The sequence below is a fragment of the Podarcis filfolensis genome (genome assembly GCF_964270895.1).
Source record: "Podarcis filfolensis genome assembly, chromosome: 11".
Classification (NCBI taxonomy): domain Eukaryota; kingdom Metazoa; phylum Chordata; class Lepidosauria; order Squamata; family Lacertidae; genus Podarcis; species Podarcis filfolensis.
In genome coordinates, this window is record NC_139613.1 from 22,061,354 (window position 1) to 22,132,867 (window position 71,514).

Consider the following 71,514-nt stretch of genomic DNA (forward strand, 5'->3'; position numbering starts at 1 on the left):
AGCAAATGAATTGTTGGCACCCCTAATTTGACAGTACAGTGGTACCTCGGGTTAAGTACTTAATTCGTTCCGGAGGTCCGTTCTTAACCTGAAACTGTTCTTAACCTGAAGCACCACTTTAGCTAATGGGGCCTCCTGCTGCTGCTATGCCACCGCTACACGATTTCTGTTCTCATCCTGAAGCAAAGTTCTTAACCTGAAGCACTATTTCTGGGTTAGCGGAGTCTGTAACCTGAAGCGTATGTAAACTGAGGTACCACTGTATGTGCTACAAATTACAAAAAGACAAAGGAACTTGACATTAGATTTTATTTGCAGCAGAATAAAACCATACTGCATTTCTACATTACAGTTTCAATTTTTCATAAATTATTTTGCAACAGACATTTTCCTTGTATAAAATATACTTTCTGTATAAAAGCCAATTTATCACAATTGAGGTTTGTGATTTTGGCAGGTATTTGGAAATCAAACGCTATTCTCAAATCCCAGTGTTACAAAAAACAGCAGGGGGCAAGGAACAATTTATCTTGCAATTCATGGGAAGATGTCTACCTGGACCATAGGATAGGGTGGGTATCCTCCTCTGAGGGCAAAGAGAGAAGCTTGCCTTCACATAGCGAGGCCCAACCCCATATATCCTGTTACCCATTACCAAAGAAACTTTCACAACCCTTGCCTTCCCTGAAATCACAACGCCAATGCTGATAGAAACTAACAGGGAGTATGTGTTGGGGACAGATCTGGGGAAAGCATGAATCCCAAGGATCCCAAGTCTTCCCCAAAAAACAATTCAGGAAGGAAACTACGCCAGCAGCAAAGCTCGTATGGCAGAATTCAGTAAATCCAATCAAAATGTAAGAGGACAGGGGAGCTCAAGAGTGCTACTCTACTTCCACTTCCCCACTGCCAGTGCAAAACCAGCAAAGTACTGGATGTGGGAGGGGATTGATTAGTCTTAATTTCTCCCTCCTCCACTTTTATGGCTGCAGTATTACAAGGTTAAAAAAATGAAATCCAGCCAGAATGCAACATTTTCCCATTTCATTCATTTCATTTGTTTTCCTTTTTCCGCTTGCAATCAGTGGAGCCTAAAAGTGTTCGACTTTTGTGGCATTGTACCAACAGCACATAGCAGACTGGTAAGATTTCTCAATGCAACAGCAGTTCCGGTGTATGGCAAGCTGTGTCTTGCAACAATGCAGCTGCTTTTCTTTTAAAACAAGAAAACGATAGCAGTTCAGTGCCATGTACATCTAGACACGTACATCATGGGATGAGAATAGTTACTTTTTTAAATGAGAAATGTCATTAACTAACCAGCTGACTGTCCCAAAGCTATTTTGTCTTTTTACATATTCTGATGTATTATTAAGTACTCTCTCTCTCTCTCTCTCTCACACTCACACACACACTCACACATACGTATAGTCACCTCTCATTTCTGCACCTTTTGAAACCAGCACGCATTTTGTCAATATCTAAAGCAGAGGGAAATGTTGGACCCTTTGGTAGCTAAATCGCACTGTTGCAAGCTTTAAGTCATGATTTCTAGAAGAAATACTCTCCTTAACATTTCAAATGAAGCTTACCCGAATTTTTTAAAAAAGCGTATTTTCCTTAGAAATGATAACTGAAAGCTTGCAGCAATGCAATTTCAACCAAACAAGAATAAAATAATGCACTGACTGTGCAGCAGTCTTCTGCGGTATTTAAGCATGAATGGCATCAGGCCCCCACAACTAGGGGTGGCGGAGAAATTTGATCCAGTTTGCCTTTATAGGCAAACCTAATTCTCGCTTTCCAAAACAATATGTGAACTAAAACTCAGCCATCCTTTGAAATTCACATTTCTCTAATTTTTTTCAGTGCAGTTCACCTGTCAAGTAATGATTAAGGGGGTGCATGCACTAGGTCGCATAGAAAAGCATGTATTTGTGAAAATAACAAACGAAAATGCATTATACTGAGGGAAATTGCTTTATAAAACTAAGCATATTGGGAGAAATTCGCACTAAAGGGCTGGCGAATTTTCATGAAGACTAAAAATAAAATTCACAAGAAAATTCACAAACTGATTAGGAAATGTGGGAAACTGAAGATCGGAAAAATGAGAAACTGAAATTTTCAGAGTGGCCCACAGCGCATAACCCAACAGCAGAACACAGACCAACAGGTATATCTTGTTGGCAACCTAGGACAAGAGAAACTGGACGTCAAGTCCCTGGCAGACCGTAGTATGTGACGGGTGGCTCACGCTTGACTCTACAGACTTGTGGTAAGTGTTGCTGTGTTTTACAGTGTATTTCTGTTTCAACTTCATATAGTAGTCTGAAGAACACATTCTGTGATACAACAAAACAGCTTCATTTCTGCTGTTCTAATACAGAGTTCTTACTGAACCTGTTTCAAGCTAAATCAGTTCTTATTTTGTGCAACTCGAGACAGAATTTTGGCCCAGGCTTGGCAATATACAAGAGGATATATTGCTCTAGACTAAGGCATAAACATAAAGATAATGCTGCAGACTGGCCGACGGCCATGCAGATTTGCTATACGGATGAGAGGTGAAGCATGTATTTTTTAACTACGTTCAGCATTTGTAACGAAAAACACACAAAGCAGTGAAGGCTCACGACAGCACATGCCCTATGCCATCCATTTCATCTGCTCAAGAGAATTGTGGCTTCCTTGCTCACAGACCTAAACAAATACCTTTCAAAATCACCATGACACTGTTTTGTCTTCCAATTGTGCCTTCTGATTGTGCCAAGGTCAGAAGGATGTGGTAGAGATTAGCACCAGGCCCATTATTTTGGCGGGGGAGGAGAATATCCACATCTTTTTGAAAGCAAGTAGGCTCAGTATACGAGAGAGGGTGCAAAACTGCTGATATCAAGTTTGATTTTTTAAAATTGTTGTTGCATAGAAGCATTTGCACACATTCCCCAGCTGATTGCAAAAGTAACAAAATGGACACTTTTCTGAAAATAGAGACTCTCGAGTCAAAAATTGCATATTTTACCCATGAAACCCTAAGTCTACAAATGTGCATAGAAGGATACAAAGTATTATGTGATTGATAAGATATTTATGGTTTGGCTGTCACACCAAACCATAGCTTGGCAATACTTGAAAAAGCCCTGTGTTTGCACACACCCTTCTCCCCCGTGTGCTCCACTTGATCCGTAACTTCCTGGTCTGGGGCAAACCATAACTTGCCATTACATCCAAACCAGCAAACTATGGCAGGTACAAACCCTGCAAGTCACATTAGATATCAAGGCTCCATCTTTGTTCCAACATCTGTTGACAAGGCAAAAGCCTGGCCAATCTGGAAGCTTCACAGTGCTTATCAGAATGTTGCACCAATTCCCTGCTGTGATTTAGGGTAGCTCTAAGACCCCAAAATACACCCTCCTTGCAGTTCACCAGTTAAGCTAGCCTTTCTCAACCTGTGGGTCCCCAGATGTTGTTGAACTACAACTCCCATCACCCCTAGCTAGCAAGGCCAGAGCTCAGGGGTGATGGGAGTTGTAGTCCAACAAAATCTGGGGGCCCACAGGTTGAGAACTGCTGAGTTAAGCCCTAACCTCAGCCTCTAAACTACCTTTGCCTTTAGGAGACTTCTGTCCCCAGCTATTTCTACAGGGATGTGGCCCTCTGCTTAAGTCTTGGCGGGTAGCAAGAGGGAAAGGGATTGAGAGAAGGGGGGCAGAAACCAAAAGAAAAGGTGGCAGAGAGAGAGAAAGGGAGAGGTTCACTCATTTCAGGTCTGACTCTGCCCACTTCTGGCTCAAGCCCAAACTACCCCTAGCATGTGGTGGTTAACCCCTGAGAGAATGCAGTACTCAACAGAATAAAGGCTCCTCACCCTGATGCAAGAGCTTTTGCATGCACTAACTCTGGAAATACCAGCTGCTCCAAGCAGAATAGCACTGAGGCATGTTGGGAAGTAGGCACATCATCTTAGATATTCCAATACTGCCAAGCCACCCAAAGTGGGATGAAGTGGCCCCTGTGCCTCTTTCTGGGGTTTTTTTGCTTCTGCACTGACCAACAAGATTGGACCTTAAGTATCTAGTTCAGGGGCGGGTTACCTTTTTTCAAAAAGCCACCTTCCCTTCTGGGCTGCATGCCAGTGGTGGCTGGGAGCCAGGAATGGACGTGGGTGGAACAAGGCATGCTAATTTTACTTCTCTAGGGCTGGATCTAGACACATCAAAGAAGCAATTCGGTTAAACGCGTTGTAAACTTCATACAGGGAAATCCCGTTGGCGAAAGACGGGACTCCACAGTGCCATCTGGCGTCACAGTGTTGTTAACACATATAAAGCGCTTTATATCTACGAACGTAGCTGAGTCCTATGTTTGTTTCTACACATCCCTCTCTGCCCTCCATCCAGACAACTTTTCAGAGTTCAAGGACCCATTCTAGCCAGGCAAACAGACTCAGGGAGGAGGGTGATTGGGGAGAGTCCCAGAAGCCAGGTAAAGTTGCCTGGATAGCCACATTCAGCTCCAGGGTCTGAGGTTCTCCAACCCCAATCTAGCTGAAAGCCCACTAAGATATTCACTTGACCTGCCAGGGCTTCTAATGAGGCAACAACCAGGGAATGCATATTTTAACCTAAAATAAATACACACCATCAAAAGCAACCCAGTGTCAAAATGGCAGAAGCCCACATGTTCCTCAGTTGATGCAATGGCACACTAGACCCAATACTGGTTGTGCTTCAAAGTTGGGTTGGTTTTCCGACAGTGCTGGATCATTTCTGGGTCAAGTCTAGACCAGCTGCTTTGCAGAAGACTTTCTTTGGCTGGAGCTGGGGCAACTGGCACAGGATGAAGATGTTCCTGTCTGACCGCCATGAACGGGAAGGTGGTTGTTTTGCCTGCACCTTCTAGCAGGGGTGTCATTGTGACCACGGGGACAGTCAAACGCCTTTCCTGGCAAAAGCCTGGGCTGCTGAGAGCTGCTGGCGGCTGGCCTGCAACGAGAGGCTTGGTCTTTTTGGGATTGTGACACATTAGGAAGACGCAAACGGCCACCGCACTCGCAATGAACAGAACTGCCACAGCGGCGAGTGGTACAATGATGAGCAGTCGGTTGCTGCTATGAGGGGGCTGAATCCAGGTGCTTCTGGAGCTTGTTTTGATGGTGGTCTCGGTCCAGGCAGATCTGCCTCCTGCAACCTCCTCATTAAACCATGCCTCTTTATTGTTTTGATGCCCCTGGTGATTTTGGTTATGCCACGGAGTGTGGCTTGGTGCTTCAGTGTGCCCGTCACCCTCTGGAAAAATCACAGGTTCGTTTTTTGTAACGGTGTAAGTCTTTAAAATGTTTGCGCTAGTGGTTAAGAGAGGCACTTCCGGTGTAAACATCTGAATCAGCGAGGGATCATGTGGCACTATGGCATAGTGAAACTGGCCCACGGCAGGCTGAACTTTGTCTGCTCTGAGTACAAATGTGAAGGAATCATTTAATACATCAACTCCTGTCATATTGGCATCTGCCTCAAGGAATATAGCACCCTTGTCGATGTCGCTCTGTGTGAATGCAGCTTCACTTTTAGAATTGCTTAATGACCTCCTTAGCACTTTCCCATAAGCTGGAGGCACCATCACTTCAAACTTGGGGTTGCTGTTTGTCAAGTTTGCCAGCTGCGAAGCATCCAGGTCTCTGGCTTTTAGCTGGTAAGCCGCCCTATTTGGAATGTTCAAGCCAAGTGCCGTTCGCACAAGAGGCTGGATCGTGATGTTCATAGCTTGTCCTGTTAGATTACTGTCCAATGTGAGCACCGTGAATTCCAGCCTATCTCCAGTTGCGGTGAGGTCCGTCATACAATACACTAGTCTACTTGCATATAAATCGGCTTGGTAAAACTTGGTGACGCGCTCGTTGCCGATCAATAGATGCCCGTATCTGGGGGGTTCTGTTACTTCAAAACTGATCTCAGCGTTTCTCCCATTTGTGGTCGCCGAAAGGTGTACATTCGTAATAGCAGCACTGCTCTGCCCTTGTGAAAGCACCACCTCTGTTAGGTTGACCAAGGTGACGGACATGGGTGTCACCTCAAGGTTAAAAAGTTTGTACAGTGGACGGTGTTTTCCATCTGTCACGCTAAAGTAGAAGACCCCAGAGGAGGAAGTTCCATCTTGCACAAACCAAACTCTGCCACCATCGACATCAGCTTGTGTAAAATCCTTGATGGATTCGTTGAGATGCGTCTGCAATGCTAGGTAGCCATTTGGGGGATTGCTTATGATAGTGTATTTGATCTCTTCCGGGGTGTTATCCAAGTCTTCCACTTTCAGGTTTTCTGGTCCTAGAACTGCTGTATCTCCTTGTAAAACATTCAAATGTAGCTGCTTTGTCTTTAGCTCTGGAGTGTGGTCGTTCACAGGCACAACAGTGATATTAAATGTCTCTTCTAAAACACCAGAATCGGGTTTCACTGCAGACTTGCCTTTCTGGTTTAGCCACACAGCAAAAATAAATTGGTCCATGAGTGATTCAGAGTCATCGTGTATATAGGTGATTCCAAATTTGTTAAGGATGTATTGGGAGAAATTGGGTTTCTCTCTAGTAATGTTTCTTTCTCCCACCACAATTCTGCCATGCGGGGGCAATGATATAACTTGATACCATACTTCATATGCAGAACGTTGTGTCTCGGGTAATTTAAAGAGCAAATTTGAACCATCTAGGTTAGTTTTGTCAATTAAAACCTTGCCTCCTTCATGGACAACAGCACCTATTGTTTTTTCAAAGAAAGAAAAAGTAGTTTTAATTCACAGTAGCAAGAAATCATGATTTAGAGGGCTATGATAGATTACAATATTTTAATGAGTAGGGAAACACAAACTTCTCTCTGAAGTTCTTTCTATCTGAGGCAGGATCTATAATTTCCAAAACAGAAACTAGACAAAAGACTAAAAAAGGAGATGTAGGTGGAGAACGAGTTTAGGAAATGTTGGGAAAGAAGTAGCCGTTTACTTAGTTTGCCATTGGAATGGAAGGAAACAAATTATACTTTTAACAATTTGCGCAGAGGAGTTGCTCTAACTAGCCAAAATAAATAGGAGACCCAGTGCGGAGTAAGATAAGGGTTTGAATTTGTCAGCAAAACTTGAGCTCTAGTCCCTGCACATACATGAAATGACCTTGAGCCACTCATTCCTCTTACTGAGTAGTTGTGAAGATAAAAAGAACCTAAGACCATAGAAAGACTCCCACTAAATCAGGCCAAAGGCCCATCTTGTCTAGCCTCCAGTTCTCACAGTGCCCAACCACATACCTGTGGGAAGCCCGCATTGAGGACCTGGGTACATGAACACTCTCCCCACTAAAGATTCCCAGCAACCAGATATATAGACATTGGCAGTAGAGCAAGTCATTGTTTCTCATCTTCCATGAGTTTGTCTAATCCTCATTTAAAGCCATTTAGGTAGGTGGTTAAATCTTATGCAAGCAAATTCCATAGTTTAACTAAAAAAAAGGATCCTGGGTGGTTAAGTCTAGTCAAAGGCGACTATGGGGTTATGGTGCTCATCTCGCTTTCAGGCTGAGGGAACCGGCGTTTGTCCACAGACAGCTTTCTGGGTCATGTGGCCAGCATGAATAAAGTGCTACTGGCGCACGGAGGAGGACCGTGATGGAAGCCAGAGCACACGGAAACGCTATTAATCTTCCCGCCACAGTGGACAGAACAACAGAAACTCACCCCGTTGCAGGGATTCAAACCACCAACCTTCTGATCGGCAAGCCCAAGAGGATCAGTGGTTTAGACCACAGTGCCACCCGCGGCCTATAGTTTAATTATGCACTGTGTGAAGAAGTACTTTACTCACTGTCAAACTTTCAGCTTCCTTAAATGGCCCGAGATTCTAGTTTTATGAGAGAGAAAGGGGTAACTTCATGTGAGCTGTCGTGAGTTCCTCAATCATACAAATGTGATTGAAAACAATATACTGGTTTTACCTGTATTTGCAAGTAGCTGAGTGGTCCGATCATGTCCTTTAATTTCGTAAGAAATATTAATGAGAAACACCTGAGGATCCAGAGCTGCTGGTGGGGAGGAGACTGTAAAGGTAAAATAATCCTGTGCATTCCAATAAACTGCCTCCTTATTTGCATGCTCATAGATGAGCATCCCTTCATCTACCTGTCCAGAGGAGAGAGGAAAAACAAATTACTGGAACATGCAGGTAAGACAGCAGAACTGGTCCAAAACAAGTTTCCAGCTAATTCTTTGGCCTACAGAAAAGAATTACTTCACATGTGGAATTGGGCCAAACCTCAGAGTTAAAACCTATAATCCTGTGAAAGTGCTGTGGGAACTCCATGACCGCAAAACCTTAATTCTATGTGTAATACAAAAGGTTTACCCTCAAGCTGGCTAACAAATCCACTGGTTCATGGCAACGAGTGCTCAGTGGAAGACCCTGGTGCTTTCACAAGTGAAAGGAAGAATGCCTTCGAATCCAGAATCCCTTACCTAAGAATACTGTTAGGGAAGGTGAAAACGCATAAGGGAGTGCATTTTTAATTTTTACATTGTGGTTTTATTGGGTGTCTTCATGTTTGAATACTTCATATGGTACAATATACAATGGTACCTCAGGTTACATACACTTCAGGTTAAATACGCTTCAGGTTACAGACTCTGCTAACCCAGAAATAGTGCTTCAGGTTAAGAACTTTGCTTCTGGATGAGAACAAAAATCATGCTCCGGCGGCGCAGCGGCAGCAGGAGGCCCCATTAGCTAAAGTGGTGCTTCAGGTTAAGAACAGTTTCAGGTTAAGAAGGGACCTTCGGAACGAATTAAGTACTTAACCCGAGGTACCACTGTAAACTGCAACAGCAAGAAGAACAGGCAGACACATTAGCACACAAGCGAGCTTCCCTCCTCTCAGTGGCACCACTAGGGTCAGACTAGTGACAGTCCCTGAGCAGCCTTCCCCCCCCCCCCTAAACATTTCACAGAGCAGGCAATAAAGACGTCTGAGTGATGCTGCAGACAGTCATGCCTGACATCTTTAATTCTGCAAAGCTGGTGCACTAACCATCTCTACCTAAAGCACTGAAAACAATATTAGAAAAAGTGATCTGTTTGTTGAAACACGCCGGGGGGGGCACACGCAGCCCCCGGAATGAGACAAACCTCTCCGGGCATCTTCCTTATGAAGCGCAGCTCGGGACGTCCATAAATCTTCAGTCCCAGCACGCTTCCAGCGACACATATCAGAAAACTATGTGCACGCTCACTCAGGAGAGTTTAGCAGAAACAAAGTGGAGTGTTGGTGTGTGCATTCTAAGTATTTATTAAGCGATATATACAGCACAAACCTAGACAGACAAACCTAGACAGCATCCTAAAAAGCAGAGACATCACCTTGCCAACAAAAGTCCGTATAATTAAAGCTATGGTTTTCCCAGTAGTGATGTATGGAAGTGGGAGCTGGACCATAAAGAAGGCTGATTGCCGAAGAATTGATGCTTTTGAATTATGGTGCTGGAGGAGACTCTTGAGAGTCCCATGGACTGCAAGAAGATCAAACTGACCCATTCTTAAAGAAATCAGCCCTGAGTGTTCATTGGAAGGACAGATCCTGAAGCTGAGGCTCCAATACTTTGGCCACCTCATGAGAAGAGAAGACTCCCTGGAAAAGACCCTGATGTTGGGAAAGATGGAGGGCACAAGGAAAAGGGGACGACAGAGGACGAGATGGTTGGACCGTGTTCTTGAAGCTACCAACATGAGTTTGACCAAGCTGTGGGAGGCAGTGGAAGACAGGAGTGCCTGGCGTGCTCTGGTCCAGGGGGTCACAAAGAGGCGGACACAATTAAACGACTAAACAACAACAACAACATATACAGCAAAAAGCAATCATGGCGTCTCTCCTCTTTCTTCTCCAAGAGAGAGAGAGAGAAAGAAAGAAAGTACGACAGTACAATAGAGTAGAAGAGATAAGACTAGCTTCCGTTCTCACATTTTCCAAGCCTAGAAAGGAAACACAGACATGTGATGTAACAATCACACATCCAGCAACGGAGGAGTGAAATGCTAACACTGTTCACTCCCCACATGGCAGGTAAGGAGTGGTGGAAGAATATGCCCCTTTTTCTTTGTTCTGTTTTGGGGGAAAGAAGGAAAAGCCGACCCATTCTCCCCCCTTCCTCTTACCATCCTGGTAGCAGGAAGGTAACAAGCAGATTATTTTTCCTTTATCCCCTCCCCACTGCAAAACGAAAGGAACAAACATCTAGCCAGTGTGTTACCTTCCCGCTACTTGGAAAGCAGGGTGGAAGGAGCAACTTGGGCAGCATGGGGGGCTGGGGGGTAAAGAAAGTGATGCTGGCGCCCCAAACCACCTCACAACCTGGCAGCACCATTGCTTCTGCTGCCTGCAACATGACTATGGAAATGTGATGCTTTCAGAAAAGTAAAGGAAGGATCGACAAGAAGACAAAACTGTCTTAATTAAAACTGAAGTCAATAATCAGAATTTAGAGTCAGTAATATTGTGCTTTAGAATATTTTAAACACATCACATTTGTTGACATGGTTTGGCTGTATATATCTCAGCTTAATAAACTGAGACAGGCTCAAGCCTTGTCCCTGTGTGCTGTCCTTGCATTGCCTCTTCCCTGCTTTATTCTAAATGGGATTTGACCTAACTAACCATAGTTTCTCATTATGTCCGAACCAGGAAACTATGGTCAATCAGATGAGAAAGGTATGTCCCAGCCAGGCCATTACTGCGATTGTAGAGTTGGAAGGGACCTCAAGGTTCATCTACTAGTCCAACCTCCTCCGATGTAAGAATCTTTTGCCCAATGTGGGGTTTGGATCCACACCCCTTTACAGCAATCTTGTAACCGTATTCTTAGGGCGACAACATTTAGCTGATTAATTCATTTAAATATTTTGATTAACTCTGATCTAAGGAACCTTCAGACAATCAGCAGAATTTTACTTGTTTTAAAACTAACACAAGCACTTATGAAAACTACAGGTGGCAAGTGCTGACTTAAAATACGCATTCCCTCCTGTGTAAGACAATAGTGTGGGGAAACCCTCTTTCTTCTAAGATAGTGCCTGTTGCATCCTATTACCAAGAAACAAAGTCTGTTTTATTTCTTTAGAGCAACTTTTCTCATATACACATTTTAGCTCAGGAGAGAGTAACTTGCCCAAAGTCACTTGCGATGCAATCATACTTTTAAATTAGCAGGTAGTAAAGCCCTCTTAAAAAAAAAGGTTATTACTTCTGAATAAATTTGTTTGAAACTGTTCTGCTAATCAGTTTACAGCAGAGGCAATATTTGAACTAGAAACTTCCTGTAGTTCAGCCTCTTAGCAACTATACACTGCACTCCCTCAAATTTATAAGGTTTCCCCAGAACAAATGCAAACTTGGTTTCTATAACGTTGAGGATATATATATTGCCATAATCTTCCACTCCCTTTTCTTACATAGGTTTAGTAAATGTTGACCCTTCACATTAAACTTAGCACACCATATAACAGTGGTTCCCAAATGCCCCCAACCCCCAAACCATTCATAAATTGTTGTGGGTCTTGGTGAAACACTTAGTAATTCTTCTGGCTGCTGTAGCAACTGTGTGATATTTAATTGTATTTGTAGAGGCAAGCCACACAGACCATCTGAATTCTATGGCTCACGCTTTGGGAATCCCTGCTGTATAATATTGTCCCTAACAAGCTTCTGCCCATATTGATCAAATGAAAAGGGTAGGAATTTTTCTGTGAAAATATTGTCTAATTCCCCTCGAATAAGTGTGTAAACATAACGGACAGCAGAGAAGTATCTGTAACAAAGCCATATTGCCGACACCCCTAGTAAAACGGACTCTTACCATGGATTGCGTAAAACTTGTAATATCCTGTGTGCTATTACCAGAGACACTGACGAGTCTTCCAAGTTTCGGGGATTTTGCAACAGTAAATAGTATAGTTCTGTTTTCCGACTCAGCTACTTCATTGGTGACAGCTTTTAGATGGTGAGATGTAATGGGTTTCTTAGAACCTGAATAATTGTAAGCAGTATATTAATATTGCACTGAGCACTTTTTAGCATATAAATTGCTTAACGTGCAATTGTAATTGGCTGGCTCAATACATTTTGCTGCCCAAGGACAAGGCAGAGGTCCCTCCCAATTTAATGTACAAAAGCCAACTGAACTCCCAATCTGAAGTAGTATGGTCTAGGAAGAACTGTTCAACTTCTAGGGTGGTAGTCAACTAAGTTTTACTCAGAGTAAACCCACTGCAATGAATGAACATGAATAAGTTCATTAATTTCAGTGGGTGTCTTCTCGGTAAAACTTAACTGAATACCACCCATAATTTAACTGAATACCACCCATAATTTCTGCATGTTTGAATCAGCTCTTTGTTACTGTTCAGAACAGGTTCTCTCTTCATTTGTAGAAGCTCAATGCAGCAAAGTTTAAGGGGAAATTGATCAGCAGGAGAACTACTAAGTAACTTGTTTTATTTCTACCGAGAATTATAAAGCATTAAACCGAAATCTAGAAATGCAATATTGGGATGGAGAAATCAAGGTAATTAAAACAAAACTGATACATTGCTCCAGCAAAATATTGTCTGCAATCCACAATGATGTATTTCACCAATAATAACGTCCATGCTTATGTGGTTAACGTTTTTTGTTGCTACATCATGCACTCAACAGATGGCTATTATATAATGGGTCAAAGAGGCCAAGCAGGAACTCAACCAAACTTACAGAAAGGACAGTAAGAATAAAGAAACCTTTTTTTAAAAATAACACAAAACTTTTAAACTAGTTCAGTCTTTCACAAGTATAAGAAATGAACTGCAAATCATTTAATTGTCTTGAAATTGGCAGTATCACAGAATCATGTATTTTAGAATCATAGATGTAAGTACAGTGGTACCTCGGGTTAAGTACTTAATTCGTTCAGGAGGTCCATACTTAACCTGAAACTGTTCTTAACCTGAAGCACCACTTTAGCTAATGGGGCCTCCTGCTGCCGCCGCACCACCAGAGCACAAGTTCTGTTCTCATCCTGAAGCAAAGTTCTTAACCTGAAGCACTATTTCTGGGTTAGCGGAGTCTGTAACCTGAAGTGTATGTAACCTGAAGCGTATGTAACCCAAGGTACCACTGTATATGATTTTAGTGTCTTGAAACAGGCAGTGCTTTAGGATGTTGTTCAGTTAACTTTGTTTTACTCAGCCATAATAGCCACTGGAAGACCTTGGACTGGTAACCTTCTCTCAACTTAACCAAGAGCACCTCCTAGGGTTATCATGAAGATAAAAGGAAGGGATACTACATATGCCAGCCTCAACTACTTAGAAAAAGGACAGGATTTTTTAAAAAAGGACCAGCCTAACCAACACGGTCCTTGGGTTATGTTGTACTGCAGGGTACAATCTTGTTCCCTACATCTGAAGCCACTGGGTGTGGTCATTAGGAGTTCTGGAGCAAAGTTTCGTCAGCATACTCATGACACACAACTTCTCCATAATATCTGAGTTAGGAGAGGCTGCGTGATCTAGAGACTGTTGCTTGAGTGGAATCATGGACTGGATGAGGGCTGATAATCTGAGCTTGAACTCTGGATGGAGACACTTTGGGTGGGGTGGCTCTTGTGTCCGAGAGATTGGCCCATTGCTTGTTCTGGATGGGACTGCACTCACTCCGAAAGAACAGGTTTGGAGTCTAGGGGTGCTCCTAGATCCATCTTTATCACTGGAGGCTCAGGTAGCCCCAGTGGCATAGACTCAATTATTGCAATGTACTTTACTATGTGGGACTACCACTGGGTCTGCTCTAGAGCCTCCAGCTGCTGCAAAATGATTTATGCTACCAGTCAGGTTCAAGGTTCTTGCATTAACCTACAAGGCCCTTTACAACTTGGGTCCAGGACATCTCAAGGACTGCCTGATCCCTGATATTCTTGCCCAATCACTGAGATTTTCAGGAGGTCACTGTTACTGGTTTCCTGTGGCTAAGATCCACAGCTCATGTTCACGAGGAAGTGTGTGCCCAGTAATGTGGGCCCAATTTTATGGAACTGTTCTCATTTGGGATAGCGTTCAAAAATGTGGAGTTACCACCAAAAAGGCCCTATCTTTGACTGTTCTGGAGGTGGAAGCAAAATGGATTGAAGACTGAATACCAATCTAATGCCAACAAGCAGACACAGCTCCATATATAATTTGCAGGATTGATATCCAGATGAATATATAAAGTAGACTTTAAAAGTGAACCTGAATTAAGATAGAAGCACAGTACATTTTTTTGTTTCAATATTTGAGAGATTTTCATTTGTTTAATAACAATTGAGCAAAAACAGGGGGGAACAAAGACTGCAAGAAAGCCTAAGGCAGCTTTTGTCAACTTTTGGACTACAACAACCAAGAGCGGGCAGGCAGGAGGTGATGGGAGTTGTAGTCCAAAACATATAGAAGGCGCCATCTTGGCAGAGCTGGTCTAAGAAATGCAGGACAACTGAGAGGTGAATCCAAGTAGCCAAAGCTGTGTTTAATTTATATGAGCACTTTTCTAACTCAAAAAGTGCTCAAGAGAAAATCTTGGCAGTTACTGCAGCCCTAGCAGAGCAGAGCTGAATGTATGGAGAGAGCCATTACTTTTCTCACATGGGGAAAGTGGAATAGGGGAACGGCTCCTTCAAAACTGCACCACGAATAGTTTGCTTATAATTATCTTTGGCTTACCATAAAAACCCCTATAAAAGCTAATGCCTGGAGCTATCTCGGAAGACCAAAAGCAACTGCGGGGACAGGGGTTTAGATTTTAAAAGCCTTACCCATGCAGCTTAATATGATCACATTTATTCAGACTGAAACCCAAGTCTCATGCTTTGCTTCTTTTGTTAAATCAGCTCATTATGAGCAGCTCTGCATTTTATTTTCATGGTTGGTAGTTTTTACTGTTCAGCACCCAGAGAACATTAAGTTATTGTGAATTGTGCAAATGTTGTAAATAAAATAAATATATAAATAAAAATATGCTGAACCAAAGTAAAACCCAAATGTTGTAAGCATACTGAATTACGCAAATTAAGTAAATTTGTGTGTGTGAGAGAGAGAATTTCATATATTCCTCTGCTTCCAAGATTTAGGATTCATAATGGGAAACATACAGAATGTCTCATGTTAGCAGCATCCACCTATAGGGTCTGACAATATATAGTCTTTGAGAGAGTTCATACGTGACTTGAGTGAATGTGCATATGACTATTACCAGATATTAATTATTGTTGACCTAAAGTCAACTACAACTTGAACTACAACTCCCATTGAACTACAACTCCCATTGAACTACAACTCCCATCGAACTACAACTCCCATTATATCTGACCATTGCCTAAGCTGGCTGGGGTTGATGAGAGTTGGGAGTCCAATTTCTGGAGGACACTAGGTTGGGAAAGGCAGGAATGGGAAACATGTGATACTCCAAAGGTTCTTGGCTTCCAGCTCCCAGCAGCTCTAGTCGACATGGTCAATGGTGAGGGATTATGGGAGTTGTAGTCCATCAACATCTGGAGGACCACAGGCCCTCAACCCCCAGCTTAGGGGCGGGCTACAGCTCAGTGAAGCACATGCTTTGCATATAAAGGGCCTCAGGTCCAATCCCTGACATTTCCAGGTGCAGCTGGTAAACACTCCTTTCTGAAACTCTTGTGAGCTACCGCCAATCAGAGCAAGCAATACTGAACAGGTTGGACCAATGGGCTGGTTTGATGCAAAGCAGCTTCCTGTTTTATAACATGGTGTGGGAGCTCCATGTTTGCAATACCCCAAACCCTTTTTCCTTTCTCATAAAGTAAGAGCTAAACACTGAATATTGGGTTAGACATTCCATAGCCCCAGAGTTTATTCTTATTTCCTGGATATTTAAAAATGAAAATATAAAGTCTCACCTGGAAAGACAGCCAGTCCATTGTTATTTTCTAAGCGAATAACCAGAGTTCGAGCTGTGATGCTAAAAATTTGTCGAGGTGCAAAGTTCAGACCGTCTGTCACTTGAAAATTGAAGCCTCCAGACATGGCCCCTGAGGGAAGATGGATAGACTCTTATAACAACAACAATTATCCAGAAACTTCTGAAAGTAAAACTAAGTAACTAAGAAAAAATATATAAATCTGGAATGACTATGATGGGTTTCTATGTACAGACAATCTTTGTACCTACAAGTGGACCTTGGACAATGGAATCCTTTTTATTCTTTTTAAAAAATCTGAACTTCAGTATTTTCAGTCAGCAGATTCGTTCACATATCATGGTAAGCCATAATTGAAGGTTTACCACAATTGCTCCTTTCTGGTATGTTTGTTCCTCCCTGCTAGCATACCGATGAAACAAACCACGATCCCCAGCTAATCGTTATCTGAACCATGAATTGTGGTTTGTTTTACCATCAACAAACCATGATAAGTAGCTAAGGTTTGTTCTTGACTTGCTGATTGTCATTTGTTGCAAGCAAACCAAACCAAAATGCCTTGTTTGGTCATAATGATAAGCCAGGGAACGCAGTTTGTTTTCTCCACATATTAGCAGAGGGAGACATACAGTCCAGAAAAGTATTTTTTGTGTTTTATTAACTATGGTTTACCATGACATGTGGACTGGGTCCCTATGTTCTGGTGTCCATATCGAAGTGAAAGATCTGAGTGGGTGATGGACTCTACTTACTACTCAGTGGAGTAAACAAGACAAATTATTGTGGCATTATCTACAGAAGGTGGGATTAGTTCGTAATGCATCAGAAGTTTTCAGAATTCAAAAGAGATCCAATGGAAAAGGGACAGACAATGGCTCAGTTTGCGCGTACTGCTAAGCCAAACCATAGCTTAGCACATATGAACAAGAATGTGGGCTTCTGAAGAGATCATGGCAAGTTTGCTCATCCTGATGGACTGCAGAAAGAGAAGCCATGCTTGCCTTCGTCTGTCATCCAAACCCAGGCTTGTAGTTGGTCTCTTCCAGTCAAACTGCAAGCTGGAAACCAAAAACAAGCCTTGCCTATCGATCTTGTTTTGTCTGGAGGAGACCAACCATGAGCTTGAGTTGAGACAACAAGCTAAGCCAACCTATGCTTCACACCAGTACCAGAACTGGAAGCAGAGCAAAGTAGCAGGGATGTCCTCTCCAAAACCTTTCACACTCACACGGTCACACTATGCCATGGTTTGGCTTAGCACTTATATGCAAACTGGGATGGGTGGTGGAGGTCTGGTTTGCACGACTCGGGTGGTAGCAGGTCACGACTACACTTTTCATTCAGCACCCTTATTCTTCTGGAATTGTTAGGCTTGCAAAAGAAAAAAGAAAATTTGAGCAATCTTTGTAAGGTGATTGAGAAGTGTCATATAGTATATCATTGCTCCTCCCATATCCCACTTTCATATCAATGGAATATGGACAGAATAATTTCCATGGGGGTTTTACTTTTCTTAAAATTTAGCTTCCTGATTTCTGAGTTGTTAGTATGTATTTCCATCTGACATCAATGCTGGCTTGGGCTGATGGGAGCTGTGGTTCAAAACATCTGGAGGGCACCAGATTTGCCAAGGCTGTCCTATATTATTATGTTGGGTTATACCGGCATCCTTAAATGAATTAAAATGTAAGAGATATATCCAAAAAATAAATCACAACACTCAACAGCTGATACATGAACATGACATACCATTATGGACAAACACTAACTGTCCTTCCTCAATATGAGCTTGGGTAAAATTAAGGGTACTTTTGTTTGGAGAAGACTTGAGTGCCAAGTGACCATTGCTTGGAGGAGAAATAGAGTACAAGAGTTCTGCGGGAGAAGAATCTTTATCTTCTGCACAGAGGTCATTCACAGTTATTTCAGTGACTGATCCCACCCAGACCTTTAAAAAAAACCACACACACACACAAGAGAAAAACAGGAAATAATTACACAAATTGATTCCGGTTACCCCAAGTGGTTAAATGTACAGCTTTGCAACTAAAGCAGGTTGGCAAGACCTAGGAAGGTCCATCATTAAAATCATTTCAAACTACAAAGACTTAAATAAGATATTGAACCAGTAGGAGAAGGAATTGTGTATAGCCTGAGAGCAGCTGAATGCTTACAAAGATAGTCTGCGTGACTCACTCTGTCTCGATACCTATCTCAATAGCAGCAGTGTTTCATTGAAGTCTAGAACTGCAGGCCAATCTATGACTGAAACAAACAGGGAAATAGATGGGCTCATGCTGATGCTCTGCACCTCACAGTCTGGGTCAAAAGAAAGGCGCCAGGAGAAAATGGCTTGGAAGAATGCCAGAAGCAATAATACCTTGGATATCCGCTTGCAATGTGCACATGGCCGCAAGATAGTAAAAGGGAAAAGGGGGAAAGAAACATACACACATGCTGATGCGGCAATAAATCTGTTAGTCTTTAAGGTGCCACAACATTTTGTTGTTCTTGATGCAAGGGATTAAAAGAAGTTACCCCTCTGGGCCAGGGTTTGCCTGCTGTTCTGCAAGCTCTCTTGACCCATCCCCAAACCGCTCTTTAGCCAATCCGCTAAGCCTTGTCATAAATGCATACTCATCAGACATGACTAATTTCTGGTTTTTTCGGAGGCTGCTCTGTTCTCCAGTTTGTGGCATTTTCCCCCCTGCCACACAATGAAGCTGGCTCCATCTAGCAGCAGCTGTGTGACAATTATGGAAAAGTGTCTGCAACATCAAAGAGCAAATAACAAAGCTGGCTTAAAAGAAAGGCCACCTCATTACTGTTTGACAAGTCAGCTCGTGATGGCTCTTTGGAGACGTTACTTTTGACTGACTGAAAAAAAAATGGGGGCAGCAGATTTTAATTAACTTTTTAAACTGCATATATGTATGTCATTCCTGAAGAGGTGTTCCATTCTGTGTGAGAAAGATGGGAGAATGCTTCTTCTAAGTTGATGTCTTCTGTGTGCATCATCTAACAGCAAAGTATGGTTTTCTTTTTTAAAACTATTATTTTTCTAATGCAAAAATTTATGCAGATTTAATAAATCAAATCACCTTTGAAGGCCAGTTCCCCCTTTTCTCATGCACAGGAAACAATACTTCCCTCATTCAACATCTAAACATCTTTATACGTACTCACAGTAAAAATTACTTTAAAAGATAAAATACAATCTGCTGCCCTATTACAGTGGTACCTCTAGATACGAACAGGATCCGTTCCAGAGCCCCGTTCGCATCTAGAAGCAAACGTAACTAGTGATGGCACGTCTGCGTGCGTCGCTTTTCGCCACTTCTGCGCATGACGTCATTTTGAGCGTCTACGCATGCGCAAGTGGCGAAACCCGGAAGTAACGTGCTCCGTTACTTCTGGGTTGCCGCGGAGCGCAACTCAAACGCGCTCAACCCGAAGCGCATTCAACCCGAGGTATGACTCTATAATCAGGGCCATATTTTTAGTTCATTAAAAATGTGAGGGGAACTCCCTTTCTTATAAGACTACTCTGAGCCCACTTAGCATTTCTGCAATGCCTCAAAGAGCTAAATATCTCCCAAACTAGACCTTGGCTTCCCTATTCAGTAGGTCTGCTTTCTGGCACAATAACAGGCTTGCTATGGTCCTCAGTACTGCTTGCAACACAGATTTCCAGCTCTTCACCACCTCCCCGACCCCCAGTCTCTTCCACGTCACTGGTAAAACAGTCACGGAAACTTGCTTCATGCTAGGGGGTCTTGCTCACACCTAATTCTGGACCTCCAAGATAATCTTCTCCTGGAACAGTATCAAAGTCTCCACTTCTGCACAATCCCCTCAAATTGTTTTTAATCAATTACTCTGATCAATTAACTAAATATTGTTGCTCTGGTTATAAATATATAAGGATAAACCCGGAAGAGACACCTGGGGATTGACTGTCCCATCAGTATGTTGTTATCACAAACTGTTTCGGAAATTCCCGTCACTGGTGGTGGTGGCCTCGGATGGAAACAGGGACTGCGATTTGAGAAGTGCAAACGACTGCCCCTGCACTCACAGTTACTTGTACCCTGGCCACAACATTTCAGAACAAATGCAAGCATTGTAAAAGAAAATGAATGAAGCTAACGACTGAGAAAAGACACCCTACACCCAATAGCACCGTTCACAAGAAATGCTCCTGGGCTGAATCAATGGGTGAGTGGGAGTTATATCATGCAAGCAGGCTTGCCCCACCCGACATTCACATTAGATGTACAGATACTGGGTGAGAGGTAATCTGGCATCCATGATGTCAGAGGCAGAACTAATCGATGTGGATCTGCTCACATGTTGACACAGGATTATCGCTGTTTCATGAAAAGGCTAATGTCTCCCTCTTTTGTCTTTCATCCTTGGTACATACTTATAATTTCACATTTTATTGTAGCCCCTTCCTCATCACGAAGGAACGCGTCAGATGTTAAGCTGCTGTTGGGCAATAAGGTTTCATGTAATATTTAAAAGAACCACAGCAATCTTTGACAAAATTCATTCTCATGTTGAATTCAATAGAAACACCGCCACCACATCAAACAATACATGATGATGCCTCTGCTAAGGGAAAACAGATACTTTAATTGTGAAATGGGATCGCCAGAATGTGTGTTTAGAGTGAGACAATAAAGTAGCCCCTGCCTCAAAAAGGGAAAGAAAAAAGAATGTAGGTTATTGTGCAGAAATGTCTAGTTGCAACCCTTCTCGACGGGAAGCAAATAGGAACCCCTTGCCATAAGAAATGATCCAGTATTGCAAAATTAAAATTAACTCTCCAGCTTCCTGCTTTCCTGTGCCCAGAGAAAATTTAAAAACCTCAATGTCTTCAAAATGATGAAAAGATTTTAATATTGAATTTTTCTATTGTTGTAACGTAACTCTGGGACCACAGTGGGTGTTTACCATCTCCCCAAATCCTGGAAAGGTGTTACTACAGTATTACAGTGGTTACCAACCAAACATAACTGGTTAAGAAATGCCAGATGTCACTGAATCCAACGTGGGCAGGAAACCCTTAGAAATGGATGTAGCCATCATACAGGGAGACATTTGCTTGAAGAAGATCCTATTTTTGGCATATATATATATATATATATATATATATATATATATATATATGCCCCTTTATAACCAGGCTTTTTTGTCCCTTTCACTTCAACCCCCACCCCCAAACTCCTCCCTCCACCTCTACTGATTTGATTTCATCAGTGTTATTATTGTATTCTGTTACATAGGTCATAGTCAACTATGTCTTACTCAGAGGAGACCCATGGAAATTAATGGCTAAGTTAGGTGCATTAATTTCAACATTAATTTCTGTTCTGAGTAAATCAATGGGACATGTTTTTTATGACTGAGTCCTGATTTCAACGGGTTTAAAGCAGGGCTGGCGAATCTGTGACCCTCCAGAGTTTGTGGGGCTGTAACTGTCCATGCCTTCTGGGAGTGGGGGAGCCCAACAACTTGTGGACTGCCAGGGATTCCCAATCTTTACATTACTACCTTCCTCATGGCCCAGCCCATAAACTTCAGGGCATTCCAAAAAAGGATCATTATCTGTTTTCCTAGTTTTGTCTCAACACATTCTACAAATATAATACCAGATTCTTTTCTCTCTCTTTTTTTTTACTTGAGTGGATCTGAGGGAGGGAGTATAAATTATGCCACCGTACAAGGGATTGTTGGAGTTCATGGATATCCAAAGCTCAAAATGTATCCACAATCATTTAATTCTTACTATTTATTCTTTAAATTCTAAACATTACTCTAAAAAAGTCACCTGCTTTGAACTGAATCTGCTTCCATGGGGATGTTTCTAGACCGGGGTGGGGGTGTTTACGCCTCACTGCTGTACAATTAAATACTAAAATGGTATGAACCATCGTCAGGGCACCTTCTCACATTACAATTCTATGATTCTGTTTTCTGATGACTGGAGAAGCTTCCACAAAAATGAAAACATGGCCCCCTTGTGGTTATACAGATATACTACTGTACTACTGATGAACTTCTGTACCTATGCTTGAAATGATGGCCACCTTAGATCCTAACTAAGTGAATGGGAAGCAGCAGATCTTCCCTCCCCTCTGCTTCCTGTGGCTTCTTGAAAATCTGTTCTGGAAGGTTGGGGAACTTTCTGGAGTAGTGTGTGACATAAGAGCATAGGAAGCTCTCTTATACTGGGGCAGAAGAAGAAGAGGAGTCTGGATTTGATATCCCGCTTTATCACTACCCGAAAGAGTCTCAAAGCTGCTAACATTCTCCTTTCCCTTCCTCCCCCACAACAAACACTCTGTGAGGTGAGTGGGGCTGAGAGACTTCAGAGAAGTGTGACTAGCCCAAGGTCACCCAGCAGCTGCATGTGGAGGAGCGGAGACGCGAACCCGGTTCCCCAGATTACGAGACTACCGCTCTTAACCACTACACCACACTGGCTCCCAGACAGACCATTGGTCCAACTACCTCAGTACTGTCTCCCTGAATGGCAGCAGCTCTCTAAGATTTTCAGGAAAGGAATATTCCCTGCCCTACCTGCAGATGCCAGGGATTTAACCTGGGATATTCTGCACACAAAGCAGACAATCTGGATGGGGAAGGGGAGATCAGTGAAAAATGTTGCACTACCCCTGGTTTCTCTAGCAGAGAAACAGGGTCCCAGTTTCCTCCAGAAATGGAAGGAGGCCTTGCACTCATGAAAGGATAGTGAGGATCCAAGTTGATGCCATCTAGATAAAATTGCATTCCTGCTAACATGAAACAGGCAGGATATAGGAGACCAATTCTGCTTAGAATATATTCAAAGGCTTAATAATCCAAAACAGAAGCCACATACCGTATATCACTCCCCAAGAGGCCAATCATGAACATGTGATTAATCTTTTGATTAAAAAGGGCTTGTGAATCATTCACTCAGATGGATTATTCCTCCAAAAAGGAAAAGGTGAAGAAAGTTTCAAATGGTAAATTGTCAAAATGACTGATCGTTGCTGAACTAACCACTCCTTCAGAATATCTAACAGCACATTGCACAAGTTGGAAATAACTCAGGGGAGGGTTACAAACGTTGTGAAGGGATAAAAGGGCAAATCTATTGAATACCAGAGGGTTGGGGTATTAAATATGGAGAAGCATTTTAAAGCATAGCATGATTTAAGACTCAATCTCTCTTTCCAGGTTAGTCTGGGAATAATAGTTCTGTGGGGTCTCCTAACAACTCTCACCACCCTTAGCAAACTGCAATTCCCATGATTCTTTAGGGGCAGCCATGACTGTTTAAAGTGGTATGAAACGGCTTTAGGTGTGTAGCGCAGATGGGGCCTAAATTAGGTTCCTTAATTTCAATGGCTCGACTCTGAATAAAACTTAACTGGATACTAGCCAATGTTTTTCATGCATGTAAGGTAATTCTACAGAATTTAGGACGACCTTTTCAGTTCTAGCTGTGCATGCTGTCTTTTACAGAAATAAGGCACAAATAACCCAGATGAAAAACTTTGGAAATAATGCAGGTCTTACCCGAAGTATTTTGTTTCGCCTTATAACAGGGGGTTCATCATTTACTGGTGAAACAGTCACAAATACCATTTGAGGCAAGCTTTGCTTCCACAGTTCTGTGCTGTTTGCTATGATGGTGAAATTGTCAAGTAGCTGTTCGCTATCATCATGAATATAGAAGATGAATCCTTGTTCTAGCTGAAAAGGGAGAGTAACCAAATTAAGAATCTAGCCTGTTCCAAAAATGAAACTGCAAGGATTCAACCACTACATGTACCTAAGTAACTGTCATGTTACTTTTCACATCATTCTTGTCCTGTTTTATATGCAATAAACAATACAATATACAATAATGGAAGACAATATGTTTCTTTAAAATGTGGGAGGTTTCTCATTGTCAGAAGCAACGTACTGTCCAGATCAATGGAATATTGACCACTCCCAGTTATACAGTTCCCAAATAATAATCTGAACTGCTTTTTAAAGAATAATTTAAAACAGAATTGTGTTTTCAGTAATCTCACCTGTTTTCTGGTAAATTGAGCCAGTGCCATTCCAGGAAAGTTAGAGTTTGCAATCCGCCCATGTTTTGGTGGCTCAATCAAACCAAATTCACATTTGAGCCCTGCAAAATGGCTATTAGGGATTTTTATAACATCTTCATCCAAGACTTTCGAACCCCCTTCGGTGACTGTGAAGTTGTGTACTTCTAATGGGATCACTTTTGGAATGATGTCCACAGCAATTTCTATTCCACTGAGTCCCCGAATTCCATTGGTCACGTCCAAGGAAAGCCAGTCTTGGAGTTGGCCGGAGACAGTCTGCACATATTGGATGTTACCATCATTGATATCTTCCTGGTTGAAGGACAAAACTGGATTTTCTTCTGCTCCGAGGTAGCCTTCATCTGATGCAAACTTCCGAAGGTACCCATACAATGGAGATGACCTTACTTTGAACTCTATCTCTGATGGCAAACTGTTTTCATGCACGACCTTGAAAAGTACATGTACAGTGCATTAAAAGCATAGAATAACCACCTTCTTTCTTTTAAAACAGTTTTCACATTTAATCCTTAGAAAGTACAACACAACACTCCTCCATCTATGAGATTATTCACTGAGTCTGTCCAAGGCTCTTTGTAAAAGCTGCTTGCTGGTGGAGAGTTGGTAGGGTAGAGACACAGCACCATTTGGGCAGCTGTTGCTAAACTATGCATGCATATAATCTGCATTCTGGCACAGAATACAAATGTATGAAGCTGACTTATACGGAGTCAGACTTTTGGTCCCTGTAGCCCAGTGCTGTCCACTCTGAGGGTTTCCTTTCTAGGCTTCTTTCTCCAGCACTGCTATGCGATATCCGAATATCGTGTATTCAGACACTGAACTATGCTTGCCCTGCCCTTTAAAAAACAACAACAACCCCAAAGTATTTTAAAAATGGACCATACAATCTTTCACTCGAGCTCAAACACCAATGCTTGCAAAATAGTGAGCATTAAGACAAGAAGCATCACGCCTACTAATAACAGGGACAGGAACCTTTTTTTTTCAGCTCATGGGTCACATTTCCGCTTGGCTTTTCCTCTGGGTGTCAGGGACTGGGCAGAGGAGGAATGGGGGAGACTGCCTCCCCAGCCTGACCCTTCCAGAGAAGAAGGAGACAGTTCAGAATTACAACACGGGTTTGAGGGAGGGTCACAGATCAGAGGCAGATGAGGGGAAAAGCTGGGAAATAACGGGAGAGGAGGAATAGGAAGAACCATGAGGGCAACAGCTGATGGACACGGTGTCTTTAGAAAGCATTCCAGACTACCCCCCTCTCCAAGAAAGTGGGAAAGCAAAGGGCTCAGAAGCAAAGGGCCCTCTGCACCACCCATAGGGGAGAAGGTGACAAATGAGGAAGTGGAAGAAAAAGAGGGTGGAGAGTCACTTGGGACAACAATATTACTCCAAGAGGCTGCATTCCAAGCCTCACTCTGTAAACATTGAATAAAAAGCAGCCGGTAAGGACTTTCCCTTGCCTTATCCGTTCCTGGCAACCTGCTGTAGGGAGATGGTTCCTTTACCACCTGACACTGGGCTTCAAAATACAGTGGTACCTCGGGTTAAGTACTTAATTCGTTCTGGAGGTCCGTTCTTAACCTGAAACTGTTCTTAACCTGAAGCACCACTTTAGCTAATGGGGCCTCCCACTGCCACCGCACGATTTCTGTTCTCATCCTGAGGTAAAGTTTTTAACCTGAGGTACTATTTCTGGGTTAGCGGAGTCCGTAACCTGAAGCGTATGTAACCTGTAGCGTATGTAACCCGAGGTACCACTGTATATTGTTAAAATGATTAGACAACTTCAGCTTACCAGCAATTTCCCTTTAGTGATCTTGACTGGTTTCCCTTCCTCAACCAAAAGTCTGACGTTATTTACGATCACTGGTGGACGCTGATGACTTTCCAAGAATATGCGGATGTTCATTTCGGCATCCAACTGGGCACCTTTAGCATAAACTGTAAAGTTAAACGTGTCAACCAAATTGTTACTATCATCATGTCTATACGTCACGTGCCTTACTTTGAGGTCATGCTGAGTGAAAGTGCCCACTGCTAAATCATTTACCAAGACCTGTCCATACTTTGGAGGTAAAGAGATCTCAAACGTAATTTCGTGTTCACTTCTAATATCTTGGTTCGTGGCAGCGCTCAAGTTAGCTGTGGTGATCACTCCCTCTCGTCCTTTCTGGATCAATAACCCAGTGTTGTTTGCTAGACGGACGTAAGGGTCAGAAGCACTTACTTCAAGGAGTGAGGAAGTATAGTGCTTCCCATCAGTCACAAACAGCACAAAGCGACCGTAGTCTGCCCCACGATGCATAAACAGGACTCGCCTTTGTGCCAGGTCCTCTTGCTTAAACTGATACAGCCTACGAGACGTTTCATTGACGAAAACCAAGTCTCCATTAGGAATGCCACGCCTGGTGTACAATAACTGATTATCATCAAAATCAGTATCGGGATCATGGTAGCAAAGGTCAGCCAAGGTCAGCAGTTTCCTTCCATTCTTAACAACATGAAATACCTTATCTACGGCACGAAGTGGTTTCTCATCATTTTTCAGCTGGACAGAAATGTTAAATTTGATCTCCGCCGATAAAGGGGGTTCCATTTCCGGGTCTGAGCTCACCTGTTCCTCCGACTCCTTGGCAGTTGCTGTGATATGGATTTCATCATATTGCGTCTCAGAACCATCGTGTACATACATGAGATATCTACCAACTATATCCAGATCTGTGAAACTGCTAATGTTATTGTTACTTTCCTGGGAATCTGAAAGATTAATAAGCATCAACTTTCCATGACGTGGACTCTTTGTAACTTTATACTGGAAGGTCTTATTGGTGAAGGTTTGTGCAAATAATTCTGATTTCGTGATCAGTTTCCCTTCACCCTCAGTAACACTGAGGCCATTGTTTGTCAAAAGAATGTTTCGTGGGTCTGCTTTAATGCTGATTCTGAAATCATAGATATTTGATTCCACATATTTTGTAGAAATTAAGAAACGAAAGGAGTCTTCCGTTTCTTCGCGGGGCCACTCTGTTAACTGATATTCTACGTTATAATCAGAAATGTCCTGCTGGCTAAATGTTGAATTTATTTGCAAAGGTGTGTTATAAAGCAGAAGGCTTCCTTTCTCAGGCAAGGACTGCAACTTGTAATAAAGTTCATTTCCTGGCACTTCTACTTTTCCTATCACAGCAAGAAGATGATCTGAGCTAAGGTACTCCCTCTTTGATTTGTCAATTACTAGTGGCACATGTCTCAATAAATTGAACCTCAACCATTTCACCATGACCGGGAACAGAAACTCTTCGCTTCTTTTGCTGCCAATGCTAACTTTGAATTTAAAGTGTTCAAGGGAATTATCTTGCAGAATTTCTTTGAAGGTAGAAGCATATCTCACACGGCCACGTTCAATGGAGCGTTGAGAAAAAGAGTTTGCCTCTTTCCATTCTCCACCGGCTTGCTGTCTCTGAATTTCTCCATAACGGGGCGGCTCTGTGATCTCGTATCGTATATCCAGCTCTTGTTGGAAGGCATTTGTTTCGATGGCCAGATTGCTGGGTCTGATCAAGGCTGCTTCGCCTTGTAGCGTATCCACCCCCGTGTTGTTGACCAACTTATACTCTAAGGGAACTGCCATGACACGCAACACAACCGTGTTGCTGACTTTTTCCCCATCGCTCGCTCGCAGAACAATCCTGGAGTTCTTGGCTCCAGTGTGGACAAAGAAAACATTACCATTTTGTAAGTCTCTGTAAGGAAAGGCAGTAATGGCCTTGCCAGGCATCTTGGAATTTTCTAGAAATCCAGCATCTGCATTCAGGACTGTAATACTGAGATCTGCAGCACTTGTATCATCATCCAAAATATTTATTGCATCTACACCCAGGCATTTCTTTGAGTGCTCAAAAAGAAGAAACAAGTTTCCATTGGGGAGTGTGAGCTCTGGAGCATCATTTATTGGCTTCACTGTAATGGTGAACATGTAGTTCTTGTTTCCTTGCAAATATGGAGGCATCTCTTTTTTACTGCTCGTAGAAACTGAGAAAGTAAAATAATCATAGCTTTCCTCAGAGCCATCGTGGACGTACAGAACTCTGCCTTGCCATAAATCTAGCATGGTGAATATAGACTCTTCCTGCTCTGACTCAACATCCAACCTCAAATAGCCATGAGATGGCTGGTCTTTAACTTTAAAAAGGATTTGCGACTGCCGAATCCCTAATTTCTTGAATTCGACGTTGACTTTAATGTGCTTAGATTCAAGCGCTGCTTGCCCACCCTCTGGAACAATCAAGTTGTTTACAACTACAAAGTGGTCGTGGCTCTCTTTCCCGTGGAGTTTGGATGCTACAGCACTGACAGCAGACATGGAAGCTGCTGTTCCAACAGGTTGTTTTTCAGCCGCTACAACTGGATTTGTACTAAAAGCGCTCTTGGTTTTGCATCCTGGTGAAATATCCTTAGTCACAAGAACATCCTTCAAGGATTTCCTTTCCGAGTTAATTTTCAAATCTCTCAAGCAGCCTCTGAATGATCCCCCTTGAGCATATCTCCCAGCAAGTGAGGTTAACCCCAGCTTCAGCACTCTGGCACGGATAATATCATTTACTCCACCTATATAAAAGGCCTCCTTGAGGACAGGAAGCTTAGTGTGTGAGGGTAATGATTTTTTCACTGTTTCCTTGCCTAGCACGAGTTCAATATATTTTGCAGAGATTTTCAGTTTGACAGAGTGCCACTGGCTATCATTGACAGGGCTAAGGGAAGAAAGCTGAAATCTGTTCTTTCCCTTTCCAAGATGAGCTTTAATTAGACCATTTTCAATTTCCATTCCAACAAAGTCTCCTGCTGGACCGGAACTGTACAGCAGCAAGCCTCTCTGAGCTGTGGTCTGCACTGTACACTCAAAGACTCTTTCAGTCTGGGTGTTCCAAAGTGGAAAAGAAACATACGACTTCGAGCTAAAGAAACTAATAGGTTCTTCTTCACCTGCAAAAAATTCATCGCTGCAGCCCAGTGACACTTCGTGGACATTTTTAAACCTAGGAGAAGGTCTCAGGGATGACAGGATGTCATGCTGGTTAAATATCACATCTTCAATGCATCCGCGGAAATTTGTTTGTGCGCCACTGAGGTAAGGAACATCAAGGTCACCACTTCCGCCAACATAGAGGCCGTGTTGAAAGTTTAGTTCAAACAGGACACCGGGCAATTTTGTGGCAGCTTGATCCTTTTTGTTAGTCACCAGTATAACGTTATCTCTTTCACAATGGACTTCTATAAGGTGCTGTGTTAAATCATTCAGCTGGGAACTTCCTTGGGAACGGAGGACTTGTTCTCCTGCTCCAAGATTGATTCTCACCTACAGAAAAAAGGATATAGTTTTAATTATTCCAATGAGTTAGGAAATGCATTAAGAAAAAGATAGCAAACAGCATAAGCACAACAATTTCTAATCAGGAGTAGGTCCTACTGGTTTCAATGGGTCTTACTCCTAGGTAGGTGCACTTAAGATTGCAGCCTAAACTAACTGCATGCATGAAACACAGATATAGATACGAGGCAACTCTTGGGATCAGTGCAGACACCTTGCCTTTAAAAGAAATACATCTTCAAAGCTGCCTACCCCCTACACTAAGTCATAGTTTAGCATTGCATCTGAATCAGACTAGGATAAGAAAGGAAATAACTTGCCTTAAGCACTTTAAAACAAAGTAGAAAGGTGGTAAATAAATATTTCAGATCAATCGATAAGCATTTCAAGTGCATGATGCAATCTTAGCCCTGATCACTTAACTGCAATTTAAACCATGCTTTTTGTATTATTTATGCATTTACAAATATCATCATCCATGTTCATGGCACTTTATCCTTGTCACATGAACTGTATGAATTAGCACTGGTAATACCTTATCTTCCCGTTTTCTTTTTGGGTTGCCATTTGAAAAAGAGTAGCCACAGAACTTCAGAATGTAAAGTCCTTTGGATCAGGACCTAATACGTACTGCAGCTCTGTAAACTCCGCAAAGTCAGTTAACGCTGTACAAATGAATCATAAAATGCGCCATCTACATTTCCCCCTCCAAAACCTCCTGCAGTCATTCAACTGGCACCACCTCACCCAAGCAGCCATGTGATGTGGTTAGTTCACTAGCTGTAACCCAGGATGGCCATGGCCTTATGTGAATGACTGTAGGTCCTAGCCACTTTCAAAGCATCCCTGTCTGTACCATGAAACAACGCTCTTATTCTGGAAGAACAGATGGCTTATAGTTGATGAGAAGGAAAGGTGTCAATAGTTGCTCCAGTATATGTATCTAGCGTTCGTGTGAAATGAGCAGGGCATAGGCAGTCTTTTGTGCCTTGCTCCTAATAGGTAAAGGTAAAGGGACCCCTGACCATTAGGTCCAGTCGTGGCCAACTCTGGGGTTGTGGTGCTCATCTCGCTTTACTGGCCAAGGGAGCCGGCATACAGCTTCTGGGTCATGTGGCCAGCATGACTAAGCCGCTTCTGGCGAACCAGAGCAGCGCACGGAAATGCTGTTTACCTTCCCGCCGGAACGGTACCTATTTATCTACTTGCACTTTGACGTGCTTTCGAACTGCTAGGTTGGCAGGAGCAGGGACCGAGCAACGGGAGCTCACCCCGTCGCGGGGATTCGAACCGCCGACCTTCTGATCAGCAAGTCCTAGGCTCTGTGGTTTAACCCACAGCACCACCCGCGTCCCATTTGGTCCTAATATTGAGGTATAAATACACCATATAATCTGCTCCTATAGCTTTTGTTGTTGTTGTTTAGTCGTGTCCGACTCTTCGTGACCCCATGGACCAGAGCACGCCAGGCTTTAATTTAATTTAATTTAATTCCTATAGCTTTAATTTCAACCAAATGGAGCCTGCATTACCTAATGCTGGAAGGCCCAGAACTCATGCTTTCTGTGCCCGAAGCCTCAGGTTTAATGCCTGGCATTGCCAGTTAAAAAGGATCTCAATGGCCTTGAGGAACTGGTAAGGCGGTGCCGTGGAGCTACCCCCCTGCTGCCAGCACCATTGCTGCTTACCTGAATGGCGTGCAGGCAAAGCAGAGCAATGGCAAGGTCAGGCTGCATGGCCCACTGGCAGAATCAATCCAGCACTCTTGTATAGCCCGGACCCTACTGATACCTTGCCTCCTCCCCACATAGTCCAGGTAAGAAACAGCAATGCCAGTGTTGGGAGGGTAGTTCCAACCAACAACAGCTCCTCCTGGTGGTCTTGCTGGAGAATGTCCCTGCCTCAGACCTTGGCGAGCCACTCCCAAAACCAAAGCAAAAGCGCCACAATCAAAAGGAAATGGAAAGTTCAGGTCGTTTTTGCTTTTACCAGTGCTGGCAAATGTAATTTTTGTCACGGAGGACCTTCCGTTCCCTCGAAATTGGGAGTGCTTAGTTAGACAGGCAAACTGTCTGGCTCATAAGAACCTTTGTTCGCACAGAATCTTACCTGCACATTTCCGGAATGTAGTTCCACCAAAAAATAAATGTCTTTTCCTGCAGCAAGAAAAAGTAACCCATCTGGTCTGCTTGTTTGAAAACGTAATTTCAGTGAAGTTGTTGAGGACGATTCGGCAATGTTTAAATGCACATAGCTTTCGCCGTAAAATGATACTAAAAAGCAAAGATCAGAAGAGAACATTATTGCACGCTTGCCTATAAATAATGGATTCCACACATTATATGCAGATGGTACACCTAGCAAAAATGTGCAGAATTCATTCCTCCTCCCAGTCCACAAGCTTTATGGCTTGCATAATGTTTACTATGAGTTTGTGTCCCACATTCCACCACCATTAACAGCATAGGTTGTGATGTGGTGAGCTCCCTAATCCTGACAGGCTTGAGGAGTGGCAGTTTCTAGAGTGGCAGCTTTTGTCAAAGAAGAAAGTATAGAAAGAGGCTTCAGAAGCACAGAGGAGATTAGCATGCTGGGAAGAAATCTAGGTTAGTATTCTCCTTGCCATAATAGCTTCCCATGAACAAGGAGATGTGGTTAATCAGGACCTTTCCTCCATGCACACCACCACTTGCATTCAGAAATGGGAGGATCCTTTTTCAGAATGTGAAGCTCAGTGCTTGGATTCACTGCAAGACAGCCAGGTTTGCAGAACCACAGTTTCCCATTACGTCTGAACTGTAACCATGGTTCAGTCTCTACTGCTATGTTGTGCTTAGACAAACAAAAAAGAAATCTGCCTGGCCACAGCTCACATCTGGTTACATGAGTTAAAAGGAAATAAATTGTTTCTTCTTTTAGTCAAATATATACACACATAATGCATCATGTTTTTAATGAAATTTATCAACCAGCCACCCCAAAGGCTTGGCTCAAATAACCTCAGAAAAACAAAATAAACCCCACCAATCTCATTTCCCCATCTGTTGCTGATTTAACTCTCCCAAAGACTGTCCGAAAGCCAAGCAGGTAGGTTTTGAAATACAACGCATTTGAAATATGGGAAGCAATTTATTTTTTAATCATATATGCTATGGCCTTTATATGTGCAAAGCGCTTTACAACTATTTCTTTTCTGTGCTATTTCATTCTCTCTCACAGAAGACAGAGGAGATTACAAGTATGTGGCGAAAGGTGGTCTCCTAAATAATCATGCCTCGGTTAGTTTACTTGTTTTATAGGTCTCACAAAAGCTGTTAGGAGAATGGTTAACGATGTAGCTGCACCTTATAGCTCTGAACGGATTTTTTTTACTGCATAACAGCAACCAGGATAATAAAACCCTCTAGTGAGTACGTTGCAAATGAATGGCATTCGCAAATCTCCAAAACACTACCATAATAACAGTAATCAGCGCTGAGAGAGAGAGGTTGCCTGCCACCTGCAGCTGTTTTTCCTCCAGTGGAAAAATGTCAGGGGCATTGAAGGAAATAAAAATGGTGGTTCCCCAGCATCTATTACAGGCTTATATTACATTACAGCCCACGGAGGACTGGCCCAGGTTACAAGGGAACTAGGCCCAGGGCCCTTCAAGCTTGAAGCCTGCCTAGATGTGTACCTGTGTGCATACAATGTGCACCTGGCTCATGTTAGTCTGTAAGGTGCCAGAGGAAGCCTCTCTGATGTTTCGGTTGCAACACAAAGAAGAGCTGAAAGTGGTCTCCATATATGAAAACAACAGCTCTGGGAGTTGTGTGTCACAAATCCAGTTCCCCTGGCTGGGCTTGAGGAGACAAAAGGCACTCTCAGCCCTACAGTGGCACATCCAACCAAGCTGCCTCGGGTCTACCTGCCTGGTCCTCCTGCACACCCAAAGTGTGCTTCAAGCATCATTCTAGCATGTTTTAAAGTAACAGCGAAGCAGAAATTAAAAAATCTAAAATTACTCAAATGAAAATGTTTACAAAGCAATCCTGGGGATGCCTATCCAAAAATAGGGTCCAGGAAAATTCAGTGGGTCTTAAACCTCAGCAAATGTTCACAGGGTTGCAAATGCCTTGTAACATACAATTAATATAGGGTGGAGAAAAACTATGCCATCTTACATCCCTACCTGTGACATTTTTGGTTCGTTTTAGTGCTGTTGTTGTTTAGTCGTTTAGTCGTGTCCGACTCTTCGTGACCCCATGGACCAGAGCACGCCAGGCACTTCTGTCTTCCGTTTTAGTGCTAAGACGTTCTAACACAAGGTATCAATTTGGCTGAAGAAAATTGGCCAGTTGCCTACTCTGGATAGGGTTGTGCACACCCTGAAGGAACAGCTTCACAGTTTGGGGGTGCTTCTGGCTCCAGGTGTGTCACCAGAGAGGCTCAGGTAGCCTCAATGGCTAGAAGTGCCTTTTACCAACTGAGCCTGGCTTGACAGCTATGGCCATTCTTGGAAAGCCTTGTCACAGTAGTTCTTGTGTTGGTTTGCTTCCAGACGGGATTACTGCAATGCGCTTTATGTGGGGCTTCCCTCACGCTTCATCCAGAAGCTGCAGTTAGTGCAGAATGTTGCAGCACAATAGCTAGCAGGATGAGGCCTTGTAGCGTATAGAACACCTGTGCTCAGAGAGCTGCCCATTTGCTACCAGATTGCGCTCAAGGTGTTAGGTAAGGTAAAGGGACCCCTGACCGTTAGGTCCAGTTGTGGCCGACTCTGGGGTTGCGGCGCTCATCTCGCTTTATTGGCCAAGGGAGCCGGCGTACAGCTTCCAGGTCATGTGGCCAGCATGACTAAGCCACTTCTGGCGAACCAGAGCAGTGCACGGAAATGCTGTTTACCTTCCCGCCGGAGCGTACCTATTTATCTACTTGCACTTCGTGCTTTCGAACTGCTAGGTTGGCAGGAGCAACGGGAGCTCACCCCATCACAGGGATTCGAACCACCGACCTTCTGATCGGCAAGTCCTAGGCTCCGTGGTTTAACCCACAGCGCCACCTGCATCCCCAAGATGTTACTATTAGTATATAATGCCCTTAACAACTTGGGAGCAGTTCACCTATGAGATCGCCTGACCTACGTGTACCCATTTGACTGCTTTGATCAGCGGAATTGGCACTAATACAGGTGCCACATAAGCACTTGATCGTTTAGTGTGAATTAATAAGACAGTAACTTACTACAGCCACTATTCCTATCAGCAACTCTCTTGATAGAAATCCACAATGCTCTTTTTTCAATGATGTTTTAAAAGCCAATTTGAGGTATAGGGCTGGGGGAGGAAGCTTCTGATTAACTGGGAAAAGCAGAAAATATATTTGATGTGCTACAGGCATGTACCTCTGAATCATGTCCAAAGGGTGCAATCTAAATCCCATTACTGTCAATGAAAAAACTACTATTGATTTCAAGTGTTTTGATTTGCTTCCAAAACCTTTTAATGATGTGTGATTTAAAAAAAAATGCAGCATAAATACTAAAGATCAAAGAGGCAATACATCTTCTGTCCTTTATGGTCAAATAGCTAAAGCCTGATCTATCATACTGTAAGGCTCAGCATGAATTAATTTAGAATCTAATTATTCAGAAATCTGATCCTGCAAGTTCTTTTCCTGGAATGGAGAACTGCAAGATGAACAGCTCAGTCTGCAAACCAGTTTGAACAGAGCACTTGCCTTAAGCCTGATGTCATCCCGTTGAAGACTACTCTCAAGTAATTCCAAAAGCCTCAGATTGCTTCAAAGTATGGCTTTTAGGGGACTTACCTGGCAAGGTAAATAATCTTGAAGTCGCACAAAGTTATCCATTAGGTAGAGTCCTATGAAACTCAAATACTTGCTAATCTTGCTAACACAACTTGTCCAATAAAAGGGCACTGACAGGGGAGGGGAAGGTATAGTGTGATGCAGGAGAAACTCATGTCAACATCTCGCCTGGTACATGGGTTTCCAAACTTGAAAACTGCTGTTTGCCTTGGCCAACCACTTAATGATGTAGCCAACGTAATGCACTGTGCTAGATGCTGATACACTGCAAAAAGGTGGTAGTCACTTCATTGCATTCCACTTCTGATGACGTTGATATCAACCTTGGTTGTCAAAAGGCAACCAAAGTACCAGAATGGGGGAGGGGGGGGGAAGAGCACTTGCCATCTCTGTCCACTCTTTGGCTCAGCCGATTATTTCTCAGGTTCTAGCAGGATTCTACTCCAGAAATAAGCTATTATGTCAGGTTTTAGTTTTCGAGCACGAGAAGCAATGTAATGCATCTGAACACGTGCAGAGTGCAACTTCCCACTAGTGGCTTCCTCCTAAATACCTAGGCTTGCTCCTAAATACCTGAGATTAAGGTCCCGGTTTACAAACCAAGTTTTGCTTCCGCACTGGTGTGTGCGTGTGTCTATTTATCCAATCTCCCATTTCAGTAAGAAGTTTTGCATCCAAACTATTGGCGTTAACAATACTATACAGCCAAGCTGCAGACTGCTTTGGTTGTAAAACTTGTTGAAGCTCCCAGGAGACACATGCGTTTTCTTTGTTTTCTTTTAGCTTCGATTATAAGCCTGGGCACCTGGCACCAGGCTCGCGCGCCACAACAGGCACGCATCGTGCCCCCAAACTATCATTTCGTGCGCGCCTTCCCCTCCCGCCTCCTCCAGCCGAATGTCCGCTGCCAGGCTACAGCGGGCACGAGCCGCAGCCCTCGAGGGCCAGCCTGCGCCATGCACTGCATTCTTGCAAAATGCAACCGGGACTGGCCAATCGGGTGGGAGCGCAGAGCGGGGAGCCAAAGGGAGGAGCCGAGCGAGCCCTCGGCAAAGGTAGCTCTGCAACCCCGTAGAAGCCGCGCGGCCCAGATCCGCCCGCGCAGCCCCCACCTTCCCTCCTCGTCCCCAGACTTTTTTTTGCGACGGCGGGGAAAGGGGGTGTCGCGGGCACCCCCAACCAGGCAGCGTGGTTTCTTACCCTACCTGCCAGCGCCTCTCGGCTAAGGGAGAGCAGCAGCAGCAGCAGCAACAGGGCGCTCCCTGAAGCCCAGCCCGGGGCCATGCCGCCCCGTCTCCGGGGAAAGGGGAGCAGGCGACGGGAGGCCCCCGGGAGCGGCGCCCGCTTGCAGCGCCAGGGAGTGGGAGCTCCGCCCGCCGACAGCTGCCGCCTCTGCTGCTGGCGGGCTTATTGCTCAGGTCAGGTTACACAGCAGAGGGGCGAGGAAAGGGGGAGGCCGGGCCGGGCGGGCGGGCGGTGCAGAGATGGGGCTCCTCGCCAGGTCTTTCCCAGAACAACTTGGCTACACTTCTGGACTGCGTTTGGGCCTGGGCTCAGCCCCGGAACCTTTTCTTCTTGTAAGGGCAAGCCTGGTTCTAAAGGGAGCGAAGTCAAAGGACGCGGCATCCTGTTGTTGTTATTGTTATCATCATCGTCCTCTTATCAAACACTACAGCATGGCTGGACAGAGGGTTACTGGGAGAGCAACAGGTCGCAAAGTTACAGCCTCAGCTGTGGGTTGTTCACTAGATCAGTGGTTTTCAACTTGGTCAGAGGTTCCATGGGCAAAACTGATCGTCAGGGGTGCCATGGACAACACTGACCTCTGGGCCTCCTTCCTTCCTTCTTTCCTTCCCTCTCTCCTCTGATGCCCTCTTGCATCTCTGCCTCCCAAAGGCTTGCACAGCTGTTTGTTGCAGCAGCCCTGGCTACAAGCTCCCTGGGCGAATGGTGCCTCTGGGGCTGGCCAGGGGGCACTGGTTGACAGGAGCTGAGGTGGCCTCGGATTAAGCAAGCAGGCGAGGGAGCCTAGCCACCAGTCCTCCAGCCCTTGCTGTTGTCTGTCCATTCCCAACAGCACGTCCAGTCCCACACCCCTGTGGGGCAGTGGAAGAAGGCACCTCTCTTTGTGATAGCGAGGAAGCTCAGAGACCAGGGGTGGTAGCAGTAGCTGCCCAGAGGACTCCCAAGGAGAGGAGGCTGAGGGAACACTCCACAAAGAAGGGTCTTCAAAACAGGGTGAGAGGCTGCCAGCTCTGCAGGCAAGGGGTGACATAACTGGGCTCCTGAGCCCCACAGGGGTGCCACAGAAAGAATGTACAGTGCTACCTCGGTTTACAAACTTAATCCGTTCCAGAAGTCCGTTCTTAAACCGAAACTGTCCTTAAACCGAGGTGCGCTTTCCCTAATGAGGCCTCCCGGTGCCCTTCCACTGTTCGGATTCCGTTCTTAGACCAAGGTAAAGTTGGCAAACCAGGACACTACTTCCGGTTTTGCGGAGTTCTTAAACCAAATTGTTCGTAAATAGGACTGTTCTTAAACCGGGTTACCACTGTAGTTGGTCAAGGGAGCCATGGAATCAAAAAGGTTGAAAACCTCTGCACTAGATAGCTGAATGTAGCCCATTGGTAAACCACTGTTGATCATCTGCTTGTCCCTGCTCAAAAATATGTAACAGACTGTAAAGGGCAATACTACTACTACTACTAATAATAATAATAATAATAATAATAATAGATCTTTGAATTCAGGTGGTTCAAAGCAGCCAGTGTCATTTATCTTTATACAGTGGTACCTCAGGTTACATATGCTTCAGGTTACAGACTCCGCTAACCCAGAAATAGTACCTCGGGGTTAAGAACTTTGCTTCAGGATGAGAACAGAAATCATGCAGCGGTGGCGTGGCAGCAGCGGGAGGCCCCATTAACTAAAGTGGTGCTTCAGGTTAAGAACAGTTTCAGGTTAAGAACGGACCTCTGGAATGAATTAAGTACGTAACCAGAGGTGCCACTGTACAGTTGCTTTTCTCACAATTCATGAAGAATCTCCCATCCTTATGCACCTTCCACTATGTTCATACTAAAGCTGTCACCAGATTAAATACTTCTCAGTCCATCAGTTGCCCAGGTTTCTAACTGATTAATCAGTTAAGCAACCTATTAAATTGACATAAGATTTCTTGTGGATACAAAATAATTCTGAAGGAGAAGGTGAACTCTGGGGTGGGGGCAGGCAGATACCTCTTCTGTGATAACCACCCCCCATGTTTTTCATAAGTATGTGCATTAAAAATAATTCAATTTTTAAAAATCAACATTTTTTTAAAAAAACCAGTCTAACCAATTTGTTGCTGCATTCTGATGCATTTCTGCTCAGAAATAAGCACCACATAATAGGAGCCAACTCCCAGCCCACCACCCAATAAATTATTTGAGGGGACTGGGTCCCCATGGAGTTTATAGGCATTGCCATTCAAATGGTGTGTGTGCACCACATAATGTGATCAATTATGTGAGGTGGAGCTTACCTGGGCCCCTCCAATATTTTGTTCAAATTGGCACCCTTGGTCTATAGGATTGCAGCCTACATGTTTTAGCTCAAATTAATGCTATTGTGCGACAAGCATCCCTCAAGTGTCAGGTTTAGTACTGGATTCCTTTTTTAAAGCTCATTTGCTCGTAGCTATTTGTGGGATTATACTCTGCTTTCAATTAATCTGTGACGTTTCACTGGTTCTAACTATAATCTCATAAATCGCGTTTGTTCTTTGTAGAGCAGGACAACAACTGTGTGAATTGGTCACTCTTTACTGAGCTATACTTGATTCAGTTCAGTCTCTCTGACATTAATATATCTTCCAGGAGCCAATATAAAATGAGCAAACACTCTTTTCTGTGGTTTAGATTTGATGACTGTCTGAGCCCATTGAACTGAAGCAAACAGTGGTTTAGTGTCTACAAACAGCAATTTCCAGAGGGGCAGCCCTGCTAGCCTGTTTTTGCAAATACAACAGTGTCTTGTGGCACTTTAAAGACTTAACAAAATTATGACATTAATTACATTACATTAACTTACATTAACTATTGTCCTGTTTGTCAGATGCATGAAGTATTAACCCTGACTTACTGGTATATGTATAAAAATGAGAAGAGATTCATTCATGTTCACCTATAGATAGATCTATCCACACACATGCAAACCCTCTATAGTTGTAGCTCAGGATGACACTTCATACATCTGATGATGGAGAGACTCTAGTCCATGAAAGCTTATGCCATAATAGACTCCTTGGTCTTTAAGGTACCACAGGGCTCTTCGTAGTTTTTATATACAAATAATGATTTGCAAATTCTGAAAAGTATTTGCATGTTATTTGCATGTTATACATTATATTCACGGGTCTCAAAAGTGGAAAGTAGGCCTCCCTAAGACAACACTAGGGACGCGGGTGGTGCTGTGGTCTAAACCACTGAGCCTAGGGCTTGCCAATCAGAAGGTTGGCGGTTTGAATCCCCGCAATGGGGTGAGCTCCCGTTGCTCAGTCCCTGCTCCTGCCAACCTAGCAGTTTGAAAGCACGTCAAAGTGCAAGTAGATGAATAGGTACCTTAAAAAGCGTTACCGTGCGCTGCTCTGGTTTGCCAGAAGCAGTTTAGTCATGCTAACTGCATGACCCAGAAGCTGTACGCTGGCTCTCTCGGCCAATAAATTGAGATGAGCGCGCAATCCCAGAGTCGTCCACAACTGGACCTAACTGTCAGGGGTCCCTTTACCTTTACCTTTACCTTTAAGACAACACTGGCAATTGCTGAAGTATCCATGGTATACTTTCTAAGTCTTTTCTTTTTCAATGAGGAGCAGTTGCCATGGAGAGGGATTTATTTCTGCTTGGCATCCTGTTCAGTTATGCTACACACAAACGTTCTGCAGTAGCAGATTTATATCTGAAGTTAAAACCCCATCGTTGTGATATAGGGCACTATTACCACTGGAGGGCGATGCAAGGCTGAAAACCATGATGTAGTAGTATAAAACAATACTTTTCTTCTTTTTAAAGCAGATAGAATAGTGTGTCTGTAACAAAACAAAGCAAAAAGTGTTATGAAAAGTGTGTTCATAACAACTTACTTGTTGCATAACATTGCATTTCAGTTTTGTCCTGTTGGATAATAGTGAACTTCTAAAATAGCATCCTTGAGCCCAGGCAGATATTCATCTCAATTAAATTAAATGCACTTTGCTGGGGGTGGGGGTGGGGAGGGAGAAGTAAACCTTAAAATAAGCATCAAACATTACAACATTACACCAAGCAAATTTATAACTAAGAATGTTTCACGATAAATATAATAAATAACATAATTCCAAAAATGTAATAAAAAGGAAGGATGTATTCTGTGGCACAATGGGTTAGTGCATCTGGCTGTTAACCAGAAGGTTGGTGGTTCGATCCCACCCTGGGAGGCTGTGGGCAGTTTTCCTGCATTGCAGTGGTTGGAATACCCTTGGGGTCCCTTCCAGCTGTGATCCATTCTGTGATCCAGTCCAGCATCCTGTTCTTGCAGTGGCCCAACAGATGCTTGTGAGAAGCCCACAAGCAAGACCTGAGCACAGCACAACAACTCTGCCCAGTTGCAATTCCCAGCACTGACTTTCAGAGGAATACTGTCTCCAGCAATGGAGATGAAACATGCCTTCATGGCTAGTCATATTTTAAAGCACCTAAGTTGGCATCAAAGTCATAAATACCAGTTCCTTTCCTTTGAGCCCAGGTGATGCTGTGGTCTAAACTTTGTTTCCCATTCATTCTGGTGAAGGAAGATTATCCATGTTTCACTGAGTACATATACAAACTGCTCATGACATTCAAACAAGTACTTTAAATAAGCATTTTCTGTTGCAGTGAAATAGTACTGTGGTTTTAATGCTCAGCATGACAAATATATGCATTCTCTGGTGTTAATAATTGTTATGCAGTCATATAGAAACGCCGGTGGTTTTTTTATTGTTTTTTAAAAACCCCTACAGCTGCTATGTGCTCTGTGTGTTTCTTATGGACTGCGCCAATATTTTTGCTTTGTGTTGTCTCGGAGGGGAAATATTAAAGCTAATAGCTGCAGTTTCCTGAATCTAATTTGCGTGGGTTTTCATTTCATTATAACAGGCATTTAGCCTTTATTTCATTATAATGGGCATTTCTGCTTCATCCTATTAAAAGAGCTTTCAGTTGGAAGGAATAAATTGCATTTGGCAGAAAATTGGTCTTGAAAGAAAATTTAGTTCCTAGTGAGGCAGAGTGGAGGGCATGTGAATTGAATTGGTTTCATTGCTTTCCTCAGAGACGGAAGCATGTGTTTCCAGTAAAGAAAGCTGATGATCCTGTCAGACCACTGTTCTAATCAATAAAATTACACTCACAACCCACCTTCCTTCCATGGAGCTGAAAGTAACATGCATCGTTCTCCCCTTTTTTAAAGCTCACAAGAATCCTGTGAGGTATGTTGGCTGAGATGGTGACTAGCCTAAGCTTACCCAGTGAACTTCATGAATGTCACCCTGGAATTATTGGAGTATGATTAATCACAGTTGCCATGTATTATGGATTTTGAAGTCTTCATGACATACTGTATAAACAAACCTGAGTGTGCATGCTGCCAAATCTCGAGGACACTACAGAAATCTTTGAACATCGAAACTTGTTTTGCAGATTCAGTGGACAGCTGTGACTTTTAGCAAACCTGCTAGCTATTTCAGAACATCGTACCACAACCCTAACTACGTGTTTCTTCAGCGTGTCATTTGATGTCAGAAGCTGCTTTCTAGTTGACTAGTGGTCTTTCTAGCCCACCGCAAGACCACCGCTAATAAGCCTGGCAGGAAGTGTAGACATTTCCTCTGTCTTTTGAACAAGCTCTACATTTGCTGTATCAAGGGGTTGATGAATCACGTTTCTATTTCAAGTTTTTCAACTTTATACAGTGCATTTTCATACAATGCACTTTACTGATATTTTCATCAATGTATGCATTTCTATGCACGCTGCCCACTAATATATGCATTTTGGTACATATTTTTTGTTGGAGAACTACATTAAGAAAAATGTGAATTTCAAAAGTTAGCTGCATTTCAGTTCATGTATCGTTTTGGGAAGTGACAACTGGGTAAAATATGAACTGAACCAAATTTCTCCCCATCCCTAGCTATAGTAAATCCAGGTGTTCCTTCATGTCCAATTCTCAGAATGCATCCATTGCAAACGGGGTGATAAGAAGTTCAAGAGGGGACATCGGAATTTTTGAAGAGCAATTGCACAGATTCCTTTGCAGGATAGTAGTAATGTTAAAATGAAGGGCTGCCTTCAGATGTGTTCGGAACGTTCTTTATTTCCTTGACATCTGATGGGAGGGTATTCCACAGGGGCGGGCACCACCACTGAGAAGGCCCTCTGCCTGGTTCACTGTAACTTCACTTCTCACAGTGAGGGTACCACCAGAAGGCCCTTGGAGCTGGATCTCAATGTCCAGGCTGAATGGTGGGGGTGGAGACGCTCCTTCATGTATATCGTAAATCTTCAGTCAAAACCTCTTCAGCGAAAATTTGTTTTTCAGATGCTAATACTTAGCATTCTTTCATAGAACGTTAACTCATTTCTGCAGTAGTAACACTGGGTGGGAAATTCATTGTGGATTTCTTTCTTCAAAACCTGTGGATAAAAACCTCTCATCCTAAAACTGATGCTGACCTGAACAGACTTAAGCTTTACAATCTGACAGACCAGGCTAGGATTATTTTCTGCACAAGTTATTTTTTTCCCAGACTTCTTCACAAAGACTGCATTGTTCTAAGTGGCCTTTACATAACTGCTTGCGTGATTATCTCCAAAATATTTTGGGAAAGAAGCTGGATAAAGTAATGATGCAATACCCCACAGATTTTTTTATTTAATGCTTTTCTTTCTTCTTTTTGGTATGCAGAGTTTGTGAGAACAAAGTGACACAGCACAATGTTTGAAAGTGCATTTAATTATTAAATTTAAGTAATTTAACAATTTAACCATGTATTAAGGTTTCATCACTCACTGCTGAAGAAATGAAAGAAAGTCGTGTATGCACTACAAAGTGGACCACACGCCTTACATCTTAGCAGATCTCAGCAGCGTATTTTTGTTTAGCTGGTAAAATGCAGCTTTCTTTCTTTTCTAAAACAAATTGCTATTGATTTTTGCAAAAAAATATAAACAAAAAATAGATTTCTCCACACTTCCCCACCTACCCAGGAGCAAAAGATTGGCTTATCAGATTTTGCCATAAGTTTGTTTGCGAGTTTGGTGGGAATGTTCATTTTAATAGCTTACAAAAGAATACCGTATTTCAACAAAATCATCCACATCACTTGCACTGTTCAGGGCAAGCATGTTTTTTGTTAGTTTTTCAGGTAAGGCAGTTGTCTATACATTCAGTCGTCATTGTGTGATGTGGAGATGCTCAAGTCCTTTCCAGTTCTGTGTTATTTTTCCATTTATTGTTTTTACATGCCCTGCATCTGTAAATTAAACAGCAAAAACAAGTTAAAATATGCACGCAATCGTATTTAGTGTGCTGCAGGAAAGGGAGAGTTTAACATCCTCACCCATTTGCCCTTTTCACTGTAAAAACTAGACACACATGCACCACAATTGTGGGCATGTGGGAAAGATTTGGGTTTAAGCCAGCCAATCTGCCACTTCTTGTTTGTCCCTAAAATCATCCCCTGGGGAAGGATTTGAGGCTAGGTTCTCACAGGTCCAGTGTTCCCAGTTGCCAATCAAACCATCCTTCCTTCCAATGGCAAACTCTGGCAGAAGACTGTAGCCAAATGGGGCCACAGAAAGAAGAGGGTGGTGTCTGTTGCTCAGATAGCTCTGAGGTTTTGTGCAAAAAGACTTGAAAACAAGAAGGTTTATTTCCCACCCCACCCCCAAAAAAAATGCAGTGAGGACCGAATATGTTCAGTAGCCCACAAAATGTAGTTTGACAATTGAAGAAGAAATGTCAGGAGAGTAAAAAGAGCTGCCTGGAACCCTGAACAGGAATACTGACAAGGAACTGTGGCGAAGACGTATCCTCAAAGCTTTGCATTTACGCAGAACCTCCCGCTCAGTCCAGACCCCTTGACTCAGAAGCTGCATAACCATTTACTCTTTGCCTCCCACCGTTTCTCCAGCGATCAAACCACAACATTCCTCCACTGCACCGGGCAAAAGTTCAAGATGGTTATTGAAAAACTAGTCCTCCAAATGCCAAACCTATATGGTAAATGCCTTTCGTGGAAGTGCTGCAATCTTGTCCGTACTATTTGTGCTTGTGTGCAATCTCGGCACTCAAAAGGAAGTCGACCCTCAACCTCCCCCCCACCCCACCCCCTGACCACCAACTTACTTCCCTTTTAACATTAAGACTTTCTACCACTGATATTTTTACTTGGATCCATGTATAGCTATCTAGTTGATACCCTGATGGGTTACAATCTGTTTTCAGCAGCTGACCCAGACATAACATCACCGTTTCCTGATTAGATTGATATGGGTTTCTATTATTTGCCTTTTCTTTGCACCCTGAGAAACAATTCTTTTTTGTTGTTGTGCAGTAAACAACATTGCAAAGCCCATATTAAATCATAATTATTTACCATGCTGTTCATGCACCTTTGTCCCTGAGGAGCGTGGTGACGTGAATTTACAGGAAGATCGGGGTATTTCTCACCAACAGCTTCCTGTTATTGATATGCTTTTGTTCAGTTCTGATCCTTTTTTAAGCCTTTTGGATTCTCAAGGGAAAAATAAACTAGCACATTCCATTAATCACAGGAATGGAGCCCATAGTTGGGTGTCTTAACAAAATAGTTTTAATTCTGGCCACTGAATTCCGCACTATATTATGTCAGGGTTTAAAAATAAATATGCATGTTTTTATTATTGTTTTGACTGCAGTGCTCAAAATCCCATAGCCTGGAGCTCAGCCATAGAGTATCTGCTTTGCATGCAAGTAGGACTGGCAGAGTTCTGCTGCCAGTCAGTGTTGACAGAACTAGTAAGATGGACAAGTGGTATGACTTCATATATGGCAACTTTTATGTTCCTAGCTGAGAGTGCTCCAGAATAAGGTTGTGCATATGAATACGCCAGAATGGTGTCTTATTGCAGGTGTATTCTGCAACATGCGCTTGGCACAATAATATTTGCCCTAGCGGCAGATTCATTCTGCTTTATTTTATTCTATGACGCTTCCTGAATGTATTAAGTGAAAAAAGTAAGCAACTCTTTTAACAGCAGAAATGTTTATAAGGCTTGCAGCCTCAGGTCATTTTCATGTCTTAACAAACAGTACTTCTGCCGTCTTCCTCACAAGGAAGGCTATTCATAGGACCTTTGGCTCCATTCTATCTGAAGGTCACATTGTTTACACCAATTGTGGATGAAGTTGCGCTTTTCCTGAGGAGAACACACTTCGAAGGGGGGGTGGGGAACGGAATAGACTTCACCCAGCATAACATTGTTGACAAATCATGTATTTTAGTCACAACAGGGGTTCAAGTCATCAGTCTATAGGGCCCCTCCAGATATCCTTTTATTGTGCATTTATGATTATTTGTGCTCATTATGCAGTATAGTGTACAGTGGTACCTCAGGTTAAGTACATAATTTGTTCCGGCGGTCCGTTCTTAACCTGAAACTGTTCTTAACCTGAGATATCACTTTAGCTAATGGGGCCTCCCGCTGCTGCTACGCCACCGCCACATGATTTCTGTTCTCATCCTGAAGCAAAGTTCATAACCCGAGGTACTATTTCTGGGTTAGCGGAGTCTGTAACCTGAAGCATATGTAACCTGAAGCGTATGTAACCCGAGGTACCACTGTAGTTAGTATAGTAGGAGTTCCAGACTAGCAATGGGGAGAACTGGGTTTGAGTCCTATACAGCCAAGAAATTCACTAAGTGATCATTGGGCCACTCACTCTCTGAACCTAACAGGGTTGATGTAATGATGAAACAGTGTGTTTGAGCACTATCAGCACTTTAGTGGTAAACTGAGGGGGGGAAGTTAATAAACAGACCCTCCAAGTGTCCCTATTTTCCAGGGACAGTCCTGGATTTATAGAAGCCATCCTGGTTTCTGATTTGATCCTGGAATGTCCTGCTTTTCCTTAGGCCGTCCCTATTTTCATCGGAGAAATGTTGGAGGGTATGGAGTTATGCAACCTCCCAAGCCAAGGAGATAAGTAACTATACCATTTAGAAGACATCTGAAGGCAGCTTTATAGAGGGAAGTTTAAAAATGTTTAATGTTTTATTATGTTTTCATATATGTTGGAAGCCGCCCAGAGTGGCTGGGGCAACCCAGTCAGGTGGTTGGGGTATAAATAATAAAATGATGGTGGTGGTGGTGGAATAGGACGTCCCTACTTTCATGGGAGGAGAATATTGGAGGGTGTGAATAAATAAATAATGACAGAGAGTAACCTACTTCCAGAACACATTAAGGAGCTAGAGTCCCTCTGCATGGGTTTTGAATACAGTGGTACCTCGGGTTACATACGTGTAATGGTTCTAGGGGTTGCTCATGCGTAAGTTGTCGCCACTCCTGGCTAGGTTACCTGGGTGAACCCTTTCTGTCTGGACAGCCTCTCACCCGTGGCTGTCTCAATTGCTGGCAGAATCCGTCAGTGGGCGTTTCTTGAACTTCTTCCAGCAAAGAAATTCTTTGACGCCTAGTCTGCTCCTACTCTCCCTGCGCAGAAGTCTTCTGCGCAGGGAGGGTGTGGGCAGCAGAGGACCCGTGCTCTCCCCGCTGGTCTCCGGCGAGGAGTCCTGGAGCCCCCTCGCCGATTCCCCCATCTGCCCACCTTCTCCATTGGTGCTACGCTGATTTCCTTCCCCAGCAGATGGGCTGCTTCTCTCCCTACTGGGACCCTCTCCGGCATCCCTCTGGAGTCTTCCCTCCGCCTCTGGCTCCGATGGCAGTTCCCTGACAATACGCTTCAGGTTACATACACTTCAGGTTACAGACTCTGCTAACCCAGAAATAGTGCTTCAGGTTAAGAACTTTGCTTCAGGATGAGAACAGAAATTGTGCTCCAGCAGCGCAGCAGCAGTGGGAGGCCCCATTAGCTAAAGTGGTGCTTCAGGTTAAGAACAGTTTCAGGTTAAGTACGGACCTCCGGAACGAATTAAGTACTTAACCTGGTACCACTGTACACTCGAACTCAGGACGAGAAGGAGAAATGCGCTAAGAGGAAGGCATGCTTGGCAAACTCTCACCATGATCAACTCACACCCAGAAACCTATGTCCCCACCATGGAAGGACGTGTGGATCTTGAATTGTCCTCCATAGTCACTTACGGACTCACTGTTAAAACCGTGTTTATGGAAGACAATCTTACTTGGCTATGAGTGATCACCAAAGAAGAAGACAGGAACAGGAAGTGTCTTGCAAAGAACATAAGAGCTCTGCTGGATCAAACCAATCCACTCCAGCAGCCTGTTTCACATCAGCCAAGCAGGACCTGAGCTTAATAGCCTCTCCCCTCCTGTAATTCTCTACAACTAGCATTTAGTGGCAAACCACCTCCAGCAGTGGCTAATTGCCATTGATAGTCTTAAAAATGATGAAGGAGAAAATGTTCTCTCTGCAAAACGGCCAAAGGATTGCAAAAGCTGTGAGCTAAGCAGAATACGTAGGCCAGCCTAAGAAGCGAAGTAGAATGAGGCAGATTCCTGTATAGAATAGGAGTTTCTTTTCAGTATAATTTTGACAGTAGCGCTGTGAAACACTATCCCCACTTGGAAATGCCAAATGTTTTGTTGGAGGGTGGAGTTAGGAATAGATAGGGTGGAAAATTTTGTTGCATGGTGGAAATTAGGAATAGATAGTCCAACCACTTAAATTGTAGGAAAAAAGAAAGAAAAAAGAGGACAGAGATTTGCATAAAATTTGCACATGGTAGTTGATATGTATAGTTGCAAATTTAGTTGCAAATCACTGCAGTGTGAATAGAAAGACAGGACAACTCGGCAAAGTGGGGGCAACTGTGACCTGGTGGTTTTTGTGCCTGACCAGTCTACAGGTACCCAACTGTGGATGGGTAACTGTCTGAAGGCTCTCTGTTTTGGTGGTTCATTTTCTTTAAACTGGAGAGCCCTCCAGAAAAAATGATTACTTCTAAATAGAGGGTAAAGTAAAGGTAAAGAGACCCCTGACCATTAGGTCCAGTCGTGGCTGACTCTGGGGTTGCGGCACTCATCTCGCTTTATTGGCCGAGGGAGCCGTACAGCTTACGGGTCATGTGGCCAGCATGACTAAGCTGCTTCTGGCGAACCAGAGCAGCACATAGAAATGCCGTTTACCTTCCCGCTGGAGCAGTACCTATTTATCTACTTGCACTTTGATGTGCTTTCGAACTGCTAGGTTGGCAGGAACAGGGACCGAGCAACGGGAGCTCACCCCATCGCGGGGATTCGAACTGCCGACCTTCTGATCAGCAAGTCCTAGGCTCTGTGGTTTAGCCCACAACACCACCTGTGTCCCAAATAGAGGGTAGTTCTCTATAAAGGAGCACACCCTCCAACATCCCAGTGAGGGAAATCGGGACACGACCTTGATGGATGCCCCCTCTCACTCAGACCCTGCCCCCCCAAGCTTCCTCCCATTGACATGCCCTTATGCACCTTCGCCCGCCTGCCCTTGCCCCGGTTGCTGCCACCTCGAGGGCCACAGTGGCTCAGCTTTCCAGCCAATGTACTTCCGGAAGTCAGCACCACACTTCTGGATGCTGGCACCGCTTCCGGAAGGAGGAAGAGGAGCAGGCGGTGCATGGGAGCCAAAAAAGGACATTTGGGAATGGAATGAGAAGCCAGAGTGGCTTTTGTAAACCTGGGATGTCCCACTTACAATCGGACAGTTGCACAGTATGACGTAGGACACATGACCACCCTAAGTGGCATCCAGCATCCAAAATTCATCTCCCCCCCCCCCCCGCCAAAAGGATAATATCAGAACAATGTAGAATTTCAAGCCTGGCTTATCAATGTTCTCTAGGCCTCCTTATCTCTATGAAGCCCAGAATATTAGAAAGCTGAAAAGCATAAACAGTTTTCCTAAATAGACTAAAGCAAGAATCTCACTTTGCCAAGACAAACATGTCCTCCTTAAGCTGGCAAAGAATCCCTGTGTTTCCTTTAGAGGAAAGGAAAGAATGTATGAAATGCACTCTATAAGGAAGAGCTATAAATGAGTGAGGGGATGCAGGAGGGGAAGCCAAGTGAAATCCAAAATAAAAAATCAGGAATAGAAAACTAAAAATAACAAGGAGGAAAATGTGTCATAGCTGTAGGGACCCTCTTGCATTCCTCTTTTTCCATTGTACTTCAGTCTTCAGGAGCATGCTAATATTGTTTCTGGATTTCAATAGCTTTTCAGTTTGTTTGTTTGTTTGTTTGTTTGTTTGTTTGTTTGTTTGCTCTTCCAAAATAGGCCTTTTGCATGCAAGAGGGCAGAATCCTTTGATATGAGTTTCAGTCCATGTGTCCATTTTAAAAGGTACATTTCCTATGAGCTTGAAGAGCACAGAACTTACATCGTTTTGGAAATAAGAGAGGAAATTAAAGTTTATTTTTCCCAATCCTCTTACTGTGATAGTGTTACCTTCAATAGAAAGGGTCACTTATGCATTGTAAAAAAAGGGGGGGGGGAACGAAATATATTTGCATAAAAGTTGCAGATGCTAATGTCTATTTATGGAGAATTAGATATAGTGACTACAATTTAAGTGAAAATGCAATCCATGTCAGCATAGTGGGAGGGGAAGACTTTGAGCAGGTGAGCTGTGTGGCTGCTCAGTTTGCTGTCCTGGTGCTATTGACCATGTTTGGCACCAGCTGGACTGCAGGAGTTTCCGGAAGGAGGCGAACAAGGCACCATTCAACTGTCTTAGGGGCTCCACTCCCAATTTGTGTAGGGCTTTCTCCTTGGACTATTCTTCTCCCGAAACTATCCTGCAAGGCAGTGGAAGTTTAGGATCAGAGTTTTCCTTCTCCTAGATGGGCTACCAGTTGATGAGCCCCATCTGCCCCTCACTTCCCTCTACAGCACATGCAGAAACTGCCTTCTTGACCATTGGACTCACTATATTGGTCTCATCAGCTCTGAGAACATAAGAAGAGCCTCATGGGCTAATAGCATCCTGTTCTCATAATGGCCGACCAAATTCCTGTGGAAAGACTGAAAGCAGGACAGAACTCTCCCCACTTGTGATTTCAAGCAACTGGCATTCAGAAGTACAGTTGTACCTCGGGTTACAAACACCTTGGGTTACAAACACTTCGGGTTACAGACTCCACTAACCTGGAAGTAGTACCTCGTGATGAGAACAGAAATTGTGCGGCAGCAGTGGGAGGCCCCATTAGCTAAAGTGGTACCTCAGGTTAAGAACGGTTTCAGGTTAAGAATGGACCGCCGGAACGAATTAAGTACGTAACCAGAGGTACCACTGTACACTGCCTCCAACAGTGGAAGTACTGCAATCTGTAATACAATCTATGAAATAAGAGGTTACTTGTTATCCCTGGATTCAAAACATTTGCTTTTAGGCTGTGTAAAAATAGCTTATTTCTGCGCTAGAAATAGACTCTGAAGTAATAGTTAACTTAGTGACAGCAGCGGAAAATCTCCATAGCCAAAAAATGGAAGAAAAGTAACCCTCCACCTGCAGCAGAATGTTTGATAAAATCTGTTCTGAAATAGTAATGGTTAAGAGGACATATTTGAGAAGGAGCATCTAATGAGCAAAGCAAATAAGCTTTTGGAACATTGGTTGCTTTTCATCATGTTTTGGAATGATAGATAGAAGTATAAGGATAATGTGCGTTTTGTGTTACCATAAACATTTCATTTGTACATTGGTGTAAAAACAAGAAATCAATTGTGTACAAAGAACAAACACAAAATAGGCAGAATTTAGGTATTGTGACTTAATGGAGGAGGAAAGAGGTGCTGTGAACTGAAAAGACAAGCATCATCAGCACAACAGTGACCGACTGTTAAATGCACAACATCTTCTATCTGTGGCTACTCAAAAGTTAAGACACACTGTATTTCCTAAGGGTAACTTTCACTTAAATGCTCAGAAGATTGCAGCCTATGTCAGTGTTCTTGTTCTGTGTTGTATTGATTTGTGGTTAAGTTTTAGAATATTTTCATTGTGTTTTAAAACTGTTGTTAGCCATCCTGAGCAATAGCAGGAGAAAGAGTGGAGTATAAGAAGGATTAATGAATAAATAATATTACTCCAATGGGAAGATTTAATAACACTCCTGTGTACCAAAGACTATGCATCTTTGAGTCGGGAGACGTGGAGGACATTCAACCCTTTTTGCTACGATGCCCTTTATATACGAAAATTCCTCGATTACATCCTTTGCTCTCTCTCTCCAATTGACCTCCCCTTGAGCAAATCTGTATTTTGCTGGCTGGCAATAACGTACTGTATTTATAACTGCACACAGGTTGCAAAATTTGCCTTGGCTGCAAGTAAGTTGAAAGCTAGGCACCAAGACAAGTATCATAAGGGTGTGTGTGTGAGAAGCGGAGTGCTTTAACTTATGCAGGTGTGATATTTCGCATTTCTGTATGTTTGCTTTGCTGTTGTTGCTGTTCAGTTTTAAATTAATTATTTGTATTTTACGCGTTGTGACCAATTGTGATGACTTATAGCTTTTAGCAATAAAGATTTCATTCATTCATTCAGTACTTTGCATTATCAGTGCACTCCTATGCATATTGTTACAGAACTAACTTCTGCCATTTAGGATGGCAGTCATAAAGAATGAAAAGATAAATGGGATGTATGAAAGTCTGCACGTGTGGTTTTCCTGTGTGAATCATTAAGGGGCTACCGACAAAGCATTGCACATTAAAAATATGTTTGCATGGTTGCAGATCTCTGCTTGTCAGTATTTTGAATAATGTCAAAACCTATAAAAATTAATATAGAGTTAGCACAATCATTTCATTCAATTGCGATTTTGTTCCAAGAGATCATTTATTTCAGAGGAACCCCAAAATCAGATAGTTTTGTTTTGACCTCTTATGACAAGCAAAACACATCCATAAATACCCAACTGTAAGCCTTCTAAGAGCCTGTCAATGAACCAGTTTCAACTTGGAAAATTCCTGTTTTCTCTAGACACAATAAAAACAGGAAATATTTACCAAATTCCCAGGTGTCAGGAAATACTTTCAAAACATTGTGGTGATCAAAAACAGACCATTTAAAGACATCCGATGCTGTGTGCAGGTGTTAATAATGGTATTTTCATTCAAAATATATGCTTTGGCACCCCGGAGATGGATTAATCCATGCTCTCTAGCACCCTATAAAAGTTCTATTCATGCTGATCCTCTGATGACAGTGATAAGGAAGTCAGTTTTTCATACTCTGCCCATGAATTTTGAGCTATTTGTGTTTCAGCCTGAACTACACTAGCTACAATTTTGTAACCTTAAATTGTCATTAGAATAGCTTTATTTATTTTTAAACTTATTAACAGCAGTGTGCATGTCACTGAGTTATAAAAAGGAAGAAGATCAGTCTCTGAAGAGCTGGGGGGACATTCCAGAGCAGTGGGACTGCAGGCATGAGAATGGGAAGTCCCATTGTCCAAGTCCGCTTAGAGATGGGGGAGGGATTTAATTCAGTCCCCCTTTAAAATGAAGCTGCTTAATTTGCATTGTCCAAAACAGTGTGCAAACAAGACACAGTTGTCCTTTTAAGCAATGTGTGCAAAACTTTACATACTAGGAGAAAGTGTGCATATAAATGCATATATCAGCAAAATAGTATGCAAGAAGAATAAATACTATTAAGGAAAATATAAATATTGGGGGACATATGCTTTGCAAAAATGTGCATGTTAGGCAAAATTGCATACAAAAATATTTATATCAAGAGAAATTCACGTTAAGATTCTGATGATTTTTTACGAGAGCTTTAAAAAAAACACCTCAAAATTTGGGCAACTGATCTTAAAACAGGAAAAATTATAAACTGAAATTGACCGACTTTCCTATGGCATAGGATTTCACCTATAGAACCATGCTTGCAAATACTGTAAACTAGAGAAGGAAGGCAGCAAACTGATCAATTTATGGAGTCTTTTTATCCTTTATTCAGTATGACAAGATTCAGAATGCATTCCAGCCTCATTCAGCTCTCTGTTGTGGGTATGTGATCCTTAGTCGCTGATTGTGTCAGAGCCTTTTATAGAATGCATTTTGGATTATACCTCCAGCCACCGTTGCATAACATTGACCAGCCTTCAAGAACACTCCTTTATTCAATGACCTCTATAGAAGCCAGGATTGTCTCACTAAAGAGGAAGCTGTTTGAGGTGAAAGGGGCCCCCAATAATTAGAAATGGAGACGTCAAGTGAAATAAATCAATTTTCCAGTGTATAGAACCATAGAATTGTAGAGTTGTAAGGGATGCGGGTGGCGCTGTGGGTTAAACCACAGAGCCTAGGACTTGTCGATCAGAAGGTCAGCAGTTCGAATCCCCGCAGCGGGGTGAGCTCCCGTTGCTCGGTCCCAGCTCCTGCCAACCTAGCAGTTCGAAAGCACGTCAAAGTGCAAGTAGATAAATAGGTACCGCTCCGGCGAGAAGGTAAACAGCGTTTCCGTGCGCTGCTCTGGTTCGCCAGAGGCGGCTTTGTCATGCTGGCCACATAACCCGGAAGCTGTACGCCGTCTCCCTCGGCCAATAAAGTGAGATGAGCGCCGCAACCCCAGAGTCGGTCCCGATTGGACCTAATGGTCAGGGGTCCCTATACCTTTACCTTTAAGGGGCCACACCCCCTGTAACACAGGAATCTTTTGCCCAATGTGGGGCTGGAACCCATAATCCTGAGACTGAGTCGCATGCTTTACCGACTGAGCTTGTTTTGCTCTGTCTTAAAAATGGAAAAAGGAATGTAACTCAAAATTAGATTACATGCAGAAGGTCCCAGTTTCAGTCTCTGACACTTCTAGTTGTTGTTGTTTAAAGGATCACAGTATATTGTGACATCAGGTATTGCAGGGATGGCTAACGTGTGGCCTTCCAGATGTTGTCAGACTACAACTCACATCATCCCTAACTATCATGAACAGAATGTGGAAGCAATATGTTTCTATCTGATTTATTGGGCAATAATACACATATACACTTATAAACATTGAGCTTATTACATGCACATTCAAAGATCCATCATAGTCACAAATATCTGACAAAGAGCAACAATAAAAGAACTAAATTCATGAAAGTATTCACAGCACTATTTAAATAAACTCTCTCATTATGCCTGCCAAGCCCCATTTATTGGACTAAAAAATTTCCCGGAGGAGCCTCAAATCTGACTTGCTTCGAAATGATCCATTGACTTACACAGGAATTGTTTGCACTTTTCTGTACTGCTGATTGTGTTGGCACTTCCATTGTGAACTCCCGTCTTCAGGCTGACAACTCAGCCTTACAAATTGAAGCCAGTGTAAATGTTGGTCTACTGCAGCAAGGAAAAATTGGTTCAGCACCAATAAATACATTAAGAGGCCTAAGGGGCTGCCCCTAACTTATTTTTTACACTTTGATGACCTGTAAGAGTTTCCTCTTATAAAAACTCCACATCTCCTACATAAAGTTCATTTTAATTCCAGCTTCCTTCATTCTGTTTCCACAGATGCATTATTTACAATATTTGCTCTAGTGTTTTTACATAATCAGTAGCTCATATAATCTACTTAGCAGTTGAATCACTGTTTAAAACTGCTGTAAACCTGCCTGGGTTTGTCACACTTGAGATGTGTATTATGAGCTGTGGAAAGTTAGCTGGTGGTCTTTCCTGTGTAAAAGGAACCGAACAAAACTATGAGGGTGCAATCCTGCAGACAAGCAGCCTTAATCCCATTGAATTTGATGGGATTTATATCACTGAAATATGTGGTTTTAAGCCACCATTTAACACTGAACGAAGGGCGCCTAAGGGTATGGACACATTTTCAATTGGGTAAAGGCAGCAATTCCCACTTACCAGAGAGCATAGTAGCGTGTAACTCCAAGTAAACATACACAGGATTCAACTGCCTGCAAGTTTAGCTGTGTCTTGGATTGTGGCAGTGCAGCCGGATCCTAGGCATGCTTACACAAAAATAAGTCTCACTGAATTCCATGGCTCTTAATTCCATGTCAATATGCGTAAAACTGTAGTCTTCATATTCAAAATTAATACTGATTTTAGTCCCTTTTATTACATTCATCAGTCTATCAGGATATCAGCTATAAAATTTACATTTCCTAACTTTGGTGGACTTCTGTCACCATACAATTCCTATGTTTTAAATGAATGAATATTTTGTGTAGGGCTTGCAGATTTGAGATGACTCCTAGATTCATGTGTCCTTTCAAAAAAGTTTACATTCGACAGTTCATAATGTACTTTAGTATTCTAATGACAATTAAGATGTGTTCTTTAAAACATGTACACTGTACACAGTCTTATACTCTTTTCCTGAAGTTACAGACTGGATTCGGTTATTTGTTTATTACACATTACTATTTCCTTTGCTGGAGCAGATTGCTGAACATTCATTATAAATGTGAAGAAAGCACATCAGTTTTGAAAGTCCTGCCCATATAGGCTAATATCAGCGAGGGTTTAGCCATTTCGTTATTGGGGAGTTAATGGCTTTTTCTTTGACAAAATCCTCTTTTACAGAATTGCCATCACCGGATCCCATATCATTCTCTGAAAGTTTAAAATAGAGAAAGATTATTAAATAATTTTCCCCCTTCGTGTCTTCGTCTAGAACAGGGAACCGCTGGCCCTCCAGATGCTGCTGAACTACAACTCCATCTGCCCCAGCAAGCATGGTCAATGGCGATGGATGATGGGAGTTGTAGTTCAGCAATATGGGGAGGACCACAGATTCTGCACACCAGATCTAGAATATATTTAAATATCATGGCTACAATCATGGAGACCTTGTCCCTCCATCCTCTTCTGGTCTTCAGCTTAACAATGCATCTGGACATTATTCTGCCATGGGAGACTCATGTGTAATATCTCCCACTACCATACATAGATCTAACCCAAACTTGGGTCTCCAGCTGTTTTTGGACTACAACTCCCATTATCCCTAGCTTGCAAGACCAGTGGTCAGGGATTATGGGAGCTGTAGTCCAAAAACAGATGGAGACCAAAGTTTGGGAAACACTGATCTAACCAATCTGCCTTGGGGGTCCCTTCCAACTCTACAATTCAATGACTCTATGATTCTAGGCCCTTCAAAAAAGCTGTGCATGCAGAATAAGTTACTTGCACATGCAGTCCTGGAGAGGTGCATGTGGTTGTGTAGTCTGATGACTGGGTGTTATGGATCTCCAAAGCACAAATATGTTAATCTCTTGGGACAAAGGCAGCAAGGAGTCTTGCTGGCCAACAGATGCAGAAGACCTCCAGGGTCATCCTCTGATTTCTCCAGCAGGGGTCTTCTGTCTGAAACCCTGGAGAATTATTGCCGGTCAACGTAGATGGCCATTGATCTGACTCGGTATAAGGCAGTTTCCTATGCTCAGATGCTCCTATCAGAAAGCTCCCCTGCATAGTGCCATGGTGCTCATGCACAGCTCCTGTTCATTCAACACACTTGCACAGGAGGATGCTCTATTGCTTGGATGGGAACCTCCAGACATGGTTGCGCTACAACTCTCATCATTACCGGCTGTTGTCTATGCTGCCTGGAACAGACAAGAGGTGGAGTCCAACAACATCTGAAGGGACCAGTTTCCCCATTCCTGCTTTGAGCAATTAACACGTACCTGCATGTGGAATTAGCTTTAGTCTGCTGGGGGGCTTTGATGCAGCCAGTTGGAAAAATGAAAATTTCAGGCATTTCCCAGTTACTCTGTCGCATATGCCAGACTGGCAGTTGCAGGTTCTTCGGCACTCCAGTCCATAGGTCCCATATGGACACTCTGCAAGACAGTAAAAGAAACAGCAGTGAATCTATTATGAATCACAGGGGGTTGGACTAGATGACCCTTTGGAGACTTTCCCGTTCTACAATTCTATGATTCTATGGATTCCTAATTATGGAAGACTGGTTATATAACTTGAACTTTACTCCCCCCCCCCCTTTAATGATTCAAAGATCTTCATAATAAAACAATTTGAAAAGCAATAATGAAAGCAATTCAAGAAGCAAAAAAGCAACAATGCCAACATGTGTGTGTTCATATCTCTTCATATATTTTCCACAGTTGCAAGCTTGTTAATAATATTACTTTATTACTTGCAAAAGATATGTTCAGTTAAATTGTTTCCTTTGCCTTTCCTGACGGCTAAACAAAGATTTCAATCTAATAAAATATATATAATTAGGAGTAACAAAGGATGCTAGCTAGAGATAAACTGGTTGGAATTAAACAGTTATCTCTGCTGTGTCATGAAATAACAAATTGTTACGTTATTTATTAGGTTAGCGAGCTTTGTTGTGATTGAATTGTTGCTGCCAAGGCAAAGGAAAGGTGCTTGTGGGATTTTCTGCCTAAATTGCCAAAATATTTGCCAGGTTTGGGTCCCTTGTATTTTGGCTTTTTTGGGAAGGTGTTGCTCTTTGCTGCTCTACCTGAGGCGGTAAGATGCCTTTGTCCAGCAGCCCTGTCTAGGGCTTTCCCCCATCACCCCCCAGATCAGGACTCCTGTAGCAGTATGGTTTTCTCTCTGTATTATAATACAGAACATTGCCTACAGTCCTGTATATGATCTGCATTAGCGTTTTTATCTACTGAAGATTTTTGGGAGTTTTAAATGGTAAGTGCCACAGAACCGCACTGCCCTCTCCCATTTGCTATGCTGGACTATAGCATTTAAGCAGTGGACTAAACAAGCGAAGCTGGATGCCGTGGTTTACTGACAGAGGCTGTTTTGGTGTGAATGGAACAGGAAATGAAAAAGCAAATATTACAAGATGGCCTTCCCTTCTTACCACAAATAGTGACGGCCCCAAGTTACCCAGTGAGCTTTGTAGCTGAGTGGAGATCTGAAGCCATATCCCCACACCCCAGCCAAAGTCTGACACTAACCACTACATATTTAAAGCTTGATAATGTGCCAGGAAGACAACTAAAAGGCCAGTCCCGTTGCAAGATGTTGGATTCTGCTTTGACGCAGCAGCAGAAAGCAATTCCACACTCCTGAAATTAAAGCAGGCCACGAAGCAGGTTTTCATTTACATCCATTTGAAATGCAAACATAAAATCTCCATTGGCTAAAACACACATAAGAATTGTTCTCCTATGAATCTCTTCTAATTACTCTCCACTTGCAGTGACCGCACCACCAAATATATTGTGCATGGGAGACTCAGGGGGCTTCCAAGCTGTTGCTATTTTTGAGTGGGATACATTCACATACTGGCAAATTCAGTGATGCAATTCAAGTTGGTTGGGAGGTCTTTCGCAACATAGCTGCCCCCTATTCCCCCCAGCCCAAAAACCCCCAAACTATTTGTTATAAAAAAAAGTGATGAAGGCAGGAATGCATGGAAGTGCGTGAGAAAACATGTGCTTGATGCAACGCCCCATAAGCTCCCTGCAAACATATCAGAATGAATGCTCAATAAATCTCCAAAGATTGTCTAATCTCCCTGCAAACAAATTAGGAGAAATGTGCAGTGAACAGGCTGTCTGGACTCTGAAAGCAACCTCAAAAGTCATTTAAGCCGTGCCTAAAAAAACACTCAAGTACCTCCTTCCAACTAGGACTCATCACCTACAGGGACATGCTTTCGTAGATGGGTGAGGAATTCTTGCATGTGAACCTTTTTTAGGATCCCACACAACCCATTCCAGACCTGCTCTTGCATAGCTCTTTAATAAGCTGTAATCAGGCTGCTTGGGAAAGAGTGTGAGAAACTGACTGCAGCACCTCCTCTGACTCCCAGCCTCTTTCAAACAGGTGATTAGCCGGTTTGAAGCTTATTTTACAGGAAGGTTCTCGTTCCCCATTGGATCAAAACGTAAGCCTGCAAGCCTAAGCACCTAAGTATATGCATGGGACCTGCAACATAATGTTGTCATGCCCAGTGATCCTATTCAGATTACTAGACACGCCATTCCATTCCCCCCACCCCTCAGTCAGTAGTCCAATTTTGTTGTTGTTGTTGTTGTTGTTGCAGTTCTACAAACTTTGGATTCTCCCAAGCCTCTGGTGCATAGAGACCACTCCTAGAGACCATGAGGCTTTCGGTCCCCCACAACAAAATATTTGAGGGGGCTGGGCCCCTGCAAAGTTGATGGGCATTCCCATTCAAATGGTGTTCGTGCACTGCGTCATGTGATCAGTTTTGCAGGGTTGGGCTTACCTGGGCCCCCACAATATTTTATTCAAGTTGGTACCCCTGGTCTGGCATACTGATAGCACCAGTTATAACATAAGTTCACTATCAGTGATCATGTTTCCACTGACTTACGATCTGCAGCATACATTTAAAGCATACCGATGCACATTTAAAGCAAATGGTTCCCTGAAGAACCATTCCTGGGAATATAGTTCCACTCTCATGGAGCTACACTCATGGAGTTCACAGCATCCTTAACAAACTACAGTTCCCAGAAGTCTTTAAGGGAGAGCCATGGGCTTTAAATGAGTGCACTTTTAGTGCAAAGAGAGTGCTGAGAACATCAAATGAGATTAACTCCCAGGGAATATGTCTAGACTTTAAGGATGCAGTTCTTGCAATCCGAAGTATACTTACCTAGGAATGAGCTGCCTTCCTGCACTGTCTATATTGGCTCATGTGCCAGCATGCTAACCTGCGTTTCAAATCACTTTAGGCCATCAGAATCCTATAAATAATAATGTCTTTTTTGGTAGCCAACTTTGAGGAATCCAAAACCCAGCTTCCAAAAGCTATTACCCCCTAGGCAGAAACCATAAGGACACGTACATTTTCATAGAATCATAGAATTGAAAAAGACCTATAGAGTCATCTAGTCCAAACCCCCGACACTGCAAGAATCTCAGCTGTCAATGGCCATCCAATCTCTGCCTAAAAGCCTCAAAGGAAGGAGAATCCACCATGGGAGTCTGTTCAACTTTTGAACAGCTCTTTCTATCGGAAAGTTCTTCCAGATGTTTAGTTGGAGTCTCCCTCTTTATAATTTGAAGCCATTGGTTTGGGTCGTAGCTTGTTCCATCCTCCATGTGACAGGCTTTTAGTTATTTGAAGATGGCTATCACATCTCCCCTTTACCATGCTAAATATACCAAGTTCCTTCAACCATACATCATAGGGCTTGGTTTCCAGACCCTTGATCATCTTGGTTGCCCTCCTCTGCACGTGTTTCAGCTTGTCAATATCCTTCATAAACTGTGGCACAGGTGTGATCTCACCAAGTCAGAACAGAGCTGTACCATGACTTCCCTTGATCAGAACACTATACTTCTATACATTTCTAGGCACCTAACAATCTGTATATTAGGTTACATATTAAGCAGAGTAAAAGTGGTAGATTGGACTAGTGTATACAATTTCAGACTGCAAATGGGAGAATGCAATTTTTAAACGAGCTCCTTGTATGTTATAGTGGTTAGAGTGTCGGACTGAGAGACCAGGGTTCACATCCACATTTCATCATGAAGCTCACTTGGGCCAGTCACTGCCTCTCAGCCTAACCTACCTCAAAGGGCTGTTGTGGGGATTAAAAGAAGAGGGGCAGAACCATGTATGCTGTTTTGAGCTCCTTGGAGAAAAGGATGGAATATAAAAACAATAAACGAGAAAGAATAGGAAAAAAAGACTCTGCCCATATATGTCAAACTAGTATCAGACTAGTTCATTAGAGAAAAAGGTTTAACATTTTAATATGAGACAGCACTCAGCATTTTTTTTAAAAAAACTTCATGCACACCCCATGGGCAGTCTGAAGCGGAACAGTCAAAAATTGTATTACCTTTATCTGACAAAGTACGTACATTGCTTCTAACAAAGTTGGTGCCAATAAGGGCTGTATCTCTGACAGTACAAAACACCTGTTAGGTGCTGGGGAGGAGAGGGGGGGGAAAGGAGGCACCTGCAGGGATATGAAGGCTCACAGGACCCATCTTGGTGCTATGGAAGCTCTGCACACCTGGGATAGCTTTTTCTGGTTCACGAAAACAGATTGCATCCAATTCAATGTGATTCTGAGTAGACTCATTGGCATTAATAGACCTAAATTAGTCGTGCCCATTAATTTCAACGGGTCTGAGTATGACTAACGTTGAATATCACCCTGTATCTTCACTGCTGGGTGTGGGGTTCTCACCCCACAAATCTTTTGTACCACAACTCCTGTTGTGGAGTGCAGACTACATTCTCTTGGTCGTCTATGCTCCTGGTCGGACATCTTCACCTAGGACCACCCTCCTGTGCATCTCTCCCAGTCAATCACTAAATGTTGTTCCTGGTAAAAGTGTCCTTTTCCAAATGGATAAGGCCTGGGTAGTTTCTGGAAGGTACGGGACCAGCATAAGAGTTGGTTAGGTTTAAGACCTACCTCAGCCATAGATTTCACTGGAAGCCTCAAGCAACCCAGCCTCAGCCTCCGTTTGCAAAACATAGAAATTACGACCTACCTTACCAAACTGTGAAATGAAAGCACTAGACATAATATTGATTTAACAATAAATAACCATTTGTGTCTGTCTCCATCTCAGAGAGGCTTTTGCTATGCCAGGATAATTCAAATGTGGATGGGTGTTGCTGTTGCTTTTAAAATAAAGAGTACTAACTGTGTATTTCTGGATGAAATCACCAGCCACTACACACGGAGAGTATCATCCTAATTGTCATGACTGGCAGTTTTATCCAGTGACTGTCCTTTACCTTTGCAGATACCGAACTCGTCACCAAAATCATCCTCTTCGGAAAAAAACTGGCACTTCAATCCAGGGCCGCATTTCACGCCATCCATCCCTGCGACGGTCCGGTAGCACGTCTCTCCCAAGGCTGCAGCACAGACTCTGCAGCAGCCGCAGTCATCCAACACCTGCTTCTTACAGTGCACCAGGCTTTTGCATTCGCTGCTGTTGCAGGACTCGGGGCAGTCCACAGCATACTTGGTACTCCAAGTAGGTCCAGCATTCGTGGGTACCAAAAAGAGAGTGAAGACCAAAAAACGATTCATGTCTTTTGGTGCTAGGTGCACGGTTTCCACTGCAGAAGAGCAGGTTGAGAAATTTAGCTGTGAGGTCTTCTGCTGCTGCTGGGACGTAGCAGTGAAGGACCAGAAGTAGTAGCTGGGAGATCAGCTTGCAGTTTTTTGAGCCTTTATACAGCCTACTGCTCACCAGGCCTGCCGTCGTCAATTTCCTCAAGCTGTCTTCTTGCCAGCCTCCCTTGTTTTACTTTGCGAAATCCAGGATGAAGGTTGGATTAGCACGCTGCTGCCATCCAGGAATTGAAAAGCCTGAGCTGATGTAATCTGTTATGTTTAGTTGGGTTGTTTTCCAGTGAGGGCTGAAAACTCTCATATCCGTCTCAAATGCTCAAGGATGTCTGCCAGAAAAGTGCACGGGGGTGGGGTGGGGAGGAAGAGCAGTAGTAGGTTACATACCTTTCCTTCAGGACAACATTGGCTCGATCCCCTTGCAAATCACCCTTTTCACTCACAAAAGCAGCTCCCAAAGTCAAAAAGAGAGATCGTATATCTAACTACATGGCTGCCATGGTCAATTCATTTTCTAAACCCCTGCTACCAACCTTGGTAATATAAAGCAATGTCTTGTTACTTTAAAGTAGCCTTCCCTGACCTGGTGCCTTCCAGATGTTTTGGATGGTGGGTCCCATCAGTCCCGGCCAGCATGGCCAATGTTCACAGGTGATGGGAGTTGTGCTCCAACAACATCTGGAGGAACCCAGATTGGAGAAGGGCGCTTTAAAGAAAAAAAATGGTAGCACACCTGCTAAAGGAAACTCTTATTTGGAACAAAAAGAATAATCCCGTCAACATTTAGGTTAGGTAGTTAACTGAGGCACTGTATTCAAAGAGACATGCCAAAGACAACATAGTAAGATAGGTGTCAAGGTCTTGTGTTTTCACCTTCAGATATCTGACAGTTATCAGTTCAGTATCTTTTGGCTGATTTGCTGTTCCCAGGAGCAGAGGACCAATTTATGGGCATGATTCTCTGCCCAGGCTCCAAGTTACCTTAAGGCCACAGGGAAGGGCTGCAGCTGAGCGTTAGAGCATCTGATCTGCATGCAGGCAGTGTCAAGTGGTTGCCAAGTGAGGCTGAAACAACGCAACCTCCTGCTCCTGAACTCCATTGACTCTGGTGGAGAAATTTCAGGTCGTCCATTGGAGAAAACCAAGGCTAAATGTTCACATTTCTTTCTGTTCAAACGGCATTCAGGCTTTCAGAGCCATTGCAAAGAAGAGCCAATAGAACAGCTGCTCAAACTCAGGAGGTAGGAGGTAGGACAGAGATACTCTACTCATGAGAATCATGCTGAAGAGAAATAAATCTTGGAAGGCGATGGGCCTTTCTTACTTCTAATTAGGAATTGGAGTCTTTTGACGTTTCTATTATTCAGTGCCACTGAGAGCAATTTTGAACATGACAACAGTGGGGAAGGAGCATGACATGTAAGTGCTGTTCACTTCTCACTGCCTCGCTCCTGCCTGTCCCAGAGACAATCTCCCCATCCTCGGTGATGGACACTCCACCAGGAGAGATGCAAAAGTTTCATTTTGTACAATGGTGGGGAATTCACAAAAGGAAGCACAAGACCCTTGGAACAGCTGCTTCTCTTGAGTCATCATGAGCCACCCTGAGAGTCTCCTTGGATGTTCCAGAACATAAGAACCACACCCGGAATACTGGTCAAAACATACCCGGTGTACTGTGTCCAATTTTGGGCACCACAATTTAAGAAGGGTGTTGACAAGCTGGAACATGTGCAGAGGAAGGCAACCAAAATGGTCAAGTGGCTGGAAACCAAGCCTTATGAGGTACGGTTGAAGGAGCTGGGTATGTTTTTCCTCTGGAAAAGAGGAGACTGAGAGGAGATATGATAGCCATCTTCAAATATCTCAAGGGCTGTCACATGGAACAGGGAACAAGCTTTATTTTTTCCTTCTCTGGAGGATAGGACTTGAACCGATGGTTTGAAGTTACAAGAAAGGAGATTCCGACTAAACATCACGAAAAACTTTCTAACAGTAAGAGGTTTCTGGCAGTTGCATGGTCTCCGTTGAGAGCTTGTGGACTCTCCTTCCTTGGAGGTTTTTAAGCAGAGGTTGGGTAGTCATTTGTCATGGATGCTTTAGTTGAGATTGCTGCATTGCAGGGGAAATCTTGAATACAAGAATGACAGAGGGCTATGGGGATGTGGAGCATTAAGAGTCACAAACATACCAGAGGTTCTTTGGGCAGTCATGACTATGGCTATTTCAAGTGATTGCAGATTTGCTATGCAAATTCTAGAACATCTAGCTCATCCAGAATCTGGCATCCATGGTGTGCTTTATTTTCTTGTAAAATAGAAGCTATTACCCAAATGTGGCTTCCAAGAAAATACAAAGACGTTTGGAACCAGTTTGGAATGTTGGAATGTTGGTGATGATGACTCACAGAACCTCGTCCCCCTCCCTTTGCTCCTTTTCTCTGGCAACCCAACTGGCCCACCCAGAGCCCACACCCTTCCTCTCCTTCTGTTCTTTTGGCCTTCTCCTTGCCAACAACTTCTGAAAATATTGAACTATTGTCACGGAGCAAAGTATGCCAAACTGAGTGAATATACACAAAGCAGGTTTTATTCCTAGCCTTTATTGCGAGCCCAGAATGTGCGCTTCTGCACTTCCTAGGCTGTCGATTTCAGCTTTGCCTTGTGCGAAACATATGTGGTTTGGAGTCAAGACAACTGATTTTTAATTTTAAAATTAACTTTACAAATTTATAAGCCGCTTCGGAGCGGAAGCTACCAAAGCACTGTAGATAAGACGCAAGAGGTATAAAGTGACGTCACATCAAGAGGGCATTTATACAACCACTCCACATGGTGAAATTTGGTTCACCATGATGCTGGACTATCCTAAGCCATAAGAAGAGAGGAAGCTACCTTACACTGAATTAGAAAATTGGTCGGCATAGCTTAATATTGCCTGCACTGACTGGTATTGGCTTTCCAGGATATCAGGCAGGGGTCTCTCTCAGTCCCTCTTGACTGTGAGACCCAGAAGACCTGCTCCCTGACTTGCAGGCCTTTTCCCACCTCCCCCAGGAGGTCAGGGCCCTGACTGACTCCAGCTACAGAAGCTGAGGCTGCTGAAGAGGCTAGAGACCCTCTTGGTTGTGAGACCTTACAGGCCTTTTTCCACCAGGCCTGGGAGGGCAGGGCCCTGACTAACTCCAGCTACAAAAGCTGAGGCTACTGAATTGACTCTCTGGCTGGAGCATTGTTTGTGAGGGGTTGTTGTGTTGGAGCAGCTGCTGCTGCTGCTGTGTTTTTTTTTTTGCATCTTTATTTTAGATCTTGTGATGTATGTGGAAATCGTTCAGTTTGGTTGTGTATTGTTTAATGCTTTATTTATTGCTTGTGACTATTTCTGTTACATTGCCTTTATGTATGTTGTTCACCTTATAAGCCGTCTTGAGCAGGGTTTGAACTGTGGAAAGGTGGAATACAAATGAAATGATGTATGCATGTATGTCAGTCATGTTGGAAGTTGCCAGGGATAGAACCTGAGAGCTCCTATGTGCAACAACAGATGCTCTACCACTAACACCACATGGGCAGTGGCATCACAACGGGGGGGGGGTGCGCCCCAGGTGCCATGTCTGCAGGGGTGACACGAAGCCACCCCACAGGGGCTTGGGGCAGCGTGAGCAGCCATCGTGCTGCCGCAGCCACATGTGAAGAATCCTCCATTCGCGGCTACAGCCACGAGCAGAGGATCCCGGTGCCTGCGGCAAACCACTATGTACAGCGCATGTACGGCGCATGTATCATACGTAGCGATGCCGCACATGCACCCTATTTAGCGATGCCCTTCCTTCGCCCCTGCGCATGGGCTCAATTTGGAGGAGAGCACCAGCATCGCTTAGGTTCAGCAAATGAAGATCTTTCGAGCATTCCATCCTCAAAGCTCTGTAACTGCCTGCTTGGCAGTTTTTTTTTGAGTTCATTTTTTTCGAGCAGCTGATTCAGGTGGAAGCCAAAATGTTTTGCAACATAAATAAAAAATACTATGTTTTGTTAATCATAGTACAGTGATACCTCGGGTTAAGGACTTAATTCGTTCCGGAGGTCCGTACTTAACCTGAAACTGTTCTTAACCTGAAGCACCACTTTAGCTAATGGGGCCTCCTGCTGCCACTGCACCGCCAGAGCACGATTTCTGTTCTCATCCTGAAGCAAAGTTCTTAACCTGAAGCACTATTTCTGGGTTAGCGGAGCCTGCAACCTGAAGCATCTGTAACCTGAAGCGTATGTAACCCGAGGTACCATTGTAATCCATATAATATTTTAGAGATTAGTTGAATGACATGCTTGCATGACATGCTGTTTGATGCTGTGTGTGTGTGTGTGTGTGTGTGTGTGTGTGTGTGTGTGTGTAAAATGCACACACACATTTCCATGCAAGAATGTCTTTCTGTTATGGACGACTGCGCTGCTCCTGGCGTCTTCTGCAAATATATTTAGGAAGTACTCATTGTGTAAAATACCAAACAATATCTGATGGGATGAAAGAGATTGCTGGCACTTTTGAGCTTCCTCGAGGAAAATATCCTAACGAGGTGATAAAAATAGAAGTGTTAACACAGATGTGGCCCAAAAAAGGAGAAACTTTTTTTAAAAAAACAAACAAACAGCCCACCAAATTCAGTCACAAACTCTTCTGGAACAGATCCAGTGGTATGTAGAATGAAAAGCTGCCCATATTACAAGCAGCAAAAGAAATATTATTATTCAACACAAATTATGTTAAAGAAAGCAGGATAAAAGAATGTAATATGTACAGTTAATTATGCTGGGTGAAATAATGGAGACACAAGTTAAGATAGCTTTAGTTGAAGGTAGGGATGGCTGAATCTCACAATTTCAGTTTCTCTCAGTTTCTCATTTCTTCAGTCTTAACTTCAATTCTCCACATTTCCACATCAGTTTGCAATTATCATTATTTTTACGAGTCATCACGAAAAGTCATCAGCATTTTAGTGTGAATTTCTCCTAGTATATAAATTTATGTATGCCATTTTCCAGAATATAATGCATTTCATGTTATTTTGTCTAATATGCATTTTTACGTAAACTTTATCCTAATGTGTGCAATTTTGTATACATTACTTTTGCTGGCAAACTACATTGCAAAATTCGTAGACATGCAAATATCAAAGGATGTCAGAAAATGGTGCAACATTTTCAACCAAGCACAGGGTCCACAGAAACTCTCCTTCATTCATGAAAGCCCTTGGTCACCTGCTAACACCCTCTCTCCATCCAGGCAAGCAAAAGGTGTTATCACAGGTACCACACATTCCAGCCATGCAAAAGCTATCAAGGAGGGTATTGGGAATGACTGGTGATGCTGGGAGCCTGGGAGAAAATAGCATGGGAATTCTGTGGGGAAAGTCCTGAGGGATGAATAGAAAGACGGGGGGGCACATCCAGTCCTTGAGCCTGAGGTTTTTCTCTCCCCCACTTGAAGAAACTGAGTAGGTTCTACTCATTTCATCAAACCTGAAAAGATAAATTATTATTTTTGATGCATACATCATTTATTTATTTATTGTTTATTATACAGTATATATTTAATATTTTCACTGCGTGTTATAACGTATAATAGCCATTTGGACATCTGAAAACTATATTAGTTGATTTCTAAACTTAGGTGCATTTGAAGAAACCATTCTTCACATTCCAGACCTCGCTGAGCCTTCCTGTCACTTCTTTTGTACAAAGCTGTAAGCACAATATACTACGTATAAGAAACAAGAGTAAGGAAATCTACTCTGTGAATTCCAGAAGAAGATTCCAGGAACAGAAGACTGAAAAACAACAACACCCAATTCCCTCCTTTGGTATTATTTCTCTTGTTGTGACTTTTCAAAGAGTTACTAATTGTGCTTTGTTTCATGTGACACTGCGGCTCAAGATTATTCGGTAAAAATAGATGCAAGAGGGAAAGAAAGGTTTGGGCATTTAGATGCTTTCTTGACCACAGCAGTACCATTTCAAGGTTTGTTTTTTTTCGTAGGGTGTGGGAGGGGATGTAGATATTTCAGAAGTCAAGAATCCCAGCAAGGTTAAAAGGCTTGAATCAGAATACAATCGTATTTTTAAAGTTACTTTTGAGCCTGCTTCCAGAGTGTTGCTGTTTTGCGGGCAGGATTCAATTATACACTGTCAAATTCAAGTTGCACAGGGAAAGTGGATTTGGGGGTCTTGCACAACAAACCCACTTCCCAAAAAAAGAAGCAGCATAAGAGTTTTTGTGGTAAGGAAAATGATTTGAAAATGCACTGGAAAGTGTGGAATAATAATGGCTTGCTGTGGTGTTATATAACCTTCCCACACACTCTTCCTCCCAAGTATCCATCCAGATACACATTTGGAATAGTGATGGGCAAACTAGCCTCTGTTTGATTCGAAATGAGTCACCATTGTCATGGTTTTTAGGCAACTTGAGAAAGCAAAACTCACTTTCCCTACAAGTATTTAATTGTCTTTAGTTGTACTGCATGAAACTGGCTAAAAATCTGGGCACAGAATTCCTGCTCACACAGACCTAAGCCAATATTCCCAAAGGAGGAGATTTTAAGGCTCAAAGGGCAGGGGCAGGAAATAAGTTGTGCAACCCCAGAGTTCATCTACCCAAGCTCTAGGGAGTTTCCAAACCAAGCTCATGACATAAAGGATTGCACTGCGATGTTTTCTTGACCTCTATAACTTACAACGAGACATTAGAAAGAGAGGAAAAGATGTATTCGAAGATGCTTCACTGCTTGGTAAAACGGTTGCAATTTTTGAAGAGCCCAAGCTTTTTTCTCACGCTGTCGGTCTCCGGCAGTCCTATAAATGTTTGTTCATATTTAAGTCCCACTGTGCTCAATGGGATTTGTTCCCAGGTTGACGTGCATCGAATTGCATAAGAAGAGCCTAGCTGGATCAGGCCAAAGGGTCATAAAGTCCAGTATTCTGCACTCACAGCAACTGACCAAATGCCCCGAGAAGTCCACAAGCCAAATGCAACAGAACCTTCCCCACCTGCAGTTTCCAGGAACTGACATTAAGAGACATGTTGCCTCTGACCGCAGAAATAGAAGATTTATGCTATAACAGTCTTTATGCTATAACAGTCCAATTCCTGGAACTAAGCCCCATTGAATACAGCTGGCATTTGTCATAGGCCACTGCTATACATCGAAGGCTGTGTCTGATGGTATCATTTGTACCCACATGAGTCAGAAGGAGGAGGTTGTGGTCAGCTTGGCAATTTCTCCGTCACATCATGACTCTCTTCACCTGGGAGACAGCACACCTCCCGGGACATCCTGTTACCACCGCACACTGCTGCCTCTGTCCCCCTTAGAAGGGAGTCACCTATCACCACCACATGTCTCTTCCTCCTCTGGGGAGTGGCAGGAATTGTTTCGTACGCTGTACCTTCCACAGCCAACTTGGTGTATTCTGAGGTTTGCAACTGCCGTATGGCCCATAGTCAGAGCCCGGGGTGAGGGCATGGGATCAATTTTGCAGCTTCTTTGTGGTGAGCATCAGAGCAGGCATGTCGGAGAAGCTGTGGACATGCAAGGTTCCTAGCCGCTTTGTTTCTCTGACACACAGCCCAAAATGAGCCTGGAGCTATCGCTCTGCCTGTTAGAAAGCAAACAAACGACTGGAAGATACATAGCAGTAGGAGGGCCAGAATGTTGGACTACAATCCAGCACACCAGCACTGCAATCTCCACTAAGCCCTGAAGCTCACTAGGTGACCTTGGGCCAGTCTCTCTGCTTAATCTACCTCTCAGGGTTGTTGTGGGAGGAGAGAACATGCACACCACCTTGAACTCATTGGGGTGGTAAAAGGTGGTAAGCAGAATGCAATTAATACATTAAAAGGGGGGCAAAAGAGAACCCAGATTTGCATGTGTCAACTTATACATACAGAGACAAATTTGCAAATCATTCATATAATTTAAATAGAAATACAGTACGGAAAACCAAGAAAATCTTTAATAAAAATTAATTTTTTAACAAAATAGAAATATAGCATGTATGTTATTGTTTAATTTCTCTCTGTTTTCTGGCCTGTTAAAATACCTTTGCAACTGCCTCTTAAAATCCCGTGGGTAAATCTGAATAAAATAATCTAAAAACCCAGCAACATTTGTTCTTGCAGCTCTGCTCTGTAAACAACTCTTACTACCCTCAGATCACGTCACTAAAGAGGAAGCACCCTTCGACGGCACTTTTACATGGATAAATGACCTTTGCTTGGAAGATAAACCAAAGATTTATCCCATCAGCAGTGGACAGGTTCCATTCTCAAAACACCACTCTTCCAGGAAACAACATTTGTGGCCATGTCTACATTGTCTGTTGAGAGCCAGATGTGAATTGCTGTCAACAACAACAAAGAAAGGTAAACAAGTCCTGCATGGAATGAAATGGGCTTCATGCAGTGACAAAGAGAATGAGAGAGAATTTCATTACCATCCTGTTCATAAAGTGCAGGATATCGTGTGTACATTTAATGCCAGCTTGTCTCTCTGCTGATTCCCATATTTCCCTTGTAAATGGTAAAGTCATTAGAAGCTTATTTAAAAGGACTTCAGTCCTGACCACAATTAGGCTGCTGAAATCCCACTGGAATTAATGGGATTTAAGTAGCGCTCTGCAGCATTTTCAGCCAAGGCAATGGATAAATTTCCTTTGTCACTTTCATATTTATCATTATGCGAGGACATATCATACAGATAGTACTCAGCATTACAAAATAATCTGGAATGAAACAAGAAAGCAGCTAAATCATGCAAACTATCCTGGTTAATGCACATAGGTAAAGGTAAAGGGACCCCTGACCGTTAGGTCCAGTTGTGACCGACTCTGGGGTTGCGGTGCTCATCTCGCTTTATTGGCCGAGGAAGCCGGCGTACAGCTTCCGGGTCATGTGGCCAG

At 43.1% G+C, this 71,514-nt stretch overlaps 2 protein-coding genes and 2 long non-coding RNA genes across 5 annotated transcripts; 1 reads left to right on the forward strand and 3 right to left on the reverse strand.

Moving 5' to 3' along the window:
- Positions 1–295: 295 nt before the first annotated feature.
- Positions 296–36,987, reverse strand: LOC310744542 (chondroitin sulfate proteoglycan 4-like). Of its 2 annotated transcripts, none has more exons than XM_083575993.1 (10): positions 36,491–36,987; positions 31,587–31,750; positions 25,905–29,465; positions 24,068–24,538; positions 23,565–23,741; positions 17,742–17,940; positions 15,972–16,103; positions 11,889–12,058; positions 7,985–8,168; positions 296–6,758 (listed from the first exon to the last, which is right to left on the reverse strand). In XM_083575993.1, the coding sequence occupies exons 1-10, from the start codon at positions 36,567–36,569 to the stop codon at positions 4,714–4,716; spliced, it is 7,182 nt and encodes a 2,393-aa protein (XP_083432119.1). In that variant the 5' UTR covers positions 36,570–36,987; the 3' UTR covers positions 296–4,713. The 2 variants fall into 2 exon arrangements, with proteins under 2 accessions (XP_083432119.1, XP_083432120.1); XM_083575994.1 differs by lacking the exon at positions 36,491–36,987 and adding an exon at positions 35,286–35,398.
- On the forward strand, positions 8,857–10,588 carry LOC310744730. Its single transcript, XR_014539712.1, has 2 exons — positions 8,857–9,307; positions 10,013–10,588. It is a non-coding gene; the product is annotated as an uncharacterized lncRNA (long non-coding RNA).
- Positions 36,988–46,591: 9,604 nt separating the features above from the next.
- LOC310744795 lies at positions 46,592–48,407 on the reverse strand. The gene is made up of 2 exons (XR_014539748.1): positions 47,520–48,407; positions 46,592–46,838 (listed from the first exon to the last, which is right to left on the reverse strand). It is a non-coding gene; the product is annotated as an uncharacterized lncRNA (long non-coding RNA).
- A 6,067-nt stretch (positions 48,408–54,474) lies between these two features.
- Positions 54,475–62,798, reverse strand: ESM1 (endothelial cell specific molecule 1). The gene is made up of 3 exons (XM_083576330.1): positions 62,215–62,798; positions 57,164–57,319; positions 54,475–56,090 (listed from the first exon to the last, which is right to left on the reverse strand). Exons 1-3 carry the CDS (start codon positions 62,513–62,515, stop codon positions 55,990–55,992), a joined length of 558 nt encoding a protein of 185 aa, XP_083432456.1. The 5' UTR covers positions 62,516–62,798; the 3' UTR covers positions 54,475–55,989.
- Between the last annotated feature and the right edge of the window lie 8,716 nt (positions 62,799–71,514).

What these genes read in the sequence shown, in the direction of transcription:
- LOC310744542 (XM_083575993.1), bottom strand. Translation starts at nt 36,569, where the DNA reads ATGGCCCCGGGCTGGGCTTCAGGGAGCGCCCTGTTGCTGCTGCTGCTG. An exon ending in GGCGAAACAAAATACTTCGG is followed by an intron (nt 17,941 to 23,564) that starts GTAAGACCTGCA and finishes TTTTTTTTAAAG; the next exon opens with GTCTGGGTGGGATCAGTCAC. An exon ending in TGGACTGGCTGTCTTTCCAG is followed by an intron (nt 12,059 to 15,971) that starts GTGAGACTTTAT and finishes ACAATTATTCAG; the next exon opens with GTTCTAAGAAACCCATTACA.
- ESM1 (XM_083576330.1), bottom strand. Translation starts at nt 62,515, where the DNA reads ATGAATCGTTTTTTGGTCTTCACTCTCTTTTTGGTACCCACGAATGCT. An exon ending in CGAGTTCGGTATCTGCAAAG is followed by an intron (nt 57,320 to 62,214) that starts GTAAAGGACAGT and finishes ACTGTCTTGCAG; the next exon opens with AGTGTCCATATGGGACCTAT. An exon ending in AAAGCTAATTCCACATGCAG is followed by an intron (nt 56,091 to 57,163) that starts GTACGTGTTAAT and finishes TTAAACTTTCAG; the next exon opens with AGAATGATATGGGATCCGGT.